At 41.2% G+C, this 72,089-nt stretch overlaps 1 protein-coding gene across 1 annotated transcript; it reads left to right on the forward strand.

The window, feature by feature from the left end:
* Positions 1–45,713: 45,713 nt before the first annotated feature.
* On the forward strand, positions 45,714–58,483 carry Tex55 (testis expressed 55). The gene is made up of 4 exons (XM_027413264.2): positions 45,714–46,637; positions 48,322–48,468; positions 51,789–51,851; positions 58,439–58,483. The coding sequence occupies exons 1-4, from the start codon at positions 45,714–45,716 to the stop codon at positions 58,481–58,483; spliced, it is 1,179 nt and encodes a 392-aa protein (XP_027269065.1).
* The last annotated feature ends 13,606 nt before the right edge of the window (positions 58,484–72,089 follow it).

A 72,089-nucleotide genomic window follows, 5' to 3' on the forward strand; every position in this document is an offset into this window, starting at 1 on the left:
ACAGCACTCTGGAGAATGAATCCTACATCTGGGCAATACAGTAGAGCTGGCCCTGGTGGTGTAGGTGTGGGTGACCCTGCCCTGAGGGCATGAAAGCCTCGGCCCTTGGTCCTTGTTTGCATACAGTGAACTAGCAGGGGCAGTGCTGGAGAGCTCACCCTGGTGTTGAGGATGGGGAATGGGCCAGCAGGCTGAACAACCCTACAATCATCCAGGCCCAGAACTGCGGCTATGACTTGGTCCACCCCAATATCCACCTCATCTATGATCTGCTGGAGCACGACCCTGCAGATTCAAAGATGCAAACAACAGGATACCCAAGAGAAGTCCCAGTGAGGGCCCAGGGTCAAAAGCAGAAGTCAGAGGCCTCTAAGCAAGACCAATGACTCTTTGCAATGAACACTTGCAAGTAAAGATATATGAATAAAAGAGTAAACTATGTAACTCAATGGGTCCCACTACAACTTCCATGCTTCCATGACAAGACTTTTCTTTTTTCCTTTCTTTTTTTTTCTTTTCCTCTTAAATTTTATTGGGGAGCAGGGTGTTGTGGGGCCAGAGGGTGGATGTGAAGAGACAGGGAGATGAGTGGGATCAACATTCATGATGTGAAAGCCACAAAGAATAAATAAAAGGTGGGGAAAAAAGAAAAGAAAGTTATGAATCCCCCCAAAAGACATTTAAAAATTCCTTACCCTGCTGAGATTTTAGTGCCCCATCACTAACATAATTTATTAAAAAGTCTTTTTTAAAAACAGTCTTATTTATTATCTTCTTCACCCAATATAGCCCACAAAAACAGGAATTATTTTCTACTTTTATTCACAGCTCAATTCTCAGTGCCTTTAACAATATATGACAGTGGTAGACACTGAAAATGTTTTTAAAGATTTTTAAAAATTGTATATGTATGCGTGTTTTGCCTGTGTGTATGTGTGTGTGCTACATGCATGCTTGGTACCTACAGAGACCAGAAGGCACTGGACTCCCTGGAGCTGGAGCTACAAACAGTTATATGCTATTGTGTGGGTTCTCATAACTGAACCCAGATGCCCTGCAAAAGTAGCAAGTGCTCCTAACCACTGAGAAATCTAGCCAGCCCCTGGATAAAGTTTCAATGGCTGAGTGGAAGAAGGAAGTCCTAAGAAATATCACAGGAGTGAAATCATTCAGAATATATTCTCTGCCCACAATGACATCAAGGACGGTATCAACAAACACACACATATTTGGTATTAGGAAAGGTGGGCCATTTAAAGCCAGCCGTGAAATCATAAAGAAAACTAAAACGTAGTTAGAAAAATTCAAATATTTTATACTAAAACCTTAGCTAAAGCATTTACTTCAAGGAAAACTTAAAATGTTCAATATTTACATTAGTTTAGATAAATAAAATAACGCAAAGAAGTTAGTATATAGGTTACTAATTTTGATAAATAATGTAAAACAGACCAATTTTAAGAAAGAGGGAAATCAGGTACTTTCAAAATGTTAAATTAGCCAGATCCTAGTGAAACTTGATGAAGACTTAAAAATAAAACATATCGCCCAAGTTGGCCATGCTGCTGGTAATGGTTCCATGAACTGCAGGGGGTGGGGGCACATAATATTAAAGAGAAATGTTACTGAAAATGCCACCCAAATATAAAAAGTTAACTAGCAAACATTTTTACCATAAATTTGGAAACTTGAAAGAAATGGACAAAATCCTAGAAAACTGTAACTTAATACTTATATAAAAATAAATAGGAAAACTGGATACTCACCTATGATGAAATTAATTGAAATAATAGTTTAATTTGTTTTTTAGAAATAAAAGCCCAAATCTAGACTATCAACTGATTTTACCAAATGTTCTAGAAACAAAAGTACAATATTTTGAAAACTATAAAAAAATAGAGAAAAGGAAAAAAATCACTCATTTTCTGATGTTAATATTAGATTGAATATCAAATATTAAGAAAGGTAATAGGAGAAAGAAATACAAATTAGCACAGCCAACTACACCTAGTTGTGCTGATGTGGAGGGATTGATCGGGGCGGTCCTTCTGTGTATATGTTTGTCTTATTGGCCAATAGGGAAGCAAGTTAGGCGGGACTAGGAGAGAAGGAGAATTCTGGGAAATGTAGGAAAGAGAGGAATCACCATGTGATCCTGTGAAGAGAGGACATGTGCTGCTGGCATCCTCAATAAGTCTTTATAAAATATATAGATCAATGGTTATGGTTGATACTTAAGACAGAGTTAGCAAATAAGAAATCCTAGCCATTGGCCAGCAGAATTGTAACTAAGATAAGACTCTGTGTGTTATTTTGGGGCCCTAATGTGGCGGCGGAACTCAGGCGGCTGGCAGAAAGAGTTATCGTTACAGAGAGATAAAATATATCACACCATTTGGATGTCTTTCAGGAGTATAACACTGGTTTAAAATTGGAAGTCAATCGATATTGTTCATCACATTGAGAATACAGAAAAAAATCCACGTGGTCATTTGGTAAGGAGTCCACTGAGAACCCTGACTGGGAATGAACGAACTATGGAGTGGATGATCAAGTTCACTGGCAGCAGCACACTGTGTGAAAAAAGAAGACAATGCACTTGACTCCCTACACTCTGGGCTCGTGGCCAGGTATGAATGAATTCACATCCCTTCTCAGCATGAGCTTTAGAGGATGCTGTCTCTTGAAGCAGCAAGGTAGAAATAGCCAAGGTCTCATCATCAGCCTCAGAGTCTGTAGCCTCTAATTGCTGTCCCACCCCTTGCTGTATCACTTCTTCCCTGGCTGCATCAGGTAGGGAGAATGTTAACTACCTTTCCTGTGATTTTTCCTCTCCTCTCCTATTTTGTAGGAGGTGGCAAATAGGATAGGTTACAGTCCACAAACTCAAGAATATGAGAACAGAATAATCACTTCTGTAACAAAATCTTGACCAAACTCTGAGCTGTATCCTGTGACCCCCCAAAAAAATGTATGTGATAAACAAATGTGAGATTTTGGCTCACCGTTTCAGAAGCTTCATATCAAGGTCAATTGGTCCCATTGCTTTGGGCCTGAAGCACCACAGAACATTACCACATCAGGATCACGTGACACAGCTTACCAGTGGCAGCTGAGAAGTAGAGATGAAGCCCCCAAGCCCCCAGCAACCCACTTCCTTTTATCAGGCCCCATCTCCCAGAGTTCCACCAGCTTCCAGCAATCTATTCCATTATGAGTCTATCAATGGATCCATGTGTTCATTGGTCAGAGCCCACGTGATCCCATCACATCCTAAACGTTCTGCTTCTGAACCCTGAATGGGGGGCCATCTTCAGCACAAGAGTGTCAGTGGAATATTTCACATTCAAGCCACAACGTCACAGTGTCTAACATGGGAGCACTGAGTGATGTTTCAGTCCTAAAAAGAATAGATCTTCTATATATCTAAGTACAAATGAAAGCAAAGGGCATCAGTAGGTGTTAAATGTTCAGTTCGGGTATGCCTTGATCAACAATTTTTACATCTAGTATGTTTAACTTCTGACATCAAGACCTCTACCCAGTATACAGAGAATTTCTCAGCTTTATTTGCAGTGGGAGGCAGAGCCAAGAATGCTTTTGCTCCTCTGGGAACCCATAGGCAGTCACAGAACAAGATGCTAGCCAACCTCTAGAAATGTAAGCCTTTAGAAGAAGCTGGCAAAATAGCACAGCAGTTTTCAGCTAGACTTGCAGAGGACCCAGGCTGGGTTCCCCAGTCCCACATAGCAGCTGACAACTTTCTATAGCTCCTAGTCCAGAGGTTCTGAAACCCTTTTCTGGCCTCAGATACTAGGCATGCACATGGTATGCATTCATACATGCAAGGAAAATATTCATGCACATAAAATAAATAAACCTTAAAAAATAAAACATTATGATTAAGAAAAGAGTGGGGAAATGGAAATACCGAGATGTAAGAATAATGAAGAAAACATCACACCACCCACTGAGCAGAGGAGAGAGATGTGGTCCCTAATACCTGAGGCCAGATGTTTGGGTGGTTCTGGGAGCTGCCTAGAAGTCCTCATTGGAAGGTTTCCTACAGCATTAATTTGACTACCTCACTTCTAATAATGGTTCATCTTCATTGTAAGTTTGATGGACTTGGAATCACTATGAAAACACACCTCTCGGATGGAATAAAAGGGAGAAAGTGAGCTGGGAATCCCTCCCTCCCTCCCTCCCTCCCTCCCTCCCTCCTCCTCCCTTCCTCCCTCCCTCCCTCTCTTTTCTTATTACAGATTTTTCTCTCTGTAATAAGTCTAGCTGCCATGGAACTCGCTATGCAGATCAGGCTGGCCTGGAACTCAGAGATCCTCCAGCCTCTGCCTCCTGAGTTCTGGGATTAAAGGTGTGCATCACCACTGCCCAGCTGTGCCATACATTCTTTAATAGGATACTTTGTTATAGTAATCATAAAAGTAGCTAATACAATCTGTTTTTCTGGATAAAGGGAACAGATCTAGGGGAGATGGCTGAGTGGTTATGAGCACTGGCTGATCCTCCAGAGGACTCAAGTTCAATTCCCAGCACCCACCATCATCACTCCAGATTCAGGAAAGCCAATACTTTCTTCTCACTGAGCATCAAATACATGTGGCACACAGACAAACATGAATGCCAAGCACCTATACACATACAACAAAATATATTTTAAAAAATTAAAACCTGAGGTTCAAGGGAGGTTTAAAGTGCGTAGTTAGATCACACTATTCCTACACAGTAGAGTCAAACAGTATTACCCAGGTTTCTACTGTAAAGGACCAGGGAACTAAGGTTCAGTACCTCTGCTTGAATTATCAATATGATCACTTGCAGCTGATAGTTTTTCTACTTTGAATACTAAAAGTTTGTTCAAACTTTAGCCTATCTTCTCTATATCAGCTAATGACTCTCTTCCTTGACACAGTGAAATAAGACGCCAACGTTTTAAAAATTAACCTGAATTTTATATTTAGTAAGAATGATGACTAAATAATGGTTGTTTTTTTTAATATGGTCTCAATAGTAAAATCAAAAATAGCCCATAACAATTGGAACCTAAATTAAAAACAGTGAGCTATGATCTGTTTCTATAGTAACATATTGAAGAAAAGATTAGATGACCTGTGAGATATGATAATTATAATACATTGGTCTGAAGTTTAATACGATTTTTAGAAAAAAACATAGACATGTAGTAAATATCATCACTATAGTGTCCACACATTAGCATCATGTGGAGTGTGCTGTGGAGTGAAAACTCTCCTGTGCATACTGCTGATCTTGGGCCCACCTTCTTCAAACTCAGAGCACTTTCCACAGCTGGAAACACATCTTGCTTGCTGTGGCCCAATGAAGAAACTCTTTCTCCTCAGGAGTAGCTTCTGTGTTCAGGAGTTGAAGGCATTCATTTGCCTACTATGGTAGTTCAAATGAGAACCGCCTCCATGAGCTCACATGTTTAAATACCTGATCTCCAACTGATGGAACTGTTTGGGGAGGATTAGGAGGTGTGGCCTTGTTAGAGATGTGTCACTAGAAGTGCAATTTGAGGTTTAAAAGATTCCTGATATTCCCAGTGTGCCTTTCTCTGCCTCCTTGTGCATCAAGATACGAGCTCCCAGATATCCCTGCCACCATACTTTACTTCACCATCTTGGACTCTAACCTTCTGAAACTCTAAGCTCAATTAAATGTTTTCTTGTGCCTTGGTCATAGTGTATGGGCACAGCCATAGAAAAGTAAGATGGCTACTAAAGACTGCAACAGAATGAGCAACCCATATGCAACACTGAAGCAAGTGAATCTAAAATTGCATGACAGGTAAATTAATTTAAGAAGCCAAAATACAGTAGTCATTCATCAATAAACCTCTCTCAGAAAATGGTACTGTGTACATGGGTCACCTTGTGTTGTTCCTGTTAATCTTGAATTCTTGAGGTCAGTTTCTCCTTCCACCTCAGTTTCTCAGTATCTGGGGCTGTGGATGCACAGAAAGCCCTAGAGCCTCGGGAATGCTACAACCACTGCTCCTGAGGCACTGACAGGAAACTGGTGGCACTTGGGTATATAACTCACAGTTGTCAATATTTATGAAATTATGCCTGAATTGAATGAATGTCAACACAAAATCCTTCCCCCTCATATACCTCAAATAGCAGTTCTTGGTCATGTTTTACCAGGTTCCTCAGAAGGTTCTGGCATGATCAATAACCAACCAACAAAAGGTACATCTTTAGTTGGCTTTTCCCCTGTTAACTTTTCCATCAATTGTTCTCATTCTCCTGAAAACTCTTCTCAAACTAATCATACATAAGCTTTGTCTCAGGCTATATCTTCAGGAAAATCCAGGCAAAGATACCTATATTTACCTAGATTTTTAAATATCTGTTTGTATGATTCTCACTATAACTCAGCTAAAAGTTTTTATCATTTTTGTAGTACTGCTATTTTAAATCATGTCTGCATTCTAAGAATAGCTCTCTTCTTGTCCTAGAGATTCTGTAACATCTCCATAATGTAGCTCTCTTGATATTAGAATCAAATAAAGCATATACAAAACAGAGCTTTGGTGTTTGAACTTCTAAGTTATAACTGGTTTGCTCAATTTCCTCTCTGCTATGTAGTATAATACCTTTTGGGAAGTCAATTTACCTCTCTATGCCTCAACTACCACATTTACAAAAATGGAATACAATTCCTACTTCAGAGGTTGTTATTAGGATTCAATGAACTAATATGTGTGAAAATGTCCATTACAGTGCCAGGCTGATTATCTGCCTGGCAAGCAAGTACTGCTAGCTGATATTATTACCATTATCAGCAGAATCGGTTTTACTTGAAAGTCTGCCACCAGGAGGATAAAGCATCCATTTTATAGACTTGCTATTTCCACCTCCAACTTTTCCCTGGATCGTATTTTGAAGACGTGAGTAACTGCCTGCATTTGCTTGGTGCTGAGGATCAAAATATCTCCATAGAACATAGCAAGAAAACCTCACGACTATCTTTGAGAAACTTCAAAACATTACCACTCTTACAAATACCTCTTCCTCAGCCAACCCTTGCCTTTGCTGACAACATTACTGGATTTTCACAGCTCTTGGGCAGACCTTCATCAACTCGACAAGTACAGAAAAATCCCTGGTGGTGGTGGAGGTGGAAGCTAAGGCATCACTATGCAAAGCTCACTCTTACTCTATGAGGGAATAAGGTGACTGCTTTAGTAGTGACCAGCTAAATGGCCAAGAATTCCTGGAGTCTTGTTATTGGTTCTCTATCTACTCCTTGCCTGGCTTCAGTTTAGCACCCTATGAAGCCATGTTGAACTACAACTGAGTTCCCTGATAGAAGTAATTCTGGGTCCTGTATTGCTTGGTTTTTCCAGTGAAGCTTTGGTGACACCAGAAAGAGAAAGTGAACTGTACAGATTGATGCAAGATACCACGGTACCCATGATAAGCATGGATCCACTCTCTACTTCCCAAGATGCTCTACTTGCCATTTAAACTTAGAGCTTTATTCATTTTGCCACATCCTCCTTTAGAGAGTGAACATTTCTGCCTACCCCTGATTGTCAGTCTAATTATATACCAATTCCACTGTTGGTGATATGCAGTATAACAGTGCTTGTTGAGAAATCTTCAACTCCCAGGCTCTGTCCAAGTTACAGTGACTGTATCGGTATCTTTTGTGTTGTTGTGATGAAACACCATGACCAAAAGCAACTCACAGAAGGAGGAGCTTATTTTGGCTTCTGGTTCCAGATGGATATCCATAATGGTGAGGAAGGTGTGGTGGCAGGCAGCCAAAACATAAAGCTGAGGGATCACTCCCCTGGGACACACCAGGAAACAAAGACTGAACTAGAAGTGCAATGAGGTTATAAATTCCCAAGGCCCATACCCTCTGAGATACTTCCTCATGCAAAGCCTCGCCTCGTAAAGATTCCATAACCTCCCCCCCAAAACAGCACCACCATCAAGGGACCAGGTGTTTAAACACCTGAGCCTCTAAGGGACATTTCTCATTCAAAGCACCACAGTGATATATTAAGCATTAAAAAACATAATCTCTGCCCTCGAGGATTTTCAGTTTAGTCAAAAAGGCAGACTATTATCAAATAAAACCTACAAAGACAAGTTTTATGAAGGAGGAAGGTCTGTTGTTTCTCTGTGTAACAGCCCTGGCTGTCCTGGATCTCACTCTGTAGACCAGGCTGGCCTTGAACTCAAAGAGATCCACCTATCTCTGTCTCCTAAATGCTGGGATTAAAGGAGTACACCACTACCACCACCTGGCTGGATAATCCGGTCTTAATTAGGCCTATTACAGAACAATTGACTCCATTCAGAAAGGAGCAGGCCTCCCATGGGCTTCAACAAAGCATGGCATACCAAGCTGAGGTAGGACCAAGCTCCTCCCCTGTATAAAGACTGGGCAAGGTAATCCAGCATGGGGAATCGGTTCCCAAAAGCCAGCTAAGCACTAAGGACAGATTCTGATCTCACTGCTAGGAGCCTTACAAACAGACCAAGCTATGCAACTGTCACACACATGCAGAGGGCCTGTGTCCCGCGCGCTGTATTTTCTCGGCCGGCAAGAAATACACGTAGGACACTCGGATCCTTCTGCAGACAAGCTTTAATGCATCAGAGCGGAGACCCTGAACCAAGAAAACCCATCCCTAATAAAGGCTGGCCAGCCGCCTGGGACGTGTTACCCTATGAATGGCTTCAGCTCCTCAGGCCAAATGAGCCACGGGATAGGCAGAGATCAAAGGAATGGAGATTACCCAGCGCCTGTGAAGTAATTTACATCTTGGTGTCTTCAGGCACCATTATTGTAATGGATAATGCAGGAAACGGCCCCCTACAGGCCTGGGTTGGTCTTATGTAGGCTCCCTTTGTCCATATGTTCCCACAAGATCAGGTCAGCTGTTTCTGTCGTTTCCTCTGCCATGACGTTGAACCCACTGACTTGTACAATCCCTCCTCCCTTTCTTCAAGAGGACTCCCAGAGCTCAGCCCAGTGTTTGGCTGTCGATCTCTGCATCTGCTTCCATCAGTCACTGAATAAAAGCTCCATGATAACAATTAGGGTAGTCACCTATCTGATTTCAGTAGATGGCCAGTTCAAGTACCCTCTCCGTTATTTCTAGGGTTCTTAGCTGCGGTTATCCTTGTAGATTCCTGGGAGTTTCCCTAGCACCAGGTTTCTCCCTAGCCCTGTCTGGCCCCCAAACTGCTCCCTCACGTTCCCATTACCCAATTCTCCGGTTTCCTCCCCAAGTTTACCAAGAAGATCCCTTCTGTTTCCCCTTCCCAGGAAATCTATGCATCCTTCTTTGAGATGTCTTTGCTCTCTACCCTCTCTGGATCTGTGTATTGCAGGTTGGTTATCCTGTACTTTACTCCTAATGTCCACTGATGAGTGAGTACATGCCATGTTTGTCCTTTTGAGCCTGGGTTACTTCACTCAGAATGATTTTTTTCTAGTTCCATCCATTTGCCTGCAAATTTCATGAAGTCATTGTTACAGCTAAGTAGTATTACACTGTGTAAATGTACCACATTTGTAGGTTGAGGGGCATCTGGCTATTACAAATAATGCTGCTATAAACATAGTTGAGCAAGTATCCTTGTGGTATGATTGAGCATCCTTTGGTTATATGGCCAAGATTGGTATAGCTGGGTCTTGAGATAGAGATACTGATTGACTGAGGTAGAAAGAAATTAAATACTTCCTAGATTTCAATGAAAATGAATGCACGACAACCCAAACTTATAGGATACTATGAAAGCAGTGCTAAGAGGAAAGTTCATATCACCAAATGCCTACATAAAGAATTTGGAGAAATCTCACACTAGCAACTTAATAGCACAGCTCTAGAACAAAAAGATGCAAACCCACCCAGAAGGAGTGGAAGGCAGGAAATAATCAAATTCAGGGATGAAATCAACAAAATAGAAACAAATAGAACAATACAAAGAATCAATGAAACAAAGAGTTGGTTCTTTGAGAAAATCAACAAGATAGACAAACCCTTACCAAAACTAACCAAAGGTAGAAAGATAATACCCAAATTAACAAAATCAGAAATGAAAAGGGGGACATAACAACAGACACTGAGGAAATCCAGAGAATAATTAAGTCATACTTCAAAAACCTATACTCCACCAAATTGGAAAAATCTAAAAGAAATCGGCAATTTTTTGGATAGGTACCACATACCAAAATTAAATCAAGACCTGATAATTTAAATAGACCTAAAACCCCTAAGGAAATAGAAGCAGTCATTAAAAGTCTCTCAATCAAAACAAACCCAGGGCCAGATGGCTTCAATGAAGAATTCTACCATAATTCAAAGAAGGACTAATACCAATACTCCTCAATTGTTCCACACAATAGAAAAAGAAGGAATATTACCAAATTCTTTTTACGAGGTTATATTTACCCTGAGACCCAAACCACACAAAGATACAACAAAGAAAGAGAATTCTCTCTCATGAACATTGATGCAAAAATACTCTAAAATACTGGCAAACCGAATCTAAGAGCACATAAAAAAAAAATCATACACCATGAACAAGTAGGCTTCATCCCAAAGATGCAAGGATTGCTCAACATACAGAAATCAGTCAATATAATCCACCATATAAACAAACTGAAAGAAAAAGAAAACTACATGATCATCTTAATAGATGCTAAAAAAAAAAAGCCTTTGACAAAACCCATCATCCCTTAATGATAAATCCTCTATTTTTCATATGTACATCTTCAGTCCATGTAGGTTCAATTTTGTAAAGGGTATAGGGTAGGGACAACTGGTTTATCCAGTACCTTTTATTCAAATGGCCTTTTACAATTTTGATATAAATAGGATGACTGAGCACACAGTTTTTCTCCTCTATTCAGCTCTCACTGATCAGTTTCTCTATCACAGCCCATGTATCTAATTAATCTGTGTTCACAATGATCTTAAAATCTGTTGGTTGACTGACAAAACAAAGTATCTCCTTGTGAACATTCCCATGGGTATGTAAATTCAATTTTTTAAAAAATCTTTTAAAGTATAAAAATAATTTCCTCTCAATAACTGTCCAAATGAAGAACTTTATTCCTCTCCAAGTACCTTATCACAGGCCAGAAACATATTCTACCATTTCACAATGCACACAAACAGCTTGCCTTCCTGTCTGAAATAGAGGAGGAACCTTGAATATGAGTGGCAACATGTTTCTGCATCCCTTTCTTCTTCTAAGAAGAGTCATTAAGCAATTGACCACCACACCACTTTTGAGAACAAAGGCTCACAAAGCAACTCTTTAAAAATAACTTTTAGATAGAAAACATTATCTTACAATGGCTTGATACAGAGTGATGTGATAAAAGGATGATTTCTTGATCTTAAAAAAAAAAATCAAGATTTAGAGGCCCTCTTCAATAAAGCAAGCACAGACAGCATTTTTAGTAACAATAAGTAATTGTTTTCACTGGCTGTTCTAAGAGCAACAGGCTTTAGTTTTAGGAAGTAGCACTGGTAATTAAGACCACCAAACTACAAAGGCGTATTATATATTTCCCTAGACATTAGTTGAACAAATTTTAGCATTTCAAAATAATACTTTTCGTGTCTACTTGTGAATTTTCATTTATAAAATTTTTTTGGGAAATTGTCTTATTTAGAGTACGGAAGACCTGATGGCCACTATAACTCGTGAGGGGTTTTTGTGAGTAAAATATAAAAGAATTCTGAAGAACATATAGATACTGATGATGAGACAGTCCAATTTCAGATAATAACCAAATCCCAGCTCCCTTGGACAACCTTCTACAGGCAGTGGGGTGGATATATAAAAGGGTAAGATATCATTGTTAACATCTTCCCAGCAAGGAGAAAAATCAACATTAAACTTCTCCTTCTGTCCTTTCAGAATAAACAAACAGGATTAAGGAAAACAGCAAAGTGGGGAAGAAGGAATGAGATCACATACTTGCCACCAATTAAAAAGGTGCTACTTTGTTAACAGTTGCTCACTGTTTCAGGAGGAAATGTTTCACTTCTCTGAGTCTGTCGTCATGGCAATGAAATTGAGACCTATTTCTTCCCAGCTCTAAAATCCCATATAGCAATGATTCACCGGAGTATGAGACAATTCAGAGAGGAAAGGCAGTGTGTAGGAGGAAGGAACATCTGTGGGGGCTCCTTTAGGTGTGAGGCATAATCTCACTTATCCCCACATTAACACACCTTGCAAACACTGTATTCGGTCTGTAAAGGAGCTGCTTTGGGGCTCTCAAAGCCCCTCAGTGGAGAGCGCGTTAGGATGGGCTGATGTGATGTAATCCCAGCACTCCATAGATGGTGGGAGAGATTGCTGAGCTTGATGCCAGCCTGTGCCTCTTAGCAAGACCTTATCTAAAAGTCGCCCACACGTGTCACCAGGTAGCTAGAATCCAGGAGCTCATGACTCAGAATTCGTGCTGTTTTCCCTTTGTTGGAGTTTTGTAGATAAGAAAACTAAAGCGTGTATCTTAACCCAAGGCCCTCTGCATGAATGTCAGAAGTATTTTTCTTTCTTTCTTTCTTTCTTTCTTTCTTTCTTTCTTTTCTTCCTTCCTTCCTTTATTTCTTTCTTTGTAATTTTAATACGTAGATTAGACAGAAAGAGATAGATGATATATAGGTAGGTAGGTAGGTAGGTAGGTAGGAAGACAGACAGGCAGGCAGACAGACGGAAAGATAGATAATTTTACAACCCAATTGCAGCTTCCCCTTGCTCCTCTCCTCCCAGTCCCTGCCCACTCCCTTCTGCATCCTTTCTATCTCTCCTCCATCTCTATTCAGGAAAGGGCAGGCCTCCCATGGATATCAACAAAACATGGCATATCAAGTTGTATTAAGACTAAGCACCCTTTGTATTAAGGCTGGACAAGGTGACACAGTATGAGGAATAGGGTCCTGCAAAAGAGTTAGAGATAGCCCCTCTTCCCACTGTTAGGAGTCCCACAAAAGAACCAAGGCAGAAGTGTTTTTCTTATACATTGAAAGTTCCAAATAAAAATGAACTGGCCTTTTTTCCTGGGAGTTTCTGTTAAGGAACCTCTGACATCTATTCCCATGTTGGAACTAATATATTAAGATGAAACAATGTGTATGCTATGCTTAAAGAGGGGGAAACCCCACAACATTCTTACCAAAAGCAACCTGGAGAGGAAAGGGTTTATTTGACTTACAGGTTAAGTTCATCATCAAGGAAGCCAAGGCAGGGACCTGTAGGAAGGAGCTGAAGCAGAGGCCAAGGAAGGGTGTTGCTTACCAGCTTGCTCCCCATGGCTCAATTAGCCTGCTTTCTTATATAGGGGGGTGGCACTATCCACAGTGGACTGAGCCTTCCAACGTCTATTATTAGTCAAGAATAAGTCTCCACAGACATGCCCACAGGCCAATCTGTGGGAGGCTATTCCTCAAATGAGAATTCACTCTTCCCGGTTGACTCTAGCTTGGGTGAAATTGAAGAAAAAAAAAAAAAGCTAACAAGCACAGCATAGCATATGCTCTATGCATGTATCTTCCGGTGGAATATTATGTAATAGGAACTGTAATCTAACAATTTGACATAACTGTCAAACTAAACTAATAATACCAATTTATATAATTTGCTGTTAAAGTTAAGGATGATACTTCAAGTCTAATAAATGTTATCTCTGATATCCCTTCTCATCTATGGATTTCAAAGCAAAATGGACCAGTCACAATTCATAACCATATCCTAGACAGTTAGCCCATCCCTTGTCTGTGAACCAAGAGTCATGAAGAGCCAAAGCGACCCAGCATCCTCCTCAAGATTGTGATCCATGAGTTACTCTCCCAGAGGGATTATCCTTTCCTCTGGAATGAAGACTTCTAGACCAATAGAGCTTTAATCTGGGGGTGGGAAGTAAAGATCTGTCTTTAGATCACTAGGGAACACTATGAGAAGGCAGTGAGAATTTCAGCCCTTGGTTACTGAACCCAATATCCCAGGCTGCAGGAGAAACCATACAACATACTCGACCCTGGGCATGGATCATGTTCCGCATCCTGAGGCCATTCCCTAAGCTCTGCAAAGTAGTGCTACTGCAGTTCCCTATTCAAAGTCATCCTACCATTCTTTGGCATAACAAGATCTGTGATAAGACAGATGAATTCCATCAGCTGGCCCCCTGTAGACTTCATCTATGAGATGACTTCCTTAGCCAGAAGTGATGTTTATGAGAATATCATGACAGTGGCTAAAGCAGCCTACAAATCCACAGATGGTAGTTTTGGTAGGAGCACTGTGTCTAGGAAAAGGGAAATCACACAGAATACATTTTCTAGTAAGAATAATGTGCTGCACCTCCCTGATGGAAATTGCCTGACACTCCAATTATCTACCCAATGGCTCTGAGTGTTCAAGGTCTCATCACAAATTCAGCTTTCACAGGTGTGAAGGATATGTCCCCTGGACCTTCTCAGGTCGAAGTTTTAATACAATAAATTCACTGTAGCTTTCCACTCTCACCATGCTTCGGTGCTTCCCTTCGTCATATGCTAAGGCAGTCCTAGAACTCGACACCACTTGGTGTAAGACTCTGTTCTGAATTCACTCTGGCTGCCTTTTAATCGGGTTACATCTTCCTCATCCCTTCATTCCATCTGCAGCCTTAATCCCTCTTTGGGATGCAGCTTAACATATTCACAGATTGCAAAATTAGGAGGAAAGGGTTGCCACACCTTTCCAGCTCACCCCTGGTAAAAAATTAAGATCCATAAGCCATACCTGGTGGCACTGGCTCTGAACCCAGCCACTTGGGAAACTGAAGCAATAGGATCACAAGATTAAACCCTACCTGGATAGGCACTGTCTCAAATAAACTAAAAAGGGCTGGAGAGAAAGCCAGTGGTAAAAACCCTTACACATGTGAGCATGTGTAAGATACAAGCTCAATACCCAGTACTGCAGAGAAAAGACAATTAAGGTCTATGAAGACAAAGGCTTCATTGTGTCTTTATATCTCTGTACCTAACAGTGCTGCACCAGGCACTCAAATCTTTATAGAATGAATCAGCAAAGAAATCAAAGAATGGCTGGATGAAAGGAGAGCCCTCCAGGGGATGTTATCCAAAATATAGGCTATAGAAATACAGAATAGGGAAAGAAAACTGAGAATTGCATCAGAGAAGCCAAGTTGGAGATGTATGAATTAGCAAAAGATATTCTACAGCCACACCACCCTGAAAGAGATGAACGTGTCTGAAGTCAGCTGAATTGCCAAGGATCAGGTCTATTTAAAGGCTAAAGAAAGAACCAGGGGGAAGAATTCCATTGACTCGTAGCCCTTTTTCCAAGACAGTGCAGCTCGACATTGGTGGGCTGCAGAGTAAGGGAGAAGGGAAGAAGTAGAAAAATGAAGTGCTTTTATACTTTTTCCTTTGCTTTTTAATCGTACTTATTTATATTGCCCATTGTAATAGTTCAACATGTGCACATGGTGTCCAGTGATTAAATCAGGGTAAATATTTTTTTCTTTACAGTTTATATTTCTTCTAGTTGTTTGAAATAAACATTTTATTTTCTGTAGTCACTTCACTGTACTAAAAGCACCAGATCTTATTCTTTAGTCTAGCTGGAACTACACACTGTTGACCAACCCCCTTGGGCTCCCTCCACTCCCCAGTCTCTCAAGCTTCTAATACACATTATTCTATGCTCTGAACTGAGTTTAGCTGGTTTTGTTATTGTTTTGGTTTGCTTTTGGGTTTATTTGGTTGTTTTAAGATTTGGCATGTATGTAAGAACATGAAGTACTACTTTCTGCATCTGACTTATTTTATCGAACATAACATATCCTGTGGTAGTTAGAATATAATTGGCCCCATAATCTCATAGAGATTGGTGCTATTAAGAGATGTGGCTTTGCTGGAGAGGGTATGGCCTTGCTGGAAGAACTATGTCACTGTGGTGGTGGGCTTTGAGGTTTCCTATACTCAGGATGCCATCCGGTGCCTCAGTTGACTTCCTGTTGCCTACAAGATGTAGGACTCTCAGCTACTACTCCAGGACCATGTCTGCCTGAGCACTGCTATGCTCCCCAGAAATGATGATAATAGACTGAACCTCTGAAACTGTAAACAAGCCACCCCGATTAAAAGTTTTCCTTTGTAAGAGTTGCTGTGGTCATGGTGTCTCTTCACAGCAATACAAATCCTAAGACATCTTCAATGACACTTCTTTTCCATGGATGAACAATATTCCATTGTTTATATATGCCCCATAATTTCTTTTCTTTTCTTTTCTTTTTTTTTTTTTTTTTTTTTGGTTTTTCAAGACAGGGTTTCTCTGTGTATCTTTGGAGCCTATCCTGGCACTTGCTCTGGAGACCAGTCTAACCTTAAACTCACAGAGATCCACCTGCCTCTGCTGGGATTAAAGGTGTGATCCACCAATGCCAGACGCCCCATAATTTCTTAATCTTGCCATCTGTTTGATGTCATATCTTAATTACTGTACACACAGAGTGAGGCAACAAACATGGAGAATAACAGCTTATTTCCCACATTATTGAATACTTAAAAAAGCAAGCAATCTATCTTCATTTAGAGACAGGAAGCTAGAAGAAGTAACAGAAAGAGACATGGTGGCTGCTGCTTGCAATCCCATCACTCTGGAGGCTGAGGCAGGCAAACCACCATGGGTTCAAGGCTACAGCCTGGGCTGCAGAGAAGAAATAAACAAATGGTACACTGTGTGTATTCCAGAAAAAAAAACTGACAAAGAAGCTGAGAAGTTCTAACCTAATCTTGAGGCCAGGTCAAGTACTTGAGGTGAGATGAGATATTAAGCATAGTTTGAGAAGAGAAGTGAAAAATCCTAGATCTTGAAGCTATACTGAAAGCAGAACCAACTAACTATAGGCATGCCCAAATCAGGATGAAAGGCCCTGCTTTTCCTACAGGGCTCTGATTACAGAAGAGCTTATCTCCAGAGATGGAGGACTTGCCAATAATTCATATCACCATAGGTGACAATGACTCTTGTTAGCTTCTAACCGTCGAGAATCCTTACACCAAATGAAGGAGCTTATTATAAATCACAATGAAAGTGTCCACTATTCACAGTAATTCACTTGAACTATGAGATGATGCTACTGCTAAGAGATAAAGGAAACCCAAAGCCCCAATGACCATTGCATTGTCAAAATCATGGAGTCACAAAAGTTAATGTGGACCCAGTGATGTGACCTGGGCTGTAAGAATAAGCAAACATCTGTTCCGCCACAGTGAGTTCGGACATGCATTGTTATTGTTTAATGGTCTTTTTACTTTCTTCCAACCATGGTGCTTATAATCTATTCCTTATCATGCCTTATAATGAATTAGAAGAACATGACATTAGTCCATACATTGTTCAAATGTTAGTGACACATCCAAAGGACAGAGTAGTTGTGTTAATAATGGAGAGACTGTTACAAGTCTATTCAAATCTACTCTCCTTTCCCTTTTCACATGTCTATGTATGAAGTGGTTTGGGGTCTTAAAGTAGCCATTAGGAATAAGCCATAAGAGGGGTGGAGAGATGGCTCAGCAGTTAAGGATACTGGCTATCTGTGTGAAGAATTGGACTTCAGTTCCCTGCACCCATGTCTGGCAGCTCACAACCACCTGTGAATTCAGGTCAAAAAGGTTTGACACCCCGCTCTGGCCTCTATGGTGAGCGCGCAAACACACACACACACACACACACACACACACACACACACACACACACACACACACAGAGGGAGAGAGAGAGGAGAGAGAGAGAGAGAGAGAGAGCCTTAAATATAAAATACAGTCTTAAAAATAAAATATAATCTTAAAAAGAAGCCATGAGTGTAGCACAAATAATAAAAACCCAGAGACAGATATTGGGCTTCAAACTGAAGATCAGAAAAGCAAAACAGTCACTAGAGAGTTCTCACCTCTACCAATGCTCAGACCAAAGGGGAGATCCACCAAACCTCAGATTGCATCTCCAGACTGCACTGCTCTCCACCAAGCCTCAGAATCCTAGACTGTCCTGTGAGACTTCACTGAGCTCCATATATACTCTCTAGTGCTGGAATTAAAGGTGTGAGCTCTATTTCTCTTTTAAGACTGATTCCCTATAATGTAGCCCTGCGTGGCCTTGAACTCACAGAGATCCATCTGTCTCTGTCTCCTGAGTCCTGGGATTAAAGGTGTGTGCCACCACTGCCCAACTTCCATAGCTAACTATTGTGGCTGGCTTTGCATTCTGATCCTTCAGGCAATCTTTATCAAAACATATACAATATATCACCACACATGTGCATATAGGAGATGCAAAAGCCTCTGCATCACCATCGTAATTAATCATTAATTAATAATTTGGCTACTGTAAATGCTTGGCATTATCTGATACATGATACTTAAAGTAATAAAAGATGCAGAGATTTCCCCATATATGACTCAGCCAAAGCAATCGGTGTCGTGATCTGTTTTCTATTGTCAATTAAATGATACTGAGAAAATCTGCAAATCCGGGATACTATCTTGTCCACCTTAATCTTATTCATCAAATTAAATGACACAAATGAAATAGTTGAACTTTCAGAAGTTCAAAAGCAAAAATACAGAATTTACACACAGTTTGCCATAGACTGTCTTGCCAATTCCTAGGCTTTTGTGCTTTCAAGACTACAGAATGCACGGGGATATTTCCCTGGTTTAGAGAGGCATTTCATGCTACAACCTGAGGCACTTACAGTGTGGAGAAACCCCACCCTTCAAACTTCAGCTGTCCACAGATACCAAGCACACTCTGGAGTCTCACAATCCCCGAGAGTTAATCCATGACTTCCAGTTCATCAGTCATTTCACAGTTCTCTTGGGGAGAAAGCTGTCCCTGGCCTAGAAGATGTTGGGGGGAGAAAATGAGTCAAAAGCTTAAGAGCACTCTTAAGATCCCAGAGCACAGACTTGTACAGATCAGTCCTCAACTTGAGTACCACAAGCTCTGCCAGACTTCTGGCCTGGAGGACTGTGCTGCAAAGGACTGCAACAGGAACTACATAGGCTCACAGGTCTTTCTGGCTTACAAGAGGAAAGCCACATGGGAAAGGAGAACGATGGTGGGTACTTTGGGTAATTGGTGGTCCTGTCATTTCCCATCAGTTAACCAAGATAATCATCCAGGGGTTCATCTCCCAGGTGACTCTAGAGTCTAGCAAGTTGATAATTAGTACTAACCATTCACAGCATGAAAATGCCCTACCCCACCAACAGTCATCAGAAATCAGAACAGACAAACTTTTAACCATTTTATTAAAACACTCTTCATGCCATCACAAGACATTCAATTAAAACATACAACAAAATGGGTTGGCCATATCCACGGAGTTGTACAACTGTCGTCACAATGCATCAGAACACTTTTTTCTCATCCCCGAATAAACCACACACTCATTGGTAGTCACTCCCATTTCTCTCAATACCTTCTCCTCCCTAGACAACCACTAACCTACTTTATTTATAGAGGTTTCTTGATAGGACACTGCACACATATGAAAACACACACTCTGTGCCAGGCTAATCTAAAGGGATGATCTCATCTTACATTCCACTGGCAATGTGTGAAAGTTCTGATTTCTCCATTTCCCACAGGCACAGTTTTCCTTGTAGATGTGTTGTTTCCGAAATGGCTTTGACTTGGCCTTAGCCTGATTCTGTGACACTGGGCATCTTTTCATATGCTTACTGGCAGTTTACACATCTTTGGAGAAATGCTTATTCAAGTCTTTTGCCAAATTTTTAATTGGGTTGTCTTTCTGGGTCTTTTTTATCTATCTAGCTGCAGAAACTCTTGATATATTCTGGATATTAGGCCTTAGCAACTAAATAAGATTTGCGAATAATCTTCCCTGTTCTGTGGGTTATCATTTCATTTTTTCAATACTATCTGTTGGTGTAGCTGGCGTAGTGTGCATTCTCAGCATGTATGGAGATCTACACACACACACACACACATACACACACACACACACACACACACACACACACACCAAATACATTTAGTCCTCATGTAGTCATGTATCTATTACTTCCTTTGTTTCCTGTACGAATGTTAAGTTCAAGGTCATCCTTGGCTACACAGTATGTCAAAGGAGGAGGGGAGAAAGGAGAAAAGCAGGGCTGAGAGGAAAAACTTAGGAGGAGAAACATTCTCTAATCCAAGTTCACAAACACGTGGACCTCTTTTCTTCTCTCTCTCTCTCTCTCACACACACACACACACACACACACTTATTCATTTTACATACCAACCACAGTTTCCCCTTCCTCCCCTACCTCCCAACTCTCCCCAACCCATCTCCATCCAATCCTCAGAAAGGGCGAGACCTCCCATTAGGAATCAACAAGCCTGGCACATTCAATTGAGGTATGTTCAACTGTCCTCCCATCAAGGTTGAGCAAGGCATGGGCTTCAATCATGCACTAGGGTAAATCCTGGTCCCACTGACAGGAGTCCTACAAACACACCAGGCTACAAAACTGCCACCTACATACTGAGGGCGTGGTTTGGCCCCATGCAGTCTCCCCAGCTAGAGTCAGTTTAGAGTCCCTGAGCTCCTCCAAGTTCAGGTTAATTGTATCTGTGGGTTCCCCCACCATGCCCTTGACCCCCCCCACCTTGCTTGTATATTTCCTCCTCCCTCTCTTGGACTGGATTCCCAAAGCTTGGCCTGGTGCTTGGTTATGGATCTGTCTCTGGTTCCATCAATTAGTGGATGAAGGCTCTCTTGGTCTGCTCTGTGCAATCAGTGCAGTCTGTCACACGTGGACCTCTTTACCTATGAGTTTTAGGACTTTCAATTTCAGATCGATGACTGGTCCACAAGCTAATTTTTTATATGTGCTATGGTGTAGCACATTGCTTTGCACGGTGCTATCCAGTTGTGTTCTTTTCCTAGACAACATTTGGCAGCTTAGAGAAAAATCAGACCACATGTATGTGCACATTTATAATTTCTGAAGTCTCCAATTATATTCCACTGATCTTGCATGTTCACTTCCATGCCAGATCCACTACCCCTTGGTTCGTGTAAATTTATAGGAAATTGTGAAATCAGGAAGGCGTGTATACCCTACCATTTTCTTTTTCAGGGTTATCTTGGTTATTCTGGTTCTCTGGGATATTGATGTGAATTTTAGGACTCACTTGTTGATTTCTGTCCCCAAATCTCAAAAACTGGCTTCTGAGAGAGAGGGGGGGTTGTACTTCTAGATCAACTAGGGGAATGTTATAATTTAAACAATTTTAGGTCTTTTGAACCATAAACAGGGGGTGGTTTTCTGTTTCTTTGTTCTGCAAACCTTCAGAAAAGACAAATTCTGTACAGGAATTAGAGTCAGAACACTTGAAGAAATGAAAAGCTGTCCTCAGTGTCTGTGTGGTTCCCTTGTGTTCCTTACAGTGCACTGTAGTTAACGTGCTTAAAGGGGCTACTGTTCCTTGCAATCTAATGATCCTGGACCAGGACTTTATCCATCAAGATTAATAAGACTTTTTGTTTGTTTGTTTGTTTGTTTGTTTGTTTGTTTTTCTGTAGTTTTTTATTTGAATTAGAAACAAGATTGTTTTACATGACAATCCCAGTTCCCTCTCCCTCCCCTCCTCCCCTACCAACGCCCCCCAACTAAAACCCTACCTATCATGATCCTTTCTGCTCCCCCTGGATGGTGAGGCCTTCCACAGGGTGTCATCAGAGTCTTTCGTATCCTTTGGGATAGGGCCTAGGCCCACCCCCGTGTGTCTTGGCTCAGGGAGTATCCCTCTATGTGGAATGGGCTCCCAAAGTCCACACCTTTGCTAGGGATAAGTACTGAATAAGTATTACTGGAGGTCCCGTAGATTTCCGAGGTTTCTTCACTGAAACCCATGTCCCTGGGGTCTGGATCAGTCCCATGCTGGTTTCCCAGCTATCAGTCTGGGGACCAAGAGCTCCCCCTTGTTCAGGTCAGCTGTTTCTGTGGGTTTCACCAGCCTGGTCTGGACCCATTTGCTCTTCACTCATCCTTCTCTGCAACTGGATTCCAGTTCAGTTCAGGGATTGGCTGTGGGTGTCTGCTTCTACAAGATTAATAAGACCTTCTAAGCAGCTCAGAAACTACTGAAAATCAGAAATGAGATTTTTACCTTGAGACCCGCTGACTCCAAAGTCTAAATTTTCCCCATTACCACCCTTCAAGGGTCCTTGGGGTTGACTGGCTGGCTGGCAACTTTTAAGAGTTAGTTACAGACCAACTAAGTAACTACTTAATCCATCCAATTGCACATCTGTCTCCTTAGACTGTTTTTCTTAAATCAAATTTCTAATTTTGCATACAACTCTCTAGCAATGCTGCCTCAACTGTAAGCCCTGGGAGTTGCCCTTTGTGTGTGTGTGTGTGTGTGTGTGTGTGTGTGTGTGTGTATGTATGTGTGTGTCTGTGTGTCTGTGTGTCTGTGTGTGTGTGTGTGTGTGTGTCTGTGTCTGTGTGTGTGTGTGTGTCTGTGTCTGTGTGTGTGTCTGTGTATGTGTGTGTGAATTCTCTGTTAAACTGTTGAAACCTCAGTTCTTCACACACTGAGCATGGGGAGCAGGGTATATTGTTCCTGTATTCTTGAATATTCTGCTTCTATTAATAATCATAGCAGCATGTGGTTTTTAATAATAACACAATACCGTGGTAACTCTCATCCTGCTCAAAAAAAAATTATAGACATTTGCAAACCACAGCCTTATACCAATCAATATGACAGTGTGGGAAAAAGTAAACATGATTTCCACAGACAGATTTTCTTCTCCTCTTTTTCATTAACAGTTGGAAGTATTCTCTCTTAACATAACATTGAAGAGACAAAGACCAGAGAGGAGGAGCCAAAGCTTGAGATGGTGTATTTTTAGTCATTTTGATTAAATTATGGAGATGTGAAGTTGATAATTTATTGAAGGGGAACAGGGAAGTCTATGTAAATGTTTGCAGATGAATAATTAATGTGACTTTCCGACATCACTAGGCCTTTAATTAGAGTCACTGTAAAACAAAGCAAGAACCAAAGAGCACAATTATTACTGCAGCTAATTGTAACGTTCCTAAGTAACATTTGAGAGCGGCTGCTTAATTTGCATCTTTAAGGGAAGATGGCCCCTACCTAGGGTGGCAGTTGCTTTTCATCCCGCTGTAACTACTTCCCTGCAGACCAAAATCTATTAATACATTAATGAATTTCTGTCTACTAAAATATTACCCAGGAAGTTTGGGGTTTTGGATCTTTTTAAAATATTAATTTTCATGGTAGTGATGCTTGCAGTTCTTGGCTGCTCAGAAGGTAAAGTGACAGCACAATGATTCTAATGGTGGTCACTCAACTGCATCATTCCACCTGTTGTCAATGGCTCTTGAGGAAGCAGTAGGCTGCCCAGAGGCCGCTCTGCATCTTTCATGGCTTACTCTTCATTGTCTCTCTTCGACTCTCTTTTCATCTTCTTGGCTCCATTTTTTTCGTGGGTTTTTTTTTCACTTGTTTTTACACTATCTCTTTGCCTTTCATCTCTGTCTTTTCCACATCCTTAGAAATCAAGCAGTTTAACTCCTTTTACCTCCAAGAAACTAACTAAATATATTCAACACTTCGGGAGTAAAAACATCAAGGTTTTTCTTCTCTCCATCAGTGATTGTTTTCTGGGGTCTGACATCATTTGAGGGAAGGACAAATCCCCCAAGGACTGGGAGGCCCTTTGGTTTGGGATCTGCAATTCATTCAGTTATCTGCCTCTTATACCCTGACTCAGTTTCTGTTACAAACAGCAGAGCCCAAAGAAGGGTTAACCTGAATTGAATAAATAAATAATTCATACTGAGAAATAGAATATCCAAGGGCATTTATTCATCAGCTAATCAACATGATCACCTTCTGAGAGAGAAATAAAATTAGGACTAGAAGACAGTCTAGATTCAATCAGAAAATAATGCTCTGAGGAGACTTTAGGGGGTGTTTTCACAAAGCTGTGGCATCCTAGAAACTGTACTCATTTTATATAGTGTGTGGTAGGGGTGTATTGGCCACGCTAATGATAGGGTATAGATGATGAAGGAGTTCATATGGATGCCAGAAAGATGGACAGTGCAGAGTTCCTCTATTTTTCAGAACCTCTATTAAACCAGGAAAGCAAGTAGATAGCAAAGTCAAATGCACATGATGTTTATTTAAAAGTTAAATAATAGCATATTCCCACAAGACACAAAACCCAAGTAATAGAAGGGAGCCACTAACAGCCACAGACCCTGTCACCTGTAGACATGTGTTCATGGAAAACAGAAGAACAGCCACCAGTCACCTTCTGAAAGATCTGGCAACACAATCCTATTATCCAGTCATATCTTCCAAGAAGATGTTAAAGAGAGAACTGGGAGTGTGTAGAGACGGGGACAGTGAAGAGAAGCTGTTGAGAGTGGAATCAAAACTGGGCTGAAGAGGAAAAGGTTTCTACATCTATCAGTCAAAACTTTTGCTAAAGTGGATAATTGTTTCCTGGGCATTGGGGAAACCACTCTTCTCCATGCCTCTTCCGTGTTCAAAGTGATGACATTCCATTCCATATCACCTCCCAGTTCAGGTGATTACCAAACTAAGTTCCACCCACAACCTGCATTCCCTCTTGCCATGTAATCTTACATTCATGATTCCAGAGATTGTGGTGCAGATGTACAGCTTTATAAAAATGCAACACTAAGTAGCTGCCAGACACTCTGCAATAGGGAGGGATGCACCTCCATCACTTGAGGGTTTTTCCTCCCTAAGAAGCAATTTCCTGGCTTCTCTCAGCTCACAGAAGACAGTGATGTATCTTACTGGTAGATTTGGGAAGAATAAACTGGGTGTGTTTGTCATCTCACAGTACTCTCCTTCCTGGAAGGGAGTTACTAATAGGCTCACTCACTTCTACTCCTTCAGGGACTGCCCTACTAGGAGGAGGTGCTACATGGAGGTTTGAGGGTGAGGCCCATCCATGCTGAAACTCAGGACCAGGAAGCAGGTTTCTTTAACAGTTCTAAACCCCAAAACTTGTAGCACAAATAATAAAAACCCAGAGACAGATATTCGGGTTCAAGCTGGAGATCAAAGAAGCAAAGCAGTCAAGTTATCAGAGAGCTCTTACCTCTACCAAGTCTTTGGGGATCCTTCCTCAACATGGCTGGAGACTAATTGCCAGCTCTGAGACCCTGCTCCTCTCTTATGTAACTCTCCAGTGCCACCACTGTCTGTCTGTATGGCTAACTAGTATGGCTGCTTTGATTAAAGGTGTGTACCACCACTGCCTGGCCTCTGTGACTGTGGCTAGCTTTGCATTCTGATCTCCAGGCAAGCTTTATTAGATCATAAAAAATATATCACCGTAAAACTTCTAATTCTTCAAAGTATTTCTGTAATAAAGGTCAAGATATGAACTTCCTTTCTGCACTCTTCTGTTTTATTTCTCAAACAATTTAGAATCTAAGTCAGAAAAAAAGTACCTTTATTGCCACTGTCAAACAGACCTATAGAGGAAGTGCTTCATGAATGATGGGTTTTTGTCTGTCTCAGGACACAGTTTGTTTGGGACGCAGTATAATACTGTGGTGAAGTGCTGTGTGGGGGCTGCCAAGTTCCAACGTCAACTTTGTTGCTTATATGTTGTACTACACAAAATGGGAATGTTCTTACTTTACTTTTTCTCTTTTTTGTTTTTTGTTTTTCAAGACAGGGTTTCTCTGTGTAGCCCTGGCTGTCCTGGAACTTACTCTATAGACCAGGCTGACCTCAAACTTACAGAGATCCACCAGCCTCTGCCTCCTGCGTGCTGGAATTCGAGGCGAGCGCCGCCACCACCCAGCTAATTCTTACTTCTTATAGCTATTTTTGTAGTGAGATAAGACAAATACAACAGGAAACATCCACATTGTGCTACATACTGTGTCTTCTACACGCATGCTGCCCCCTGGGTTCAGTGTGGACATGATTTGTCATAGGACAGACTTCTCCGAAGCAGGAACAGTGCCTGATTCAGCTCTCTATCTCAAGAACTGCACAGCTCCCAGCAAGGGACAGAGACTAAAGCATGTTTGCTGTGTGGATGGATGAAGCAGGAAGTTGAAAAGCCAAGGAAGGAGCCTTGTACTACAGTGAAGCTCACTGTCCTTTACTAAGAAAAAAGATAACACTTCAGCTTACTTTAAAGTTGATTAGAAAGTTAGAAAGTGTGCTTTACAATTAATGGTAAATGTATTTTGTTCAAATGTGCACGGAAATTATTCCAAAAACTAGCCCCTAAGTCTATTGTTCAATCATGAATCATTGCTGCCCTCTAGTGGAAGATCAACACAAAGCATACAACTGTGCTGGCCTCAGCAGACTAGAGGCATATAATGCAAACACATTGTAGTCATACATGAAATTACCAAAGAATAAATAAATATTGTAAAAGTCATTTCGGAAAATCAAAACAGATTCTCTTCATAAGTATTTTTCAAGCACTCACTCTCATACATTTTTAGAGTTTTACTTTTCAACATGTGAATTAATGTCTCAGATAATTTATTTGAATTCAGAATCTATTTCTCCTGCATGATCTGGAACAATGTTTTACTGTTTAAATTTTGCATCGAGCATATCCAACTTTAGAATAAGGAACATGAACGTTGGAAAACAGATGCAGGTGGAGAATGTCACTTAGAAATATAACAGGTGTCAAGAGCCCTTAGGTTACATTCTCACCTGAGTGTGTGTAGTTACCTAACTGCAGAGTATGTCTTAATTTTAGATCACTGGAATGCCCCTAGAAGGGTCATGAAGAAGTCTTAATTCAATGCAAACACTTTCTGAGCACTGATGAGCTTTAGATCTCGGTAAAGGAAGGGATGGTTGGAATGTAATAATAAGACATAGTCTTTATATGTAAAAGGAAAAACCCATGGTTATAGGAAGAGGAGGTTTACAATACAAATGCTCCCTACAGTAGACTGAAGGTGGACGGGCTCTGTAAAAGGGGAGAAAGTATTCAATACGTAAGAAATGGCACCTTGGGAGGAGTCAGAACTAAGAAGCAGGATTGGAGAAATACAGCACCAACTTTGAGGAAGAAGTCTAACCAGGAACGGTTGCACCCACAGGTGTATTTAGAAAAGAAATAGAAACAGAGCCTAGTTGGAACTCTATCCATTAAAGCCATCCCAAACCCAGGCTTTATCTGCTTTGAAAAGTTGCTGAAAATTTTGTAAGGGATCACAATGATTTTAGAGAAAAAAAAATATAATCCACTAGTTAAGTTGAAAGCTGAAGTGGTCAGTGAGAGGGGTGGTGATATGGCCCAGATATAAGAATCTGAATGTAGCTATTATGGCAACTGGGGAAAGACACGACTAGTCTCAGGAGGAGGAGCCAAGCCTCTCAGATGCCAGAGTGAGTCAGTCTGGAGAATGAGTGTGAGAGAACGGAGAGGTCTCTGGTTTTGAATCTGAGCTACTAAGAGGATGTAGGAGACAGTGAAACTTAAGTCAAAGAGTTAGAGAAGCCTAGGCATTAAACTATATAACACACGTGATTCTAGTACTTGATGCTACTCAGAAGTTTTATAATTTATCAACTAGATAATGGAACAGAAAGGAGATCAAAAATGTATAACTTCACATTTCACCATATTTAAATGTTTAACAAAAATCTAAAAGTTACAGCTTGACCATACATTTCTAAGGCTCACTGTATTTGTTGATTGTTGACTTTTTATTTGACATTAATGTGGCAAATATGTGTAGCATAATGTGGTTTCCACGCATGGATGTATTTTTCAGTGACTAAAGCAGGGTCATCCGCGTGCCTATAGTCTCAAGTATTTATCTCTTCAAGATGGAATGATCAAAAATCCTTTCTTGTTACATCTAAACGTACAAAGCATTACTGTTCCACTGTAGTCACAGGGCTGTGCAAGGGAACAGCAGAACTATTCTTACTGCAACTTTGTACCCAGTGGCGCCCCTCTTATCTGATACTCCCTGTGCCTGGTCCAGCTCTGGGAAACCACCATTCTTTTTTAGATTTCTGAGATGAATGCTCACATTCCAAGTCCATGAGGTATGATAATGAAGTATTTGTCATCCGATGTTTGACTTACTCCTTGTCCTACACTTAAGATCTTAAAATCTCTGAATGTTTTGAACTGTTCATTAACAGCTGTTTGTACTTCTTCCATCACTGCCCCCTTTCTCCCCCCTCTCACTCCCATGGTAGGGACAGAAACCAAAGCTCTCTGCCACTGAGCTACATCCCAAGCCATCCCATCATCTTTTCCCGCTGAGTAGTAGAATTATTTATTTTTCATATTAAAGTCCTTTTATAATATAAAATCCGTGAGGTTGAAGAGCTGTTTCCTACACTGGATATTGCCTGACACACAGAGTGTGTTCCATCACCGATTTTGACATTTGAGTTAATTTTAACTATGTTAGAACTCATCTCACAAGAACAGAGATAAGTAGTTAAAAAAAATCACCTTTGGACACAAGAAAACCCTCAGAATCAACCATCCTGGGCTCACTGGGGCTCACAGAGAGTGAACTTGACAATCAGGGAGCTTGCATAGGTCTGAGCTAGGTCCTCTACATATATGGTATGGTTGGGCAGCTTGGTGTTCTTGTGGGACTCCTAACAGTGGAAGCAGGGGCTGTCTCTGACTCTTGCCTGCTTTGGGGGACCCTTTTCCTCCTATTGGGTTGCCTTGTCCAGCCTCAGTATTGGGGGGGGCGGTGCCTAGTCTTATTGCAACTTGATATGCCATGTGTAGTTGATATCCCTGGGACGCCTGCCCTTTTCTGAAGGGAAACAGAGGGGAAGTGGATGGGGTGGAGACCGGGAGAGGAGGGGAGAGGGGAAAGTATGGTTGTGATGGAATATAGGAGAGAATAAATTTTTAAAAATTAAAAAACAAAACAAAAAGAAAAAATCACTTTTGCTAGTCCAAGCCCTCTATCTCCTTCCATCCATCACTGTATTTGAAGTACTGAGATTCAGTTTCAGAAACAGGAGGACAAACTAAATAACTCCAAGTAAGGGCATTGTGCTCTTCTCCCAGTGGAGATTAGATTTTCCCTCCCACTCCCTTCTGAAGTCTGCACATTTCCATTAGTATTTTACCTTTTAACTGACACATTCTATGTGCAGAGAACTGTGCGATGTTTGGGCACATACATACGGTGCCTAATGTTCAGTTCAGAATATGCATGTTTATTTGCTGGTGTATCATCTCCTCATGATCAAAACTCAAAAATCTTTCCTCCAGAGTTTGAAATCGTGGAACATATTGTCTATACTTGGCCTGCTGTGCGCTAACATCACACATTTGCTTCTTCAGACCCACACCCCAGCAGACACTGATCAACCTAACCCTGCCCTGCCACGACTACGTCACTCTCTGGAGGCACTTGTAACCCTCATTCTGCCCTTTACCTCCACAGAAGCAACTGTTTTATTTTCCACATATAAGGGAGATCATGTGGTACTTGTCTTCTGTTGACAAAAGTTTCTGTCCCACCAGGTCCTGCAGCCCTTCAGCCCCAAATAAACAAGTGGATGCTATATTAATTATAAAACTATTGGCCAATGGCTAAGGCTTCTTATTGGCTATCTCTGTCTTAATTATTAACCCATAACTACGAATCTATGTATTTCTATGTGGCCTTAACTTACCAGAGAACACCAGAAATGTCCTATCTTCCAGGTCTCTATATGGCATCTCCTCGAGGCGCCTCTCTGCCTCTCTCCCCAGCATTCTCCTCAGTTCCCAGCCCCTTCCTGCCTCTCCTGGCCAATCAGTGTTTTATTCATCAACCAATAAGAGAAACATATATACAGAAGAACATCCCTCATCAGTCTTCCTATACATATTTTACCACATTTAATAAAATGACCCCTCGTTACAACCAATTGACAGGATTTTGCTGTTTTTATGGCTGTGTCTATGTTCCACATTTTCTTGATGACAAGTTGCTTCCATTTCTTGGCTACCGTGACTAGTGCTGCAGTCAATATAGGAGTTCTGATGTGTCCTCAGTACACTGATTTTATTTCTGTGGCTATACACCCAGTAGAAATTAAGTGGCTCCCTTAATTTCTAAGTAAATCCTGATGTGATTCCCATACTGCCCACACTAATTCACATTCTTGACAGCACATGCCATTTGTCTTTCTGATTAAGGCCATCCTTACTGTTGCATTCTGATGACTATTGGTATTGAGCACTTCTTCAAAAACCTTTTGGCCATTTTTTTATATCTTCTTTTAAGAAATGTCTATTTAGGCTAGGTGGCAGTGGTGTGTGCCTTAATTCCAACACTCAGGAGGCAGCAGCAGGTGGATCTCTGTGAGTCTGAGGCCAGCCTGATCTACAGAATGAGATCCAGGACAGCCAAGGCTACACAGAGAAACCCTTTCTCCAAAAAACAAAACAAAAAACAAAAAAAACGAAAGACAGAAATGAAATGCCTATCTATATGAATCATACAATGTTCTATTCAGATTGGTCCTATCATTGAGTTCTTGTATATTCTTGAAACTGACCCATTCATTGTCAGATACAGTTTGCAAATATTTCCTCCTGTTCTCTGGGTTGTACTGTACACACTGTATCCTTTGTTACCCACATGGGTGTACTCACAGCTATTTGCACTTTTTTCTTACACGTGCTTTTGGGGGTCTTAACGAAAAATATCTTTGCCATCCTAATATCCTAAAGCACTTTCCTAGGGTTTTTTTTCTAGTATTTTCATGATTTGGGGCCTTGCTTTTATATCTTTAATCCATTTTTAAGCTGACTTTGTAACTGTCGGCCTGCTCTCATACTTTTGCATGTGGCTATCTAATCCCAGCAGTAATTACTGAACACAATCCCCTGAACACCTTTGGTTTTTGTTTTGTTTTGTTTTGTTTTAATCACTTGACTAAGTCACCTGTGTAAGGACCAGCCTGGCCACCAGAGTTAATTCTGTATATAAATAAAGAGCAAAAATAACCACTTGACTACAGATGTGTGAGTTTATTTCTTGGTTTTCTATCCTAATGGTCTGTGTACATGTTTTGATTGTGAGACGATGCTGTCTTGATCAACACAACTTTACAGTATATTAAAAACTAAGTGTTCTAATGTCCCCTTCCTTACACTTTTTTTGCTCAAAATTGCTTTGGTTGTAGGGCAAGAGGCAGGGGAATGGAGACTATATTTCCATACAAATTCTAAGATTGCTTCCATTACTATGAAGAATGCCACTGATATCTTGATAGGAATTGACTGTTGATTGTTTTATGTCATATGGATATTTTTTAACAATATGATTTCTCTCTGAACACTGTCTTTCCATTTCACGTGTATACACTTCCTTCATCAATGTCTTATAGTCTTCACCATAAAGATTTTTCACTTCTCTCAGAAGCTATTATGAATAAGATTGCTTTCTATTTCAGATCACTGGCTACTGATTTTTGTGTGTTGAGTGAGTGTGTTTAATGGGAAATTGATTGTTTCTCAAGATTAAGAAATGGAAGCTTTTTCTCAATGTTAGGAGGATGTGGAAAGAGATGGCTACACACAAAGCCCTTCACTCAATCAGGCTGTGGGACAGTAACTGCTAGCAATAAGCAACATCAAACCTTTATCCAGGCCACTGTGGTAAAACTGCTTAGCACAACCAAGTCACTCACCAATTCGGGAACAGCACTCCCACCACATCAGAAGAGTGATCACCAGAGACATCATCTCTTCATAGCTGGAAATAGTGAGGAAGGGAAGGAAAAAATACTGTGAAGACATAATATAGAAATCCCATATTTTAAAAAATGAAAACACTTATAGGAAATCCTCCTCGCATACATGACTCAGTCATAACAGAACATACATTTTAAATGCATGTGAATATTTCCCGAGATGCACCATGTGCTTGACCATAAAGCAAGTACCAACAGGTTCTAAAGGAATATGTCCCACAGAGCAGGTTCTGACCATATTTGGCTTTCACTCTAGAAATGTGGCTTATCTGAACTGAAATGTCCCATGAAGAAATCACCCAACAGACTGGGGAGCACTTTTTACAATGTAGAACTCAATTATTTTAATTCACTGGTTCCTTGTTGAAACATTGATAGTTTAGTAGTCATTTAAGTAAAATACCATTACAGTATTTTATTTGTACAAAGTATATTCATAAACTGCAGTGAAATTAACTTAGAGATCAATATCAGAAAAAAATCAGGAAATTCACAAATAAATGAAAATTGAATAACACATTCCAGAATAAGCAATGATTTAAAAAAAAAGTGGGGATGGGTTTGGAAAATACTCTGAGATAAATCTAAATATAAACAGAATGAACCAAAATGAGGAATTCAGAAGAGCAATGGACAGAAGAAAAAGTAGTTTGCAGGCCAAATCCTAATGGATAACCTAAATTTCTTCTGTAAGACTACATAAAAAGAAAAACTACACCACATAATACAGAAGGGATAAAGAATGAGGATTGGTGAGATTATATAATACAGAATAGAAAATGAGAGAAATACATTAAATTGATTCTTCTGAAAGAAAAACAAAATTGAAAATTTTTAATTAAATTGATCACACAAAAATATGACATTTAAATGGCTAAAATTAGGAGGGGGGGATAAAGAAGGTGTTGTGGCCAGAGGCAGAAAAAGAAAATGAGAAGATGGGAAAGAGGGAATGAGGCTGATGCCAACTCAATCTTGAAAGAAAAAACACTAAAGCTGGATTGCAATGCCATGTCTGATCTCAAGTTAGACTACAAAGCCATAGTCACAAAAAGGCAGCTTCTGGCCCAAAAATAGATGTGTAGTCAACAGAACACAGTAGATGTAAACAAATTCAAGCTACAACCCAATTTTTTATTATATTTATTTTTTATATATTTGAATTACAAACAAGATTGAATTACATGGCAATCCCAGTTCCCTTCTCCCTCCCTTCCTCCTCTACCACCTCCCCCAACTAAAATCCTACCTGTCATATGTCCTTTCTTCTAATCTACACCTGACTCAAAATTTCTGCTTCCTCATGACCTCTACATCCTTCCTTTTCTTCCCTTCTCACTCTCGTAGCTTCCTCCCCCTTCTTCCCATATTCTCAATTTTCTCAGGGGATGGTGACCCTTTCCCTTTCTCCAGGGGACAAAGTTACAACCCAATTTTTGACAAAGATGTCAAGATCATATATTAGAAGAAAGACGGTGTTCAACAAAAGAAGATGGGAAAACTAGATATCCAGTCGATACTAAATCTCTTTCTCTCACCCTGTGCAAAACAAAATCAATATCAAATAGGTCAAAGACTTGAAGCTCCAGAGGGAAAAACACTTAAGATATCAGCACAAGTCACTCAGAAAGTAATGGCAGCAACCCAAGAATAAGGCATGAGAAACCTCCTTTTGAGTTGTTGGTCAGAGGATTCCAAGAGATTGCCAAACAATTTAAACTACTGCTGTTGCCCAATAAGACCCAATTGTGGAAGGGTTTTCATACACAGGACTCAGAAGGCTCAAGCTAGAGTTGATCTGAAAGCCTCCTCCTTGAAGATTAGCTTTCATAGTACCAGAAGGTACTGCATGCTGCTAAGGGAAAGAAGCAAGCAATAGTCAACCAACAATGATGTCTGTGAGCTACAACAATGAACTAAACAAGATATCCCTAAAGGTGCAATAGTGACACTGATATCCTGGTGGTAACCAACATATGTCCCGTTGGATTTTAGGCTTACTCAACAGGAGGAAAATCATTCCTGGCACCGGAAATCTACCCAATTCCCAGCACTAGTAGCATCATGAATCTTACAAGAGAACCTGCTGTCACCACTTCACTAAACCAGTGTAATTCCTATCCCTTACACGCACAGATAAGTGTGGCCCTCATCCCTCATCAAAGAAGCTTCTCTTTGCAACAGACAGAGATCATTCCAGAAGATCACAACTGATCAAAATGCAGAGACCAACTGATCATCCTGGACTGCCCAGACCCAGCGGATAGATCTAAAACATAATTATTAACCTAAGGTTGAGGGGAAGAGAGGGCAGAAAGATTGTAAGGGCCAGAGGATGAAGAAATCTACTGAGACTGTGTCTCCTAGAAATGAGGGGGAAGCTACATGATGCTTCAACAATATGGCTGCCTAAATAGGACCTGAACAATGACATTAGTAGACATGCTGATGTAAAAGGGAGAAATCTCACAGGGTCTCTCTCACTCCTACACACTGAACTACTGCTAAATGAGGGTAAATTAGCTGTCCCCAGGGATGAGCCCACTAATTGGGTATCCAATTGCAAGTTCTCAGCCCTGAAGTCAAATACACACAAACAACACTAAATGGCTCAGAAGGTTTTTCATTTAAATACTTACACATTTACATATATATGTAACAATAACGATTTTTAAAAAGCCCATAAATTTGAGAGCAAGTGAGTGAGTCAGGGTACATGGAAGGAGATGGAGGGAGGTAAGGGAAGAGGGAAATGATGCAGCTATATTTTAATTTTAAATAATAATAAAATTTTTTAATTAAAAAATTAAAAGACTACCCTGAGACTCCATCCCATTTAGAATGTCAGTCATTAAGAAAATAACAGATGTTGACAATGATGTGGATAAAAGGAAACACACACTACTTATGGGAATATAAACTCATCCAGCTAATATGGCAATCAGTATGATGGTTCTCAAAAACTACGTAGCTATTCTATACTACCCAGATTTCTCCTTGATGTCCACTCTCAGGGCTCCAAGTCAGCATCTCACAGAGACCCTTGCCCATCAACATTGATTTCATCAATAGGCACAGCCCCTAGGTCACAGACCAACCTATGTGACTATCAACAGAGGAACAGATAAGGAAAACACTATATATATATACACATTGGACTGGCCTTTTTCAGCTAGAAAAATCAAAGTTGTGTTGTTTGCAAGAAAATGAATGCAACTGGAGAATTAAGCCAGTCTCGGGAAGACAAATAGTTTCTATTTTCTCTCATCTGTGGTCCCTAGATATTATATACATAAAAATGTGTATGCATATATGACATAAAAATATATATTGCTGTTGTCCCACCAAAGCCTGGGTTCGGGTCCTGAGATAGGGAAGGGGCATTGGCACAAAGAAATGAACTGTCCGGCCACCAGGTGAGTCTCACACGAGTGGCCAGCCCCAAAAAGCTCTAGCCATCTTTATTTATAAATCAAACACAAACATGTTTTTCCATACTAACAAACAAGTTTTTCCCATCCTCCAATGTTAACCTCTGGCAAAAGCAAATATGTCAAGTGTGGTTTTTCCCAACTTTTACATCGACACCTTTAAACCAAAACAACACTTATCATTTTGCTAGCTTGGCCAAATGTCAATCCAGATCCATCCTGTCTTTACAAAACTAGAAGGTGATTGACATAGGCACACATTTTCAAGAGCAACAATCTTGTTCAAACCATATTTACAGAGACAGGGGTGATCTGCCTCCCGTCCAGTCGGTGCTGAATTAGAACAGCTCCTGGAGTCTGAAGTGACAGCTGGCATCCCCAGACGAGAAACCTGAGAAGCATTGGCTCCCAAAGAATTTTAGGGAAAAAAAAATTCGAGAAAAACAAAATAGAGTTTCCAGGAATGATCACATCTGTCCCAAAATAATCACCAATATTACAAGAGAGAAGAGAGTGTGCAGGCCGTGCAGTCCCAGCAGTATTGTACATACACTGTCCTGAAGTCCACTGGTCCTTGCCAAGTGAGACTGTCACCATGGGCTTTTGCCTCATCTGGAGACCCATTGGACAAGCACTCTGGTCCAAATTAGGCCGCATGGCTCCCAGCAATATATGAAACTGCCTAGAGGCCAAAGCAGGCAAGTAAGAAAGGAATCAGTCGGGTGTTTGTGTGGAGTATACTCAACATACAATACTTGTCGGAAAATGTCTTTATGCAATAGCACTGTGTACAATTAGTACACACAATGAAAAACAGTTTTTACAAAAAGAGAGGAGGGAAAAGTAATGAAAAACAATCTCTATTTTTAGGTAATATGAAGATGCATTAAAAAAATTCTAAGGAATTAGAATAAGCAAGCTCAGCAATGGAGAAAAGGCCGGTGAGTTCCTGTTCCCACCATATACGCCCTGCATTCACACAAGAAAAGTCCCGGTTGGTGGCTCACGCCTTTAATCCCAGCACTCGGGAGGCAGAGGCAGGCAGATTTCTGTGAGTTCGAAGCCAGCCTGGCCTACAGAGTGAAATCCAGAACAGGCTCAAAAGCAATACAGAGAAACCTTGTCTCGAAAAACAAAAAGAGAATAGAAAAGTTCTGATCCCAGTGGTACACTTCCTTGCCAGCCAGTATGGCTTGACAAGCCAATGATTTCTCACAAGAACTCAAAGCAGGCAAGAAAGTCAGAGTCAGGGAGGCAACTCACATTTTGTGATTAAAATACCTGCTGCCCACACAACCCCTTCTGCTGCTGTTCCTGGTGGCAAGCACCTTGTAGCCCTGGATGATGTGTGGTGCTCTCCTCTGCCACAGCTGAGTGTAGAGACTCCCTAACTGTTCTCTGCCCCATCTGTGTGATGGCAGCTGTCAGATTATCTCACCAGAGATCCAGCCTGTCAAAGGTTGTGTGGAAGGTGACTGACATCCTCCAGGAGGGATGGCACAACAGAAACTGTTCATCCCAAGAGAAGATGAGCTTCAGAGAGTCACAAAGACAGGGGTAAGGCTTTTAAAATATAGAGTGACCGATGGATGACAGGTGGGAGAGGGGCAAAGTGAAACAGCTCAAACAATGTGGCCCCCATCAGGGGAGGGGATCAGAAGACCCGATGAAAGGTAAGCACCAAGTTCTAGGGAGTAGACTCAGGACAAGCCCACAGACCCCACTAGTCTCAGATTCCTTGTGAATGTCTTAGTCAGAGTTTCTAATGCTGTGACCACAGCAACTCTTACAAAGGAAAAACATTTAATTGGATGGCTTACAGTTCAGAGGTTCAGTCTATTATCATGATAGTGGGACATGGTGGTATGGAGGAAAACATGGTGCTGGGGGCGAAGCTGGGAGTTTTACATCTTCCCCCAGCAACAGGAAGTGAAGTGAGACACTGGGCATGGCTGGAGCATACATGAGACCTCAAGCCCACCTCCACAGTGACACACACATACTCCAACAAGGCTAATAATGCCATCCTAATAATGCCATTGCCTTTAGGGGCCGTTTTCTTTCAAACCACCACAATGACTTCTCCAATGGTTGGGTCCAAAACTCCATTTTGTTTCTCTGTATGACTTGGAGGGCAGGGGCCAGGCACTCTCTTGACAGAGAATCTGCTTCCTGAAACTGAACAACCACTGGGAAGGGGCAGGGACTGATCACAGCTCAAACGTGTGACAAGAAGCTGTAGGGATGAGGACTATGGAATGCACAGGGTGGCATAACACCACGAAAGGCATCAAGAAGCTATTCAATTAAATCCTAGCCAAAAAAAAAAATCCCCCAAATCAAGAGAAGTAGAAATACAAGCACTAAACACATCTAGAGCCACAAATAGATACATGACCAGAGAGAGTTCTTCCATGACGTATTAGAGTCAAGATACAAAGCTAAGAAACAAAGGGGGTAAAGTATGAAGTCACTCACAAAGATAAACAGATCAGAGTAACATAAGAGTTCTCATAAGCTGTCCCAAAGTGAGGAAAGAATGGAACTCTGCATTTACAACCTCAGAACAAATACCTTCCAATCGTTGCTACGTCAATCAAAGCTCTCCTTTAAAATTGATATTGAAAAGAGGACATCTCGAGAAATGTACAAAGTAAGACAGTTCATGGCAACCAAGCCAGCACTGATGAAAATACTTAAAGGAATACTATATGCAAAGGAAGAAAAATAGTTTCCAACATGAAATCACAGGCAAGAATAAGTTTTGTATGTTTGTTAATCTATTTATTAATGGAAGAGAGATTGGAAGAAATCCATCATGTCTAACATAGTGAACCAGAAAACCTCTACTACTCTTAGTGGAAAAAGAAGAGAAAAAACAATCCAAACACATGATCATCTCACTAGATGCTGAAAAAGCCTTTGACAAAATCCAACACCCCTTCATGATAAAGATCTTGAAGAGAACAGGAATAGGAACATACCTAAACATGATAAAAGCAATATACAGTAAACCAACAGACAACATCAAACTAAACTGAGAGAAACTCAAAGTGATTCTTCTAAAATCAGGAACAAGACAAGGCTGCCCACTCTCTCCCTATCTCTTAATATTGTATTTGGAGTTCTAGCTAGAGCAATAAGACGAGAAAAGGAGATACAAATTGGAAAGGAAGAAGTCAAACTTTCACTATTTGCAGGTGATATGATAGTCTACATAAGTGAACCCAAAAACTCTACGAGGGAACTCCTATAGCTGATAAACACCTTCAGCAAAGTGGCAAGATCAAAATCAACTAAAAAATATCAGTAGCCCTTCTATATACAGATGATAAATGCAATGAGAAAGAAATCAGAAAAACATCACCCTTCACAATAGCCACAAACAACCTCTTTGCTCATCACTTCTCCCTCTCTGCAACTGGGTTCCAGAGTTCAGTTCAGTGTTTAGCTGTAGATGTCTGCCTCTGCTTCCATCAGCCACTGGGTAAAGGCTAGATCTCTCTAGGACCCGATCTGTTTTCTATTGTCTCATCCTTAGTTGTTCTATTACTGTCTTCCTTTATGTTTAACTTTTTATCCGGTAGTCTACCATGTTAATTCGCTTTTTATTCTCTTTTGTGAATAGAATTTTTATTATTAGTGGTTATCAGGAATTACAATGAATTTTTTAAACTATACCACTTAGTAAGTCTATTCATTAGCTGCTTTATACTCATTAATATGCATGTATTGAATTATTCCCTGCAGCCCTGGAATGAAACCAAGTAGGTCATAATACACCATCATCTTAATGTGTTCTTGAGATGTGAAAGTACATATTGGGGATTTTTTTCTCTAAATTCATCAGGAAAATTGGTTTAATAATTGTTATTTTTCATTGTGTGTATGATTTTGGCACCAGGCCAGTACAGGCTTTGCAAATGTGCTTAACTGCTGAGCCATCTCTCTTGACCTACATACTCTTATATTTTTAAGAAAATGCTTTTATTTTACATATATGGATTTTTGCTTGCATGTATATATGTAACACATGCATGTATGCAGTGCTCATAGAGGCCAGAAGAGGGAGTCAGTCCCCCGGAACTGTAGTTACAGATGACTATGAGCCCATGAGGGTGCTAGGAACTGAACCCAACGTCTCTGCATGAACAGGAATGCAGAGAAGGAGGACTCATGAGCAAAGGTGTCCAGACCAGGCTAATGAAACCCACAGAAACAGCTGACCTGAACAAGGGAAAACTCTTGGTCCCCAGACTGATAGCTGGAAAACCAGCATGGGACTGATCCAGAATGTGGGTGTCAGTGAGGAGACCTTGGAAATCTATGGGGCCTCTTGTAGTGGATCAGTACTTGTTGCTGCCATAGAAATGGACTTTAGGAGCCCATCCCACATAGAGGGATACTCCCTGAGCCTAGACAAAAGGGGGTTGCCCGAGGCCCTATCCCAAAGAATGTGACAGACTTTGAAGACCCCCTATGAAAGGCCTCACTCTTCCTGGGGAGCAGAAAAGGGTATGGGATGGGTAAGGCGTTAGTTGGGGGGGCAGGGGAGGAGAGGAGGGAGAGGGACCTGGGATTCACATGTAAAATAATTTTCTTTCTAATAAGAAATAATAATAATAAAATAATAAAAAATCCTCAGGCAAGGAAAAAATAGAACAGGAAGTGCCCTTAACCACTGAGTAACCTCTCCAGCCCTATGGTGTAGACTAATTCTAAAGTTTTTTAATTGACTTCCAGTCTGGGTGACCTATCTGAATATGAGAGTTGTCACTCGTTGATACTGCCTCAGTAGCTGTCTTTCCTTTTATTACCATTAGTCTTTGTATAGTTAAACTGAGTTCTGACATTTACTCTGAGAAAGAAATCAGAGAAACACAGAAATAACCACAAGACCACTAACCAAACAAGTGAAAGACATGTACAGTAAGAATTTTGAGTCTTTAAAGAAAGAAATTAAAGAATATACCAAAAAATGGAAAGATCTCCCATGCTCTTGGATACATAGAATCAACATAGTAAAAATGGCAATCTTGCCAAAAGCAATCTATAGATTCAATGAAATCACCATCAAAATACTGGCACAATTGTTCACAGACCTTGAAAGAACAACACTCAACTTTATATGGAAAAACAAAAGACTTAGAATAGCTAAAACAACCCTGCACAATAAAGGAACTTCAGGAGGTATCACCACCCCTGACTTCAAGCTCTATTATAGAGCTTTAGTCCTGAAAATAACTTGATATTGGCACAAAAATAGACAGGTAGACAAATGGAATTGAATTGAAAACCCAGATATTAACCAACACACCTACAAACACCTGATTTTTGACAAAGAAGCTAAAATTATACAATGGAAAAAAAGAAAGCATCTTCAATAAATGGTTCTGGCATAATTGGGTGCTGGCATGTAGAAGACTGCAGATAGACCCGTGTCTATCACCATGCACAAAACTTAAGTCCAAATGGATCAAAGTCCTCAACATAAATCCAGCCACACTGAACCTCTTAGAAGAGAAAGTGGGAAGTACCCTTGAATGAATTGGTACAGGAGATGGCTTCCTGAACATTACACCAGTAGCACAGACACTGAGATTGACAATTAATAAATGGGACCTCCTGAAACTGAGAAGCTTCTGTAAGACAGAGGACATAGTCAACAAGACAAAACGGTAGCCCACAGGATGGGAAAAGATATTCACCAACCCCACATCTGACAGAGGGCTGATCTCCAAAATTTACAAAGAACTCAAGAAACTAGTCTCCAAAACACCAAATAATCCAATTAAAAAGTGGGGTATAAAACTAAATAGAGAATCCTCAATAGAGGAGTCTAAAATGGCTGAAAGACAACTAAGAAAGTGCCCAACATCCTTAGCTATCAGGGTAATGCAAATCAAAACAACTCTGAGATAACATCTTACTCCTCCTGTCAGAATGACTAAAATCAAAACACCAACAATAGTTTATGCTGGAGAGGATGTGGAGAAAGGGGAACACTCGTCTACTGCTGGTGGGAGTGCCAACCCTATACCCAAAGAATGCAATTCATAAGACTCAGGCAAGGCAAAATATTTGTAAAGCCAGCGCCTGGAAGAGTAACCTCTCCAGCCGATGGTCTAAAGTTTGGTAATTACAATATGAGAGTTGTCACTTTGAAATTACTGCCAAATGGCTGGAACTAGAAGAAGCCATAAACTGAGTGAAGACCAGTTAAAGTCATAAGTCCCATGCTCTTGGATACACTGGCAGCAATCTATGGATTTTAGACATAGAGCAAAGGATTGCCACCCTTGATATTGGCACAAAAATAGACATACCTCACCTGATTTTTGAGCTGGGACAATGGAAAGGAGGACCCAGATAAGAGAGAACATACTCTTAGAAGAGAAAGAAGTACCCTTGAATGAATTGGTACAGAGATGGCTTCCTGAACATTACACCTAGCACAGACACTGAGATTGACAATTAATAAATGGGACCTCCTGAAACTGAGAAGCTTCTGTAAGACAGAGGACATAGTCAACAAGACAAAATAGGCACCAACCCCACATCTGACAGAGGGCTGATCTCCAAAATTTACAAAGAACTCAAGAAACTAGTCTCCAAAACACCAAACTAGGGAATAATGTTCAGAGATCTCCAAGGATGACACCAACTAACGTCTACTGCTAAGCCAACTTGAACAGCCACTTTGAAATCAGTGTGGAGATTCCTCAGGAAAATCAGTCTACCACAAGATCCAGCAATTCCACTCTTAGGCATATACCCAAAGAATGCACATTCATACAACAAGAACATCTGTTCAACTATGCTCATAGCAGCACTATTTGTAATAGCCAGCGCCTGGAAGCATCCTAGATGCCCCTCGATTGAAGAATGGATAGAGAAAATGTGGTATGCTTACACAATACTCAGCAGAAAAAACACACACAGAGAACAGAACTTTGAAATTTGCAGGCAAATGGGTGGAACTAGAAGAAGCCATCCTGAGTGAAGTAACTCAGTCACAAAAAGACAATCATAGTATTACTCACTCATATATGGATTTTAGAACATAGAGCAAAGGATTGCCACCCTACAATTCATACCTCCAGAGAAGCTGGGAAACAAGGAGGACCCTAAGAGAGACATAATGGGAGTCAAGAAGGGGAAAGGGACAGATCAGCTGAGCAAATTAGGAGCATGGGGTGAGAGGAGAGGGAGCTAGAGAAAGAGAAGGTGAGAAGAGGGGGAGAGAGGAAGACATAGGGAAGCAGAAAGGTTGAGTCGTGGGAAGAATAAAGGAGAGCAAGATGAGCGATACCATAATAGAGGGAGCCATCATAGGTTTAAAGAGAAATTTGGCACTAGGGTAATGTTCAGAGATCTCCAAGGATGACACCAACTAACAAACTAAGCAATAGAACCTTAAATGCCCTATCTCTATAATGAGATATGGCATATAATGATGACTACCTTAATGCCATCCTAGAGCCTTCCTTCATCCAGTAGCTGATGGAAGCAGAAGCAGATACCCACAGCTAAACACTGAGATGAACTCTGGAACCCAGTTGCAGAGAGGGAGGAATGATGAGCAAAGGAGTCAAGACCAGGCTGGTGAAACCCACAGAAACAGCTGACATGAACAAGGGGGAGCTCATGGACCCCAGACTGATAGCTGGGAAACCAGCATAAGACTGATCCAGACAGTCCATGGGGAAGCCTTGGCAATCTATTGGGGCCTCTAGTAATAGATCAGTATTTATTCCTAGCTTAGGAATGGACTTTTGGAGCCCACTCCACATTGTGGAATACTCTTGCAGCCTAGACACACAAGGGGGAGGGGTCTAGGCACTGCTCCAAATGATATGACAGACTTTGAAGATCCCCATGGAAGGCTTCACCCTCCCTGGGGAGCAGAAAGGGATGGGATAGGGGGATCAGTGGGGAGCAGGGGAGGAATGAAGGAAGGGAACTGAGATTGACATGCAAAACAAGCTTGTTTCTACTGATTTTCAAGATTGGATCAGTATATGGTAAAGGTCATAATACAAATGAAACAACTTGCTTGCATAACTACGAACTCACAGAGACACGACATACGTACACCACACACAAATATGTTGAAAGTGAACATGAGAGTCACCAAAGAGAGAGAGACAAAATAAAATAAACCCTAGGTCACAAACTGTTAAAATAGACAAGTATTTTACATACTGACAAAGAGTTCAACTAAACACAAAGATAGAGGAATTATAAACAATTTGTTTAGAGTTCTGTTGACTTCAAAATATAAAGTAATCTTAACAGATTTGAAGAGAGAAAGGCAATTTTACAAAAGTAGTTGGAGATTTCAATATCTCACTTTCAATAATGGACAGAATACTTAAACTAATCAATAAGCAACTCTAAGACATAGACAACATAACGAAACATATCTAACAAAGGAAAGCCACTCTGTCCAACCATTGGAAATACACACTCCTCTCAGGGGCCATGACCTTACACAGTGGTACAAGGACACACAACAAGCCTCTGTACATTAGAAATGATCAGTCATTCAAAGAATCTTCTCAGAACACATAAGGAGGAAGCTTGGAATTAAGAAAATTTGAAAAGAAAGAAAGTGACAAATTCCTAGATACAGTGACAAACAGGAATCCTAAGGGGTGTGAGAAAATACTTTGAAATGCATAAAACAAAACACAACACACCAAAAAGCTATGGGATGCAAGAGGAGTAACTGCAGAGAAAAATGTGTGGCTTACCTACTGCAAAAGAAAGCTCTTAAATCAATCAATTTGGTAGGATATGAAGATATAGGCACATATTAATGAAAGTTGTATCTTGAATATTGAGAAACTTTTTCTTTATGGTTCTTTTTCTGTGATGGCTGTATTTAAATGGAAAAACAGATATATAGACTGATAAAGTTGCAGGCTATAAGGCAGTTTATCAATTACCTTATGCTAACCTGGTGTCTACTTCTCACAATGGTCTTAAATATGGCAGTTCATTTATAAATTTTTATTCAGCAAGCATTTTTATGCTACTATTTTGTTTTAGGCACTTGTTCATAAATGGCTTCATCTGGGTGTCCCTGGAATTCCTTCCCTCTTGTTTCTGAATTTGGAATCAAGTTCCTACTCCCTCCACAGATTCATTGGCTAATTGTTTAATGAATAGATTGTCTGGCAAGAAGTGTAGCCACTGTGCAAATTTTCTATTTACTACAGTATATGCTTTACTCTGGTTTGAATTTTTGTTCTAAGACTACTTGACAGGAATTGAGAAGCCATTCTCCCTGGATCTTCCCAGTCATTCCAACCATAGGATTAATCTAACTCATCAAGAAAATGACTCACATGCTATACAGCATGGCAGTGACAAAGCTAAGTTAGACTCCAAAGCAGTACAAATTTAATTTAATGGCAATAGTAGTCTACCTTCTCAGGTATGGGATGTTGTTTGGGGAGGGGCATTGGTTACAAAACCTGAGAGTGGTCCTAGTCCCTACACTGCCTGTGCCTGGAAAACAAAAAACAAAACAAGTAAACAGAACAATACAAGAAGATGAATAGCTCTAGGCACCAGTGAAAATCATAGGCCTCATTGCTAGACTGTTGTTGAATATTAATTAAAGATATGTTACATTTTTATGCTGTGGAATATTTGTTTAATGATGCAAAGATGCATTGCATTCTTTTATGTTGGATTTGTTTAACTCTGTGCAGCTGTGTTACTTTGCCTGTCTAAAACACATGATTGGTCTAATAAAGAGCTGAACTGCCAATAGCTAGGCTAGAGAAAGGATAGGAAGGACTGGCAAGTAGAAAGAATAAATAGGAGGAGAAATCCAGAGCAGGATCGAGGAGTGAGAAAAGGAAGAGAGAAGGATGCTAGGGGCCAGCTACCCAGCCACAGAGGAAGAGAGAAAGTAAGTTATACAGAAGTAAGAAAAGGAAAAAAACCCAGAGGCAAAAGGTAGATGGAATAATTTAAGTTAAGAAAAGATGGATAGCAACAAGCCAAGCTAAGGCCAGGCATTTATAAGTAAGAATAAGACTCTCTGTGATTTGTTTGGGAGCTAGGAGGCAGGCCCGAAGAGTGAAGATCCAAAAGAGTAAGAGTGAAAAATAGACCAACTACACTAGGCAGTGATGGAGATTCCATATTGCCTGTCTATGGGCTTCACCTCTTCTCAGGAGACAGTGTCCAAGCTCTTGTTGTTCTCCCTGCAGTAGACCATGGGCAGTCTTTGTTTTGATAGTGATTGTTGTCCGGTCATCAGCCATAGCCACTCACCTACTCAGCAGAGGCAGAACAAAGCCCAACAGAATCACAAACTCAAGGAAGGTTGCCTAGACAACCAAGCCCAGGCCCACCCACAGTGCCTGGCAACGGAGGCCAGTCAGAAGTGCAGCAGAAAATGGATGAGCCTCCACAAGAGGCTCCAAATGGATCCTTGGACAATAAAGACACAGCCCAATCCCCAAATAACCAGAAGACCTACATAGAAGAAGGAGCAGGCCAGGATCCTCACACAGGTTCCGAAAACACTGGGGTTGGATCATCCGAGCAAACCAGTGACAAGGCATCCAGCCAAACTGCTAATGAAGGGTCTGGATGGACTGACCCAAGAACTTCTGAAGAGGCTTCTCAGCCATCTGAGCACAGGGGAACATCTCAGCAGATTGACCGCAGATCATCTGGCCAGACTGAAAGAAAAACTTCAGAGACATATAATCAGCAATTGCCCAGCCTATTTGAGGGAAAAGCTTATGAGAAGACAGATGACCGAGCATCTTTGCCATTTGGTGGGAAAGCTTTTGAGCAGACTGACCAAGGAACTTGGGAGTTTGGTGACCAGACCTCATCAGACCAAGCTGACTATAGAACATCAGGAAGGAGTCAATACCAAGTCTACAATGAAGTTGATTACCTGCCTGAAGACTTCAGTGGTCAACATAGGTTTAGTGGGGATCAGGAAAGGGACTATAGGGACTATGTCCGTATGAAACGTGACGCACAAATGGCTGACTACCGCTCATACTACAAAACACTTGCCCAGACTGAGAACCGATCATTATCTGAAATTGTTGACAACAAAGAGGTCAGAGAAGCTGACTTCAAAATACAGCCTTGCACATTTGAAGTTAGCCAAACAGATCTCAGATCCAAGGTCTCAGCTTCCTGGGAAACAGAAAGTGCGGCCACTGTCCAAGGTTACAAGCCACCTGAAGCTGAATTCACCACTGACACCCAGTCCTCATACGGAAAACTGCCCTCCATCACAACCAAAGTGTACTATTCCTCCAGCCAAGAAAAAGCTCAAACCACAGAATTACCTACAGTAGGTAAAAGAGACATCTGATACCTGCCTGGGAGATTGGGGGCCACAGCAGGACCTGTGGGGTTAGGAACAAGAACATTGGGGTAGAAAGATGCATGCTAAATCAGAGATGAGGAGTAAGCCCATGTAACGTGTTACATGCAATCCATAGGTTTCAGGAAGGATGGGAAACAAAAGATACTGCCTCCCAGTTATCCTCAGGCCACTCTGGAAGAATTGGTGAACCAGGATTTGGGAAACCAATGGATTTAGGTTCTGCTACTAAGTCTGTGCTGAATCATAATATAGTAGATCATTTCCCACACTGGGTTTCTACCATAGCAAGGAGATTTGAAGTAAACTGGAAATCCCTGTGTGAGAGAATGTATTTGAAATAGAGAAACCTAAGATACCCTCCCACTAAGTTTTGAAGCACTTTATAGTACTTAAGGGTGAATTGGACCTCTCAGAGAACTGGCTCTGAGGATCATAGGCAGTTTATGGTTACCAGGGCAGATATATTTTCTTCTGTGATGTAACCACTGGTAAGTTACCCGTGCTTCTGTAAATAGCCTTTGACCCATACTCCTGTAAGGAACCCTTAAGATCACTGGTCACAAACACACACATGTGCACATAAACACACACACACACACACACACACACACACACACACACACACAAGTAGTATAGTCCAATGCTAGAGAAGCTAGGAAACAAGAAGGACCCTAAGAGAGACATATATGGTCCCCCGGAGAAGGGGGAAGAGATAAGATTTCCTAGGCTAATGGGGAGCATGGGGGAGGGGAGAGGGAGTTAGAAGAAAGAGAAGGGGAGAAGAGAACAGGAGGGAACAGGAAAATCTAGTCAGGGGAAGAATAGAGGAGAGCAAGAAAAGAGATACCATCATAGAGGGGGCCATTATAGGTTTAAAGAGAAATCTGACACTAGGGAAATGTCCAGAGATCCCAACTAACAATCTAAGCAAAAGTCGAGAGGCTACTTTAAATGTCCTTTTCCGATAATGAGATTGATGACTACCTTATATGCCATCCTAGAGCCTTCATCCAGTAGCTGATGGCAGCAGAAGCAGACACCCACAGCTAACCACTGAGCTGAGCTCTGAAATCCGGTTGCAGAGAGGGAGAAGTGATGAGCAAAGGGGTCAAAACCAGGCTGGAGAAACACGCAGAAACAGCTGATCTGAACAAGGGGTTGCCCATGGACCCCAAACTGATAGCTGGGAAACCAGCATAGGACTGTTCCAGACCCCCTGAAGGAGGAAGTCAGTTTGGATGTCTGGACAGTCTATGGGGCCATTGGTAGTGGATCAGTATTTACCCCCAGTACACAAATGAACTTTGGGAGCCCTCTCCACATAGAGGGATACTCTTTCAGCCTAGACACACTGGGGAGGGTCTAGGCCTTGCTCCAAATGATATAACAGACTTTGAAGATCCCCCATAGAAGGCTTCGCCCTCCCTGGGGTGCAGAAAGGGGTTGGGATAGGGGGTGGGGGGGAGGAAGAGGGGAGGGAGAGGGAACTGAGATTGACATGTAAAGAAGCTTGTCTCTAATTTAAATAAAAAAGAAAAGAAGAAAGTGTAGTCAGTATCTTACTTAGTACTTGGTGTTAAATCTTAATTCTTGGTTTTAAATTTCATCAAACCCAGATAAATCTTTGGGGGGGCTATTTCAATTTCAGGATGTTGTTGCAGAATTTGAGCAAAGAAAGAGTTCTCAGAGACAAAGTGAAGATTCCAAGAGGCTGTTCCCTCCCATTGTTTTTGAAGACCCTTATCAAGTTGCACTCCGCTACATGGAAAAACACAACATTCTTCAGATATTCCAGGTAAAGCTCTGTCTTTTTGTTTTGGTTTCGTTTGGTTTGGTTTTGGTTTTGGTTTTGGTTTTGGTTTTTTTCGAAACAGGGTTTCTCTGTGTAACAGCTCTGGCTGTCCAGGAATTTGCTCTATAGACCAGGCTGGCCTGGAACTCATAGAGATCCACATGCCTCTGCCTTCTGAGAACTGGGATTAAAGGCATGTGCCACCATGCCTAGCAAGGTAAAGCTTTTAATTCTTAACCTTTCTTCCTGGTTGTGAACTTTAAATATGGTGAAGAAAATTGCTGGAAAAGGTGGGGGGGGGAGCACAGTCTAGTTCCGAAATTAGTGTTTTAACCAAAAGGAATATAGGAAAAACACCAAGCAAATGATACCATAGCATTACATCCATCAAAGACATTGGAGACGGTGTGGGATGGTTGTTGGGGAAGAATTTGGCCAATAAAGTTTTAAATATGTTTATGAGGGGAAAATCAGTAAAAAAAAAAAAATTAAAGGTCTTTTTAGACCTGGGTCTTCAAAAGGAGGCCAGTCTCAGGACCACCTGAGAGCAACACTCTTTTGAAGGAAATGATAGAATTAACGTATTCCTTCCGGCTCCTGAATTCATAAACCTCACAGATCCCAGGTTTTAAAATAGGAGCTTCCTCTAAACAGATTTCTTGAGCATAATGGAGCTATGAGAGATTGTAGAAACTTCAGTTTGGTGGGTTGTTTTTGTTCACCAAGTGACTTTCTTTGCATGCTACAATTATTGGACAAGCAACACACATATCCATCTATAACACTGTAACAGTGTGTGTTTGGACTGACTCTTTTAGATAAGTGTAAAACTAGATTAGTTTGCCTCTAATGAAAGCCTACAAAATAAAATTTGAAGTAGGGTATAGAGCAGTGGGTGGTGTGGGTGGTGACACCTTTGGGGGTCAGATGGCCTTGTCCCCGGAGTCACTTAAGACCAACAGAAAACACAGGTATTTATATCATGTAGCAACATTACAGTTATAAAGTAACATCGAGAATGATTTTGTGACTGGGGGTCAGCACAACATGAGGAACTGTATTGACAGTCACAGAATTATGGAGGTTAAGAAATATCACACTCTGAGCACCAACATTCAAATTCTAAGTTGGTCCCATCTCCATGAGCTGGAGGATATTACATAGCTTCCATGGCTCTCAGATTCCTCATACAAAATGTCAAGAGATCTACAAGGATGACCCTAACTAAAAATCTAAGCAATAGTGGAGAGACTACATTAACTGTCCTTCCCCTATAATGAGATTGATGACTGCCTTAAATGCCATCCTAGAGCCTTCCTTCATCCAGTAGCTGATGGAAGCAGATCAGAGACCCACAGCTAAGCACTGAGCCAAACTCCTGGAATCCAGTTGTAGAGAGGGAGGAGTGATGAGTAAAGGGGTCAAGACCAGGCTGGGGAAACCCACAGAAACAGCTGACCTGAGCAAGCGGGAGCTCATGGACCCCAGCCAGACAGTTGGGGAACCAGCATAGAACCAAACCAGGCCCCCTGAACATGGATGTCAGTTTGGAGGCCTGGGCAGTCTATGGAGCCTCTGATGAGGAACCAGTATTTATTCCTAGTGCACAAATGGATTTTGGGAGACCATTGCCCCATGGAGGGATACTCTCCCAGCCTCAATACACGGGGGAGGGCCTAGGCGCTGCTCCAAATGATGACAGACTTTGATGATCTCCCATGGAAGGCCTCATTCTCCCTGGGGAGTGGATTGGGGAAGGATGGGGGTGGGATGTCGGTGGGGGGCATGGGAGGATGGGAGGGAGAGGGAACTGGAATTGTTATGTAAAATAAGATTGTTTCTAATTTAAATTAAAAATATTTTTAAATTTATGTATCTATTTCATTAGCCAATTTGTGATGGTTCCCTCTAAAAATGTCCTTTGGTTGTACAGTGCAAGTGACTAGGTTTCTGCCTTTTATCAGAGAACTAGTAACTGCTAAACAGAAGGGGGGAAATGTATTTAGGAAAGCAGAGTTTGGGGCAGCAAGATAATGTAGTGGTTTAAAACCCTTGCCTTTTGATCTACAAAGCCTAATGATCTGAGTTCAATCCCCAAAACCCATGTAAAGGTGAAAGGAGATAATTGACTTCATAGAGCTGTCCTCCAAGTACCCCACATGGACCAAGCTACACACACACACACACACACACACACACACACACACACACACACATACACATACACACACACACACACACACACACAATACAAGTTCCCTGCATGTGCCAAGGTACACACACACACACACACACACACACACACACACACATGCTTACACACACACTAATACAAGTTCTCTGCCTGGACCAAGCTGCACATACACACACACACACACACACACACACACACACACACACACTAATACAAGCTCCCCACATGGACCAAGGTACACACACACACACACACACATGCACACACGCACACACATATATACATACTAGTAATAAATTAAATTTTCTTAAAAAAAATTGACCATTGTTAATTTTTCAAATTAAAGAAAAATAATGCTTATTAATGCAGTGTGATATTAAAGAAAATAAATTATTAAATATGCATATTGTTAATAATATATATGAAGGGGCTGGAGATGTAGTTTAGTGAGAAAATACTTGCCTCACATCCACAAGGTCTCCAGAACTATAAAATCAATTGATTAATTAATTTAATTAAAAATTCCAAGTATGTATTAAATATATAATTGGGTGATACAGGTACATTGAACATATTTGAATATATTATTCCTGAAATGTACCTGATTGTTATTCCCTGCAAATGAGGATGTTTGCTTGCTTTATGATAACATTTTGAGTTGTTCAACAACAGCAAAATGTACAGAAGTAGGTCTCATAAATCTGATATACCCTTCCTCATTTAATACTAAGACTAAAAACAATTTTCACCTTTTAAAGTCAAGCATTTCGGAAGACTTATATGTAAATCCCCAGTGTTTTTCATTTCTACACAAATGCCCTTCTTCGATTCTTTTTCAAGCAAACAATTTATTAACTGATCATCTAGCAATATCACCATTCTCAAAAACTTTGCAACGTTTCCACCATTCCTTTGGTCTTGGAAACAACCAAAAAATATTCATTGCTCCTTAAATTAAAATTTTATCCCTCCATATCTGATCTCAATTTGCCTGATGTCCTCCAAATAATGAAGATGTTACTTGGGGACGTGTGAATGTCTTTGAAATGACTATAATATATCCTTGGGTGGTCGGGGGCTGGCTGCAGACCTCTAGGAACCAAGTGTGGTGCATTGTGCTCTCTCGCAGCAGATCACTGAGAACCTAGTCTACGAAAAGCCGGACGATCCCCTGGATTTCATGCTAGGTCAGGTATGGAGTGGGAGAGAACATCCCTTGTATTCTCCTTGTCAGAAAACAGCACATACACAGGCCGGTGAACAAAGCAAGCCATGGGCAACTCCAAGGCATCGCCACGGAAATATACTGCAGCTTCCATTCAGGAGTTCTTAATGGAGTACAGAACCATGCTAGGGATGTACTCACATCTTGAATGCCAGTGCTGAGGAAGCAGAGGCTGACAGATCTCTGTGAGTTCAAGGCCAGCTAGGGCTACATAGTGAGAACCTGTCTCAAACTGAACATCCCAGCCTCACAGAAGGCTCTCTCTAATGGCTTCCCACAGAGAAATAGCTTATTTTGACCTCTATAATAGCTTGACAACTTTTCTTTAAAATTCTACTGCTGAACATGAATCAAGAAACACTGTTGTTGAGGCCCGAGAGCTCTCTGAGCTATCATCAAGTTGCACCGTCTACACTCAGCACTGTTTTTTGTCTTACCTCTGTGAGATGGATCCATCTGTTGTGTGTAGCTATTCATCATGATCCCTCTTCATCATGACATGTTATTCATCGTGTAGAATACGAGGCTGAGCCATTCTCTTTTTTCATGGACATGCAGATTATTTCCAGTTTGGAGCTATTACGAAAAATCTTGCCGTGGGCATTTTCCATTCATGTTCTTCAGTGGTATATTGCTCTTGGCTGTATACTTTAATCAATGAATTGTAGAACATGTGTTTGCTTAGCTTCAAAAGGATTGTTTTCATTTTCCAACGTGAGTGGACCAGTTTGCACCCCTCCCTCCAGCAGCTCTGCAGCTTTACCAGTGTTCATGGCTGCCACTGTATCTAACCTTGGCTGTTCAGGTAAGCAAGTAGTAAAATTTACACTGTCCTTTTGCCTTTTCCTAGCCGATAGGCATCTGCATGTTTTTCCATGTGTTTACTGGCCATCTGGAAGCATGTGTTTTTTTCTACAGTATTGCTTCATATCTTACTCCTCAGCAGCAGGCTGTTGTGGCTGTGGGTGTTTGTTTTGTATATCCTTCCACACACTGTCTCACTCTCTAGCTCTTACCTTTTGAGGAGTAGAAATCCTTAAGTGTAATAACAAATGTAACCTTTTTTCTTTATGATTAATACTTCCACTGTCTTATATAAGAAATTTCACCCACATTTGACTATGGTTCCCTACATTCTCATTCTCTCTCTCTCTCTCTCTCTCTCTCTCTCTCTCTCTCTCTCTCTCTCTCTCTGTCTGTGTGTGTGTGTATGTGTGTGTGTGTGTAAAATAAAGCAGGGCTTGTTTATTTGTTACCTTTCACATATATGTCTACAATCTTGAATCAGTTTTGTATATAGTATAAGATAAGGTAAAGATTCACTTCTTTCATTCATCCAGAAACCAACCCCTTTTAGTAAGTGCCATAATTTACATATTCTCTTTATTTCAGTCATTTCACATATTTATTTAAACTTGCTTCAAAATAAGATTCTTTTTTAGTTTAAATAATTTTTTTCATTTATTTAACATAACAACCAGTTTCCCCTCCCACTTTGCTCCTCCTGTCCCCTTCCATTTCCTATCTACTCCCCTCCCCATCCATTCCTCCTCCACCTCCACTTAGAAAGGGGCAGGTCTCCCATGGGCTTGCCCAAAGCACGACCCATCAAGTTAAGGCAGTACCTAGCTCCTCACCTTATGTCCAGGCAGGGCCAGGTAGTCCATTATAGGGAACAGGTTACCAAAAGCCAGCTAAGTGCCAGGGAGAAGTCGTGCTCTTGCTGTTAGAAACCTTACTAGGAGACCAAGCTACACAATTGTCACACACATGGCCACTGTAGCCATGAGGTTCGGCCTGAGTGGGCGAGCATGGACTTGGAAACTCCTAGCAACCCAATGGTGATAAAGACCAAACACAGGCATCTTGTCATCTTTAGAGAGCTCTCAGTTCCATGCTGTAAAACTAGAGCCTCTTGTTTATTCAGCATTTTCTTGGCTGTTTTCTAACCATGCTTCCATGGCTACGAGGTCATTTCTCTCCTTCTGACCCCTCTCTCTGCTCCATCGCTCCTAACTCTCTGTCCTCACATGTTACTTACATACCAAGGGCCTAGGTCAATCCCATGCAGGCTCCCTGACTGTTGTTCCAGTGTCCATGAACTCTGGAGAGCTCAGGTCAGCTGTCTCTGTGGATTCTCCCATCTTGACCCTCCTGGTTAGTACAATCCCTCTTCCTTTTCTTCCACATGACTCTCAGAGCTCAGTACAGTGCCTGGCTGTGGATCTCTGCCCCTGCTTCCATCAGTTACTGGATAGGTATCTCTGATAGCAGTTAAGGAAGTCATCAATTTGCTTACAGTAGATGGCCAGTTCAGGCACCCTCTCTGCTATTGCCAGGAGTCTTAGCTGGGGTCATTTTTGTGGGTTCCTAGAGGTTTCCCCTAGCAATTCCCTGATTGGAATAACTCAGTACCAATAGGGAAAGTTTGCCTACTTTATTCTTTTTTAAACACATCTCTGATTTTAATATTAGCTTTAAGAATTATTAATGAAGTTACACAAACATATACCTCCACATACATGCAAGCATACACACTAATAGGGTGTGTGTGTGTGTGTGTGTGTGTGTGTGTGTGTGTGTGTGTGTGTGTGTGTGTGTGTGTGTGTTGGGTGCCATGTACCATGAAGTGTGTGCAGAGGCAAGAGGACAATCTGCAAGAGTCAGTCCTTTTGCCCCCTCCTCCAGGGATCCCAATTATATGTATTTTGGATCACTTAAAGTTGTCCTACAGCTTACCTGAGACCTGGTAAAAAAGATAACTGGAATCCCCATAGTTGAATTTAGTGTCTAGAAAGAACAGTCAGAGAGGTCTCTGGAATACTGAGTTCTTCGATGCTCACAATTGAAAGACAAAACATTAGTGCCATTGGAAGAGAAGTTAGAAGGTGAAATGATTTTGGCCATAGCCTTCTGAACTTCAGATGTGGGGGGGAAAGCCACAAACAAAACTGTTGAGAAGCTGAGGTGAGCACTGGGCTTTTCCATTTCTTCCTTAAATCTCCTGCAATCACCCTTCATCTATTCCCTCTAAAACTGTCATCTTTGATATCACAAAAACACCCCACAGGACAAATGAAAAAAAAATTCTCCAGCCTTCTCTTCCCTTGCCTCAAACCCTGAGACCTTTGACACTGTAATCATTTCTCACCTTCAACTCTAGTTATTCCCTAGCCTTCCTCCTTCCCCAGTGGCCACCTTTCCCCTAGACAGGTGTCCATCCTTTGAGTGTTCTCCAAGTTTTAATCTTCTCTATAGACTTGACTGTCTCCATACTAATCATGGAGTATTCTCCTTTCTCTAGATACTGACACTATTGATGCAATCTCCATGTCCTCATGTCCCACATTTACCTCTCAGGACTTGAAATATTGTTTCACACTTCCTCAGCTTTTAGGGTTTCTGCTGAGAAATCCATTGTAGTTCTGAAGAATTTGCTTATGATCATAAGTTGGTATCTTTCTCCTTTAACTCAGCTTCCAATTGTCTTTTTTTTTTTCATTCTTTAGTCTTAAGAATTTTAACTGTAATGCACTGTGGGGAAATCATTTTCTGGTTATGCTTATTTAGAATTTTAAATGCCTCCTACTGTTGAATGCCCACCTCTTTTCCTATATTTTGGGAAATTTCTACTATAATTTTATTGAATTGGTTATTTTTCCCTAAAGATGTGTGTGTGTGTGTGTGTGTGTGTGTGTGTGTGTGTGTGTGTGTGTGTGTGTGTGTGTGTCAGTGGATCAGTGTGCATGTGTGAGAGGTGGGGGTGAGGATGTCCATGAAAGACAGAAAAGGTGTAGGATTCCCTGAAACTAGAGTTCTGGTGGTTGTAAAGCGCCTAATGTGGCTTCTGGGAACCAAACTCAGTTGCTCTGGAAGAGCAGCAAGCTCTCTAACCACTGAGTCATCTCTCCAGCCCAACCTTTAATTTTTGACCTCAGCTCTTTCTTCTACATCATGGATTCTGAAGTTTGGTTTCTTGATCACATCCCAAAGTTCTTCAAAGTTATGGTTATATTCACATGTATATTTTTTCTTTGTGGTTGTATGCATGTGAAATTTCCTCAACCTGTCACCTCATTCTTCCTCAGACAGAAGTAATAAAAACCAATTCAAAGGATGTCATATATTTAATTGTAGCAACAACAACAACAAAAGAAACCCAGGGAAACATGAATGAGCTACCCTCCAATAAGGTTAGAAGAGAACTAAACCCCTTCAGGATGCACTGCAACTTTAAACAGTGTCAACGCTGGAGGGATAAATGATGAGGTCGTTTATAAAGAAGGGAAATGGGGAAAGGATAGAGAAAAGGGGCATGATAGAAAAGAGAAATGAAAGTGTAAAAACAACAGAACACAGTAAGATAAATACAGAGGAGGAGAGTGTGGTGGTTCACAACTGGAATCTCGGTGATTGGAAAGCTAAGACAGGGGGATTGTTTAGCTAGCCTGGCTACGGAGTGAATTCTAAGCAGCCCTGAGTAAAGACAGACAGACAGACAGACAAGATGAGACATGGAGTTCACCAATTGGACTAGGTTAGATGTCAAGTGAGCCTAAGACAGTGGTTCTCAACTTTCCTAATGTTTCGACCCTTTAATGCAGTTCCTCATGTTGTGGTAATCCCCAACCATGAAATCATTTTCATTGCTGCTTCATAACTGTACACAAACACACACACACACAAACACACACACACACACACACACACACACACACACACACACACACACACACTAAAGGCCATAAATTTGAGAAGAGTGAGGACATGGAAGGAATTGGAGGGAGGAAAAGGAAGAAATTATATTTTAATTTGAAAAAGTTATTTGGCCTTATTTATATTTTCCACTTTTCCTGCCATTTCCTGTGTTTCTCTTTTCTTTTCAGTGTATTTTTCTTTCCTGGACAAAGATCTCCTGACTTTAGAGGTCTTGTTTTGATCATTTCAATAATAAGATTATCTCCGAGTCAATATCTGTTAATCATCTTTCCTGCTTGTAGTGGGTATAAGATCATTTTAGGCAGTCTTGAATGGTGTAAACATAGCATGCAGAATGAGTTCTGCTATAGTCCTTTGGCGAATGTTGGGGGTTTTGCAGGCCAGTAACATGCTTGATGTTAAACCCTGAGTTCTGTCTTGTCTTTTGTGATTGATGTCTTACCTCAGACCACATGTTCAAGCATAGGCTACACTACTTGGAATCTGTCCTGTGAGTGCATACTTCTGAGATCAGATGGCGGTTTATGCCCAGGCTCATAAACACAATGAAGGAATCTTTGCTTATATACTGAGTGTGTGTCAGTGTGTGTGTGTGTGTGTGTGTGTGTGTGTGTGTGTGTGTGTGTGTGTGTGTGTGTGAACACGGGCATTGTGGGTACCTTAGAGCACATGTGGAGGTCAGAGAAAAACCTGGAGTGTCATTCTTCACCTTCCACTTTGTTTGAGACAGGGTCTCTTTGTTGTTTTTCTGCTGATTATAGCAGATTAGCATGCTCTGTATGTCTGCTGGGAACTCTCTACCTTCTATAGGAACACACTATCTCTCTATATATCCCTGTGAGAACACTAAGATTAAAAAGCTCCTGCCTCATATTGGGCTTTTATGTGGATTTTGAACTCAGGCCTTTGTGTTTGTGCAGTGAGTACTTTTACTTCTACCCATCTCCTCAGCCCCTGTGTAGAAATTTTATCACTGAAAATTGAATTAGAAAAATCACTACATGAGGGCTCAGTAAAATGCTTGCTGTTTAGGCATGAGGACCAGAGTTTGGTCCCTGGCACCCACATAAAAAAAATTGTTGTGTTTTTCTTTTCCTCCCTCCCTCCCTCCCTTTCCTTCTTTCTTTTTGTATTCCTTTCTTTTGTTTGATTATTGCTTTGTTTTGTTTTTCAAGACAGGATTTCTCTGTGTAGCCCTGACTGTCCTAGAACTCACTCTGTAGACCAGGCTGCCCTCCAACTCATAGAGATCTGCCTGTCTCTGCCTCCCTGAGTGCTGGGGATTAAAGGCGTGCACCATCAGCCAGCTGCTTTTATCTTTCTAAAGGGATCCTCCTGTTTCCACCCTTCCAGCTCTTTAATATTTTAGGGAGCAGTTTAGTCACTGTTCTGTTAGGTCAGTGGTTCTCAGTCAGTGGGTCATGACCCTTTAGGGATCAAACAGACCCTTTCACAGGGATCATCTAAGACCACTGAAAAACACAGACATTTACATTATGATCATAACAGTAGCAAAATCTCAGTTATGAAGAGGGCTCCTGGGACTGTAATTACAGGCAGTCCTGAGCCACCAGACTAGGGTGCTGAGAACCAAACTCAAGTCTTCTGCAAGAGCAGTGTGTGCTTTTAACCACTGAGCTGTCTCTCACAGCTTCTGTGTCTCTACTTTGTAACTGTTTATCTAGAGATGACACCACACAGCCTTCATTTATGGATTCTAAATTATTTATGCTTGCACAGCCCAAAGACTTGTGTATTTTAAGCGTCTACTTATTTAATCCCCACAAGATGTAGTGATTCCAAATGGAAAATTTCCCTTTTCTTCTTCCCCTTAGGTACAGGACATGATCAGACACAGAGATCAGCATCGTATCATCTGAAGACAAACCTCTCACCAGCATTGTCTTCTGTCATCCGTGTCAGCGCTGGGCTCCCCTCTCACTCAAAAACTATGTTTTCAGTAGCCACTAGTGGTGGCTCTGCCTAAGTGTGTTCTCGATTTTTAGGTCAGAATATATAGGGTACCTTTGGAAATTTCACATAACTACTATCATAGATATCTCTGGATAATCACACAAAATATACACGTTATGGCTACCCATGCATTGACAGCTAAGTACTTGCTCCCACAAAGCCTGAACTAGAAAAAGGTCAGGTCTCAAAAGGGACTACTCTCAGCCTTGCCAGGCAGTGATGGCACATGCCTTTAATCCCAGCACTTGGGAGGCGGATCTCTGTGAGTTCAAGGCCAGCCTGATATACAAAGCTACACAGAGAAACTATGTCTAAAAAAAAAAAATCATCCTCAGAGAACATAAAAACCTCATGTGGCTCTAAGCTGCTCACAAAATTCCAATCAGAAAATGTGTGGAAAACATTTTTATTCTTTTAACAAATGATTATTAGTATTAAGGTTGTTTCATATTAACAGCAACACAATATTAGTACCATTTTTTTTCTCATCACTGCCTGCTTCATTCTGCCATTGGTGAAGGAAATTTAATCTTCTCCCAGTTTTTAGCCTACAGTAAAGCATAGACATGTCTTAATGCCCTATACATATCTGTGCAGGTGAGGCAAAAAAAAAAAAAAATGTTACTTCCTCATCACCTTTATCCCCTAAAGAAATCTACATCATGAAGAATGTGCAACCAGTCCAGCTGGTATTTAACAGCGAAGTGCTTTAACTTAGTTTATCTGGTATGAGAGTATCTGCTCAGAAATCATACTTGAGATGATTGTTTGATTCTACTTTTTTTTTATGTCAAACATTTTAAAACTTTCCTATGTGAACACTGATGCGGATTTGACTCTTTCTCTTGTTAGCTAATAATGTGGTAAGACAATGTAGCTATATTGGTATGAATTCTGCTTGTTTGACATTCACACACAACTCTGTTGTCCTCCTCTGACACTTATTTCTCATAATTATACCCCAAACATTCCTGTATGGTCTCAAGATTATTTAGCTTTTCCTTTAAGCTGTTCATGAAATGTGCGTGTGTTCAAACTCAATACATGTTCTCTATGCAGATAAAGATACCTCCTGCTGATTTTGTCAGTCTAGAAGATGACCTGAAAGCTGATCAACAAGCAGTGACCTATGGAATAAACCAGAGTGATGTAAGCTAATTAGGTGGTAGAACAAAATAACCTAAAGACTGAGAGTCCATCCCTATTAGTAGTGATAAAAATACGAAGACTACAACACCATGGCATATTAGTGTTGAATCTGTGCCAGGCTGGTGCACACTTCCAATTTAAAAGCCAGAGAAGAATAATCTGAAGTTCAAGACCAGCCTGGGATATGTAACAAGATGGTCTAAACTACTAAAATGAAAAGGGAGCTGATAAGATGGGTCAATGCATAAAAGTACCTTCCATGAAAGCTGGGCAACCTGAGTTCAACCCCTGAATCTCACAGTCAAATGAAGGAACTGTCTCTGGAAAAAAAAAAAAGTCATCCTCTGACCTCCACACTATCACTTGGCGCACATGTCCCACCACAGGCATCATACACATGCCACACGCAGACCTTCACAGCAATAAGAAGTACTAATGAATTAAAAAGCAACTCTGAAGCATTGAATTTAGTTTTTTGATGTTTATCCCTAGCATTAGATGGTTTTACTGAGTTTCTAAAGGCGGAACACCCCAATCCAACCACTTCGGCAGCTGTAGCCACACCCTTCACTTGTCTCTGATGCCTGTCACAACCTTCCATAGTGAGGCAGTGGACCAGAGGTGATGAGCTGGCTGTGATTACTTCTGCACGTAGTTACCTGAGAAAGAAGAAAATGTGCACAACACTTCCCATGCTGTGTGATTCAGGCTCTCTACAAAGGCTTCTAGTGCAGAAGATTAATCAGCAGGAGCTCCTAAGTGACAGGAAGTCCCTCACAGGCCAGGCATAAACACTCAATGTGGGAATCTGAATGCAACTAGCCATGGGAGCAGGGTGGGGGACGGGTTTCCAGAATTGGCTCACTACGACTAAAATGCAAAGAGGACAGAGCAGCCTCATAGAATAAGTATGGGGGCTCAAAGTCTCAGTGGGGAGTAAACTGAGATTGAAACACATCATTTATATTTTTTTATTTGGATTTTTGAGACAGGGTTTCTCTGTGTAGCCCTGGCTGTCCTGGAACTTGCTCTGTAGACCAGGCCGGCCTCGAACTCACGGAGATCTACCCCCCCCCCCGCCCCCCGCCCCCGAGAGTGCGGGGATTAATGGTAGCTTGAAAGACATGATTTCTTGAGGGAAGCTTTCAAGCATGGTTATGAAACAACTATTCACAGAGCTATGAGTTGTGTCTCAAGTATTGCTTTTGCTTTTAGACAGAAACTCAAGTAGCCCAGGCTGGCCTCTAACTTGCTGTACAGGAGAGAATGTCCTGTGGCTTCAGCTTTTCCTGCCTCTGCCTCCCAAGGACAGAGGCTTATAGGTGTGTGTCACCATGCTGAGCCCCTGTAGTACCCAGGGCCTCAGGCATGCTAGACAAGCCCTCTACACACTGAGCTTTATCTCCAGACCTTCTGCTGTTCTCAAGAAAACATATGAAAAAGCACCTAAAACAGTAGCTAGCATTGTTGTATTAGAAGTGTTGTTATCAACAAGAGTACTGTCAATTGGACCTGAGCCCAGTATCGATGGCCTTCCCCTCACTCTAGTTACTAATTTCCTCACAGAAGCAGAAACCAAATCTACACTTTCCCTGCATTACCTCCCCCTCCTTCCCGCCTCCTCCACTCCCCTCCCTTTCTACTTCTTTCTTCTAGGCAGAATCTCTTGTAGACAAGGCTGGTCTCGAACTCACAGAGATCCACCTGCCTCTGCCTCCCGAGTGCTGGGATTAAAGGCGTGCACCACCACTGCCCGGATTCTAGGCAGAATCTCACGTAGCCCAGGCTAGCCCCAAATTTGCTGTATAACCAAGGATGATCTTGAACTTGTGGTACCTCTCTCCCTACCTTCCAAATGTTACAATTACAGGTGTATAACCACACCCATTTCTTTGCTGTGCTGGGCTTCACGAATGCCTAATGCTGTGCCAACCTAGCTACGTCCCCAAGCCTCCCCTCTGCTATTTACAGATTTGTATTTCCCGGGACCTCAGCACAGTGGGCAATGCAGAAGCCTCACAAAGAGAAAGTTGGACATCAATGGTTAGGGAAATGTCAGAGTCCCAATGAAACAATACCTCACATCTAGCAGAATGGCGGGAGTCAAAAAGAGAGACAGTAGAACATATTGGTAGAAGTCTAAAGAAATTAAATCCCCCATATCCTACTGGTTTTCTTCCCTGATATTTGTGTATAGAGATGTGTAGACAAGTGTTGTTCCAGGGTACCTGTGTCTCAGAAGCTGTAACAATCTTCACATCAGTCATGTGAGGCTGTGGGTTCAATCCTCAGCCACAAGGAAGGGAAATGCTTAATTAGGAACATTGTGAGGGTAACGCTCTGAGAGTGTAGTGGTTTTGACACATGGCTGAGTCACTGGGGGACTCCCTTTTCTGATGACCTTTACAGTTGTGTTAGTCATCACACATGGTCATCACCAAAACTGCCCCACTATAAAACCACTCAGGTAGATGAATTACACCTCCAGAAGTAGCACAGAGTGTAGAGAGTTTCACAGGCAAGATTTCTGTCAATTTTTTATAATAAAAATATGAGGATAATTGTCAAAACACAGAATTGTCAAGCTATTCATTGGTCAAATACATACAATGAAACTACAGTAAACCAATCCAAATCCAATAGCTGCTGTTACTATTATAATTATGTGTTAGTATATGATCTAACACACATCATATAATACCTTTTGACATACATAATAGCAAACACATACAGAAAAATATAATCACATAGGTGAAAAGAAAGATTAACTGCATAAAATAATGTAGAAAAATAGGATAATATGAAATCCTGAGTTTAAAAAAACCTTTAAATATAATGCCACAAATCAGAAATCATTAAGAGATATACACAATTGACAAGAAAACAAAACTTACTGGGTAACTGAAAAAGCCAAAAGGTAACTGAAAAAAATAAATAATTGCAACATGCATGGTGCACTAATATTCTCAAAATGTATCAAGTCTTCCTCTGGTTAACTTGTAAGACTGCACATACTGCCACTTAAAGAAGATGGCCAAGAACATGAAAGGAAATTTACTGAGGTGGGCTGAATGAGAATGGTCCCCATAGTCTCACATATTTGAATGCTTGGTTCCTAGTTGCTGGAACTGTTTGGGAAGGATTAGGAGGTGTGGTCTTATTGGAGGAGGTGTGTCATTGGTGATGGGCTTTGAGGTTTCAAAAGCCCACATCATTCCTAATCTGTATTTCCCTGTGTCTCATGCTTATAGATCAGATGATAGCTCTCAGCTACTACTTCAGTGCCTGTGTGCCTGCTGCCCTGCCATGGTAGTCATGGACTCTAACCCTATGGAACTATGAACCCAATTAAATGCTTTATAAGTTGCCTATGTCATAGTGTTTCATCATGACAATACAAGCAATATAAAATTAAGACATTTACTAATGAAAGCATGTAACTGATCAAGGAAATAGAAATTTTTAGAAAATTTAAGAATTTTTTAATGCCTTTTGGTCTTAAGATAGTACCTAAAAATGAAGAGAAATGGGAACTTTCTTACACTATCCCAGGAAGCAATCATTTCCCAACATCTCTGAAATGGTCATAAATCAAAATACTTTAAAATAAACATAGCCTTTAGCCACAAATTTACATGTTAAGAGTTTTTACCAAGGAAACGAGTATTTGAAATCTTGTGTTTTCTGAAGCATTATTATGATGATAGGAACTTTTTTAATGACCTGAATTTTCAACCAGGAAGATTATTATAAATTCATAGACCAGAATACAATGCATCCACCTAAACTATGTTGTAAAGAAGCAGAGTTATCTCTCTTCATGTGATATGAACATGTTCATATGGGGTTGTGTACATGCACATGAAGGTGGACATGTATGTGCAATCCAGAGGTTGGCACTGAACAATTTCCGTTGGGAGCTGTGCAGCCTAGATTTGGACCAGTATATGAGTGCTTGTCCAACCAGTCTCCAGATGAGGCAAAAGCCCTCAGACACAGTCTCACTTGGCAAGGACTGTTGACTTCTGGACAATGTACAATACTGCTGGGACTGTTTGGCCTGCACATTCTCTTCTCTCTTGTTATATTGGTGATTATTTTGGCAGTTTTAGTGACATTTTATCAGTCATGCATGGGACAGATATGAAAATTCTTTTTTCCTAGAATATCTTCCCCTAAAATTCCTCAGGAGCTAGTGGTTCTCAGGTTTCTCGTCTGGGGATACCAGCTGTCACTTCAGACCCTGGGGGGTTGTTCTAATTCAGTGCTGACAGAGGCAGATCACCCCATTTCTGTAAATGTTTTAAACGATATTGTTGTTTTTGAAAATGTGTGCCTATATCAATCACCTTTAGTTTTGTAAAGACGGGTTGTACCTGGTTCAATATTTGGCCAAGCTAGCAAAATGGTTCAGTGTTGTTTTGGGTTTAAAGATGTTGATGCAAAAGTTGGAAAAAATGTATATGACGTATTTGTTTTTGCTGGAGGTTAACATTGGAGGATGGGAAAAACTTGTTTGTTGGTATGGAAAAACATGCTTGTTTTTGATGTATAAATAAAGATGGCTAGTGCTATTCAGGGCTGGCCACTTGTGTGAAACTCATCTGGTGGTCAGACAATTATTTCTTCGAGCTGACACCACTTCCCAGTCTCAGGACCTGAACCCAGGCTGCTGCTGGATCACAGCAGCTTTCCTTGGTCACTTTCCACCCTGTTTCTTGAGACAAGGTCTCTCACTGAAACTTGAACTCATTGGTTGAAAAGGCTGGCTACCCAATGGGCTCAAGGGATCCACCTGGCCCTGTCCCCCAGCACTGAGTTACAGACACTTGCAGTCTCACTTGCTTTTTTATGTGGTGGCTAAGAAATCAAACTTGAGAGCTCCCAAATACATGGAAGACAGTTTAGCAACCAAACTATCTCCTCCACCCATGTGTGCCATTTTTTAAGTGAAAATACCTGGTAGAGGAGACAATATGACTCCAGTCCTGTGGAGTGAAATACAAAGAAAGAAGCCAGGCGAGCAGGGTTTGCACACACTCGATTCATGATGGAACTGTCTCTAACATGGTGGTGTCTCTCAATAGTTCCTGAAGGAATGATTCCACTACAAAATGTTATTTTCCACTGAGTGAGGGACTAAAGGAAATACAGGTGATTAGTGTCTATTGTAGCTACACATCAGTCTTGTTATCAGACTAAAATTATGCATTAAAAGCAGAAATAATTTTAAGCAACACATGCTCAGCCTTAACGCAGAGGGAGGGGCTTGGTCATACCCCAACTTAATATGCCAGACTTTGCCTACTCCCCTATTCCCCATGGGAGCCCTTACCTGTTGGGAGGAGAGGATGGGGGTGGGCTGGGGGGGAGTCCAGGTGGGGTCAAGAGGAGGGGAGGGAAGGATGAAATGTAAAATGAAAGTAAAATTCTAATAATTAAAAAAAGGGAAAAGTTGGGAGGAGAGGATGGGGGTGGGCTGGGGGGGAGTCCAGGTGGGGTCAAGAGGAGGGGAGGGAAGGATGAAATGTAAAATGAAAGTAAAATACTAATAATTAAAAAAAGGGAAAATTTTTTAAAAAGATAGGCAAACGTCATATGACTGGCACTTTGGTCATGTGCTTTCAGCTTTCTTTTCCAGCATTTCTTATGCAACAATCATGTTTTTCCATGATCGAGTAGAACTAATTCACTCTGAACCCTCCCAAATAAGAAAATCATTTTCTCAACCAATACTACTCTGGCTAGTTTGGGTGGGGCAGTGTGGGCCAGGAACACAACACAAACAACAACACCAGACTTCTGTTCTTTTTCTTAAGATTTATTTTCATTTATGTGGGTATGTGTGTGCCTGTACACATGGATACAGGGGTCCATAGAGGCCAGAAGAGGGTGTCAGATATCCCTAGAGCTGGAGTTACTGAGTTAGTTGGGAGACACCAGATGTGGATGCTAGGAATTGAACACAGGGCCTCTAGAAATGCAGGAAGTACTCTTAACTGCTGAGCCATCTCTCCAGCCGGACTGGATTTTTTAATAAAAGGAAATTGAACAAGGTGGTGTAAAGGGAAATAGCATTGGGTGTGAGCACTGGAAATGTTAGGCACTTCTGGGGATATAAGGGCAACTGGGAAGGGTCCCTCAGCTGGCGGCAGAGCCCAGATGCAGCTGAAGAGTGGTGAGGAGTCAGTCAGGCAACAGCCGGGGGTAAGAGGTTTCTGGTAGCACCTGAGATGTGGCCGTAAACACATGGGCAGCTCTGAGTGGGGAACAGGGACTCACGCAGTTCTTCCTCATGCTTCCTTACTCTTCTGTGCTTACAGTTCCCAAGGGAGCATGCTGTTAACGACACGTTTCCCTTTGTAAAGTTGTCATCTAGGTGCTGGAGGGATATGAACTGCAAAAACAGTAGCAGCGTCAACCATACCTTACCTCCCAACTGGATTCCTATTAATATTTGCTAAATAGTCTTCCTAAAGTGGAAATTCACATATTATTTTGAAAAATAAAGTTGTATATTACCAGACAGGCTACTGTGTAAGCTGAGCTGTTCTGTTCTGTTGTAATTTGTTGTTTTTTCATCTTTAGCTTCTAGATTGGTCCTGACACTTCATGGGTTTTCATTAATATTTGTTGAATAAATGACTAAATGTATTCCCATGGTACTGTTTGTACGTGGCTTCATTTTTTAAACACTGTGGAGAATCCTATTGGGTGACGTATCCTAATTCACCTAAGCAGACTCTGGAGCCCTGAAGAGGAAGAAGGCATTCAAAGGGATATGGACATCCCATGCTGTTCCCTTTCAAAGTCTAACTGCCTCCCGTTGTCCGCCTTGCTCACGGACTGGCCTCGGCTATGAAAATCTGCTTCCTTGGGTGACCCTCACCTAAAGACATAGATCATGGAGGCACCCAGTGCAGAGCTCAGACAGGCCATCAGCCTCAACGCTGCCAGGCCATGACCCAAGGCTGCCTCACCTCGACTGTGCTTGAGCCTCTATGGACATGGATCTCAGGGTACTCCTTAATAAGCAAACTGTGTACTAATTCTGCCCCTTGAGTAAGAAGAGCATTGCCTATGATAGGTGGTGCTAATCTATGAGGAACTCCCAAGTCTATTGATGAAAGTGTTCAGTCCTTTCTAATATTACTGCCTTTATTTACCCCTCAACACTAGGCTAAACTAACCGTGTGCTGCTAATTTGCCCATTAAAAGCAATATTCTTCATGCTGTGTATATATGACTCTGGTCTTGAAGGAAGGGACAAAGAGAAAGGAAAAGAAAGGAAGGAACTAGTTAAACCTCAAATAATTACTTGATCCTGTCTGTGTGTGTTTCTCCATCCGTGTTTCCAACTTTCTTCTCCTCTACCAGTTGCTGTGCCATATGAACATTACTTCATCATTTACTGTCCCTGGGAATATAACCTGTGGTTACAGAAATTGAACCTGGCCCTGATTCTGTGCAAGTAAATGAACAGGCTTCTTTATCATTCGAAGGCTCAGAAGTTAATAATCCAATCAAACAAAGGATCAACTAAACACAAAAATCCCAAGTTTGTATTCAAGGAGAAAGACTGACCCCTCTCTCAGAGATGTGCATTCCAAAGCAGCAGAAGTAAATCTGCCCACAGTGCTTCCTGCTCAGCTGGGCAGGTTCAGGCAGCATCAGGCTCAGCCCATGTAAGATGCTCCTCCCAGTCACAGACCACCCTTCCCTGGGAAAGGCGTTCGAGAGAAGCAGTGGGGTAGAAAAGCACCTTGGGCTGGTGTGGTCTGCAGAGTGAGTCAGTGCTGCCCAGGGCCAGGAGCAAAAGGGAGCAGAAACCACCCCGCAGCCACTGTGTAAGTACACTAACCTCTCTGAGAAGCCCACCGCACAATCTGTGCTCTCTTGGGAGCAAGGAAGTAGTTTGAGATCTTGTAACATTTATGGGAAATGTTCTTTTGCTAATTACCTGTCCCTTTACTTGACAAAAAGTTTCCTGTTCTTGTCAGAAATCATTGGGTCTGGCAAGCCCTTGAGAGGATTTGTGAGGCAGTTTCTTCTCGGGTCTTCCCTTCGAACAGTTCTGCTTTGATCAGTGTGTGGTCTGGAATAAGTCAACAAATTAGTTTTATTTAATCAAGGCCATTTTTATGGGACCGACTTTTACTGTTCGTCAATGAGTTTGATCCACCAGGATCTGCAGACTCTAAATACACATATTTTTGTTCTAATGTTTTTACACAAATTGTTTCAAGTAACACTAGTATTATTGGATCCTTATACTTTTATGATTCTGCTTATATGCCTAAATTTTCATTTATCACTAGCTTTAGGCATTTTTAAGAACATTTATGAGTTTTTATTAATTTTTAGGTCTTTATAAAAAGTCAAGGCCATTGCTTGCAGTCCATTTCTTGCTGAGTAGGTTTGGTAAGCAGGGCAGGAAAGAAAAGGCAATATGCTCCATGCCTGTGGATTATTTCATTTGCACAGCTAACATGGTTGCTGTGCTTTTCCCAATTCCAGGAGAAAGCAGTTCTCCTTTTGATTAATCTTCCCAATAAGTGTAAAGATGCCTTTTCTCCCCCTGCTTTACAGCACACTACCTAGAAAGACTCATAAACATTTAAACAGCAAGAGAAGTTAGGCACCATTTAGGCAAAAAATAAGTGAAATGTCAACTTTTTTTTTTTCACTCTTGCTTACATTCCTAGCAACAGCATAAATCAACCCCAGAATCTACTGTGCCCTGCACTGGAATCCGGGCCTGATGGCTCTGCAGGCTGCCCACAAACCTAATTAGCCACTGCTGCCTCACTGGGACAGAGACCACACTGATGAGGAGGGTCCCTGATTTGTCTTTCTCTTTCTCACCCTCTCTTCCCTTTCCTCCCTCCCATTTTCTTAATCCAGATTTCTCTAGCATGAGTTTGAGGTGTGGTCTGTGTATTCTCTAGTGAGGAAAAGAGGTAATGAACTTGAAAAAACAATCTCATGACTGGTAGGTGAACCTCACCTCTCTCCACTTTGAACATCCATTTGTTCAGTGAGCTTTTAAACCTATTCAGTATATGTGGAGGCATGAATAACTTCATGAGAAAACAAACTTAATGAGGGCACAAGAAAAGAAAAAACTGCATTTTTAACCTCTTAAAAATCAGCACTTCTAAAAGCAAAGAGTCTCCCAGGGTGTTGAGCAATTAAATCATGGAGGTGCTAGGTGACTGGGACATTCTTCATTAGGGTGAGGCTCATGGGGGCCCTTACATGGAAACATGTAAGGTGAGGCCCACAGTCAGCCAATGGTGCCATCACTGTTATTGTACACAGCTATTTCTCTGCTCTCTGCTACTTGACACTTAATGCAACTCACCTACCCTACCTATTTCCTTTCTAGCACTGCCAGGTAAGGAAACTTAACATATGTGAGGCAAGTGGTATGAGAGAATAACATGAGAAGTTTCAGAAAGTCGAAACTGTGAGCCAGCTTCTGATGTTGTGTGCTAAATGTGTGTGTGTTGATCTATTGAGAGAAACAGCTTGATTTTAGGGACCTGTATTGCTATATTGTGTGATTTTGGCTACCAGTGTGTCTGGCATCTACACAGTAGGTCAACAGCCTAAAACCTCAGCATTGATCTTGCAGATCAGAAACTCAGGCTGGGTTTCTATGCTGTAGTCTTAGAAAGATCAGTGTTTGCACTTCCAGTGACTGGGGAAGGCCTTCCCTGTGATGGAGGCCAAGCTACTTTACTCAAAATCTGCTGATTTGTCAGGTGCGGGGGTACAACACACCTTTAACCCCAGCACTTGGGAAGCTGAGGTGGGAGAATCACAAGTTCAAAGTTAGTCTGGGATACACAGTGAGACCTCATCTAAAAAAAAAAAATAGTCTTCTAATTTAAATGTTACATCCCAACAAAAGAATTTTCATAGCAATACCTAGACTGGTATTTTGAAGGAAGAGAAAAATACAAAACAAACAAACAAAAACTAGGCACCATGTCCTGCCCAAGTTGACACATATCAGTCATCACAGGAACCCGGGAGATGGATTAGCAGCTAAGAGCATTTGTTGTTTTTCCATGGGTCAGGTTCAATTCTCAGCACCCACATGGTGGCCCACAACCGCCCACCTTGTGTCAGGAAATGACACCCTCTTCTGACTTCAGAGGGCACCAAGCATGCATAAGGTGCATGTCCACACTTGCAGACAAAACACTCACCTACATAAGATAAAGAAATCTTAAAAATTATTTAATTAACCTTCACAAGAAGTATAGTTGGTATTTCTTTATCAAACATGCAAAGAGTACAATTTGTATCCTGTGTATGGGGAAGTGCCTATTTGTCCTTTCAGGCTTCTTTCTGTTCTCGGGAAAGTAAGAAATTCATGGTTTTTTTTTTTTTTTTTAAACATAACTATCAGGGAACTGGAGAGATAGCTCAGTGGTTAAGATCACTGGCTTCTCATCCAGTGAACCTCAGTTCTATTCCCAACACCAACATGACAGTTTTCATCTGTCTGTCACTCTAGTCCCAGGGTATCTGACTTTTCTGGACTCTGTGAACACCAGGGATGAACATGGTACACAGACAGCATGCAGACAAAACACCCACACACATAAAATAAGAATAAAAGATTTTTAAGAAACTAAAGATCACTCTCAGAATAGAACTTCATCAAACCTTTTGGTTTTAATCTAAAATGTATTCTAGTCCACGCTTTTCTCCAGGATTTGTTTATTGGAAATAGGGTTTCACATACCCCAGGATGTCCAGGAACTCTCTATATAGTTAAGGAAGATTTTGACCTTCAGTCCTCCTGCCTCTCCCTCCCAGTACTGAGACAATAGGCATGTGTCATGTCTGGTGTTATGAAGCATGTGGAATAGAACCCAGGGCATTGTGGGAGTAAAGCAACCGTGCCCTACCAACTGAGCAACATCCCCAGCCTCCAAGCATTTATTAGCCTTCACACAAATCCTGCTACCTTTTCTCTCAGTACCAGGAGTGCATCTTTCCCCAGATATCCTGCTAGTTGTATACAGCAGAAGCAAGTTCATTTGTCCATTTTCCAGGACCAATTTCTAGATGCCCTCCATTGAATCAGGGCCTCTTTGTACAGAGACTGTATACTGTCCATTTCTGTTGTGTCTGGGCTGTCTGACTACCCTCCATACACTCTCTGAGCGACTGCCTATGGAGTTTAGGGATCTGCTTACATCTTTCTTTTCTATTAGTCCTAGACAAGATGGAGAGCTAGTGCGGGATGCTCTGAGGTCACAGAACCCACACACACACACACACACACACACTCCTCTTCCAACTGAAGAAGCACCATTTTGATCTGCTTACTATATTAGTCCATACTGAAATCATATATCTTTATTTCCTTTGAAATCATGGCTATGTTTTGTTTTTTTTAATGAAACCACTGATTTAGTTACCTTCAATGCTTCCTGGCTCTAGTCTGCTTCAAGAAGCTGAAACAAAAGTCAAGAAAATTAATATTGGCTAGGCAACCAATATGGCATAAGACCTTTGCATATTCTCATTTAATTTTTACAGAACCCTTGATACTGGGCCTCACAATTCTCTTTAACAGATAAACTTCAATCAGAGTCCTGGGGTCACAGAACTAAGTGATCAGACTAAGATTCAAACCAAGATCTATCAAAGGCCATATTCTCTCTGCTTTTCCCTATTCCTTAACCTTTTCTGAAACAAGCTTCAAGCAAGTCACTCGTTCACACATTCAGTTACATGCTCATTCCTTCAAACATGCGTCTGCTTTATTTTATTATTTAGAAAAATCATTGAATGTGTCTCAGGTATCAGGCGCTATGCCATTCTGGGTCTGGAACAACTGAAACAGAAACCAACTCTTTCCATCTGGGAGTCCTTGCTATAATATGCAGGAAGCCTACACAGAAGATACTAAGAGTAAAAGGTTTCAGAGTGGAGAGGGAGGCTCAAGAGGGACACTGAGGGAACGTGGGGAGTGAAAAGGTTATTAGAAAAGTTATTAACAACATAGATAGACAGGCAGAGGCAGCAGCATGGTGGGGGCACTGAGAAATGTTCAGGCCCCAGGATCAGAGACAGACAACATGACAGGGTCTCTAAAGAGAGGAATCAAGGACCATGTGACAGAAGCGGGGTCTCTTTTTTCCATATTTTTTAATTTAAATTACAAAAAATCTTATTTTACATATCAATTCCTGTTCCCTCTCCCTCCCATCCTCCCATGCCCCCTACCAGTCCCCCATCCCATCCCCCTTCTGCTCCCCAGGGAAGAGTGAGGCCTTCCATGGGGGATCTTCAAAGCCTGTCATATCATTTGGAACAGGGCCTAGGCCCTCCCCCGTG

This window comes from Cricetulus griseus, chromosome 4 (genome assembly GCF_003668045.3).
Source record: "Cricetulus griseus strain 17A/GY chromosome 4, alternate assembly CriGri-PICRH-1.0, whole genome shotgun sequence".
Taxonomy (NCBI): Eukaryota; Metazoa; Chordata; class Mammalia; order Rodentia; family Cricetidae; genus Cricetulus; species Cricetulus griseus.

Excerpts from the sequence above, each read along its gene's own strand:
- Tex55 (XM_027413264.2), top strand. The coding sequence starts at position 45,714 with ATGGATGAGCCTCCACAAGAGGCTCCAAATGGATCCTTGGACAATAAA. Across the intron at positions 46,638-48,321 it reads AAACCACAGAATTACCTACA|GATGTTGTTGCAGAATTTGA; the intron begins GTAGGTAAAAGA and ends TTTCAATTTCAG. Across the intron at positions 51,852-58,438 it reads TGGATTTCATGCTAGGTCAG|GTACAGGACATGATCAGACA; the intron begins GTATGGAGTGGG and ends TCTTCCCCTTAG.